We start from the raw sequence: 61,017 nt of genomic DNA, 5'->3' as shown, positions 1-61,017 counted from the left end.
AAATATTACACAAAGATAACACAAGAAGGTGTTTATAATTATGGGGGGGGGGAATCCAAACCTACTTGGGCCTGTGTGAAACCTAATAACTGGTTGGGCCGCCCTTAGCAGCAACAACTATAATCAAGAGTTTGTGATAACTGGCAATGAGTCATTGGCAATGAACTGCCTTTATAAGGTCATGCCACAGCAACTCAATTGGTTTCAGGTCAGGACTTTGACTAGGCCGCTCCAAAGGTTTTTAACTGTTGGTATGACGTTAGTTTTCTGAAAAGCTGGAAAAACGTTGCCTCATCTGATGAGTTTGAGGTTCTGCTGTGACATTCAGATGGTAGGGTCAGAATCTGGTGTAAACAGAGCACTGTTTATTTTTATTTATTTATTTTTCGCCTGTTCCGTTTGGTTCTTTTGCCATCAGAATTATTGTCTAAAAGTAAAGAAAGATGCCCAACAGATTTACTTTCCCAAATTTGATTCATCCTTGCTTTTATTGTTTATTTTATTTTCGCTTGCTACACACGGGACAGATATGACTGGGGGAAAGAAAAGGGAGAAAGAAAGTGGGAAAGAAAAACAGTGGGGAAGAGGAACGGTGATAAAGGGCAAAAAACAAAAACCAACAAAACAAACAGACAAAAAATACATATATCAATCACCTGGATCACCTGTTGAGAAAGAGAAAAAAAGCAAAAAAAACAGCAATCATCGCGATGATCTATGTGAATACTAAATATTGAATATTATTGTGCCACACGTTGGATGGACAGCGCACAGTGTGCTTTGAGGTAGGAGCCAAAAAGGGTGTAGTTTGTGTGTGTGAGCACCTGTGTGTACACCTGTGAGCATGGACGCGCTGGTTTTTAAAAGGTTCCTTCATGTAATGATCTGCTAGAGGGTGTGGGGAGCCACAGCCCCGTCCTCCAGGGCATGAAGCAGGTATGGAGGAGATCCAAGCCCCAGACATCCAGAGACCCTCAGCGCACAAGAGACCAAGGAAGACCAACGGAGGGGCAACCGTGCCGGAGCACTGTTTAAATTCCACAGCCTACCTGAGAATTGTTGCTGACTGTGCCCATCCCTCCATGGACACAGTGTACCGATCCTCTGATGGCTGTATCTAACATGGGAACACGTCATGTCACAAAGCTCAGAAGCTCTCAAACTGTTTATAAACAAGAAAATGAGCTGTCTGTACTCAAATAGGCTTGTCGGTCACCAGATATCAGTCCAATAAAGCATCTTTGAGATGTACTGGAATAGGAAATTTAGATTACAGATGTGCAGCCTACAAATCTGCAACAAATGTGTTATTCTATCATGTCAACATGGGCCAAAATCCCTGAAGCTGGTCTGGCTGTGCCTGCTGTATTATGCTGTATGGTGTGTTTTGTTTTTTTCATTAATCCCCTTCTATCCCATAAAACACCACATGCACTTCACTATTAAAGCCACTAGATGGGGATGTTGCTCCATAAACCATAAACGGTAAAACGAACATACAACCAAGAGATGCACACACTAAAGATGTGGTTGTGAAGCTGAAATATGATGTCTTATTTTACAAGTTTATGCTGTAGAGGTGGCCTAGAAAGCAGATAAACTACCAAAGGTGACAAAAGTACAGACATTTTGCACGTTGTGTTAAAAAACACCCAATACTCAAGAAATCGTCAGAAAGTACAGTCTCTGAAATCAATCAAATTAAGAAAGTAAAAAGTAGCTTCCTGAAAGACAATTCTACCATTACCTTTAAATCCAACCTCTCCTTTTTCTCTCCTCTTTTCTTACGCCTTTCTCCATCTCTGAGTGAAGTTAGCTCACACTTTTTTCCCTCCATGGAGCTTTAGCTAGCAACACACTGCCACAAACTGCACAGGAACAGTTTGTGTGTTCGCTGATTATTTTTCGAGCTGATAGAAACGTTATGTTGTGTAGAAACATCACTGCCTTTATGCTCATTCCTCTTCTGTAGCGCTAGTTAGATGCTGTCTACAACATACAGACAGCCGCACTCGCCTCGGCACACTTTAACCCGCACAAACGCCATTAATGATAGTGCTAAACCTAAAGTAATGAAAATGTAAGAAGCAGAAAATACAGATACTTGTGTTAAACTGTAGGAAGTAAAAGTAAAAAGTTGTCAGAAAAATAAATACTCAAGTAAAGTAGGCCTACAGATATCTGAAAATTCTACTTAAGTACAGTATTTATACTTCGTTCCTGTACTCAAGTATTTATTCTTCATTACTTCCCACCTATATAAACTGCACATTTAATCCATGAGATTTTAAAAACTTTTTCATTATTAGACTGGGTAACAATAAAAAACAACCTTTCCTTATTTTTTGTGTGTCTTTGTTGATAAGAAAAATAAACCTTCCTGGGGTTTTTTTTTTTAATTCCACCTTTTCCAAAGACAACCATCAGACCCTTTCATAAACAAAAAAACAAAAAACAAAGCATCACACATGTTAGCCAAGGTGGTTAGTAAGAGAAAACTTTTTTCTTAGGATGATAAATCACATTATTCTCAGTTACTTGCTAATGCTACACATATCTGTGCATGTGTGCAATAACACACAGATGACAACTGATCTCAGAGCAGTGAAAACAGAGCCAGCAGCAGCTCAGCTACCACTCTGATTTCCTGTCAAATTTCCATTGAAGTCCAGATGTTTATCCAAAATGTGCATGTGCAAATAACCAGGATCAGCTGGTGGCCCCTCACCTTGCTCAACTCAAGCCTTGGTTAATGTGAAACAGACACACCCATAAAGAAATGACAATGCCAGAGACAGTGACCATAGAAATCTGCTCCTGAAGACAATATTCAACTGTGGCCACAAGATGGAACTAATTTACTGGGTGGTTGCAAACAGGCAACAGAGAGAGATGCACACAGAGAAAGAGATCATGTTTTCTTTGGTAGATTTTAAATTATATCTATTTTTCGATTTCACAGGACAAGCACAGCCTGCTTTGCTTACCCAGAACACCACAGTAAATTACAATACTTGCAGTAAAGTAATTACACTCTTCACAGGATAAGAACCACAAAGTGCTTCACAATAATATAAAACAGATATACACAAAACAGCACAATCGAAGATACAGCAAAAATCTAGTTAAAAGCCAGTCTAAATAAATGAGTCTTAAGCTGATGTTTAAAAGAATAAATGCAATGAAGGCAAAGAATTCCACAACCTGGGGGCTACAACTCTAAAAGATCTCCTCTGGTCTTAAAATGTGTTTGTGGGAGTACCAACAGCCTTTGATTAAGTTGTTACAAATATGCATCAAAACACAGAGAATATATTACTGCCACCAATATGTTTAGCTTTTAACTAAAAAACAAACGTATCTATAATATTCATATCCAAATCATTTGTTTCTTTTGAATATATATTTATGGTAAATTCAATGTCAGCATAATGCACTATGGAATTTGAAAATGGATCTGCAGAGAAAGAGCATTCAGAGATATGGAGTCATAAAAAAGTTTGCGACTGCTGCTACACAAACAATGACAGCATGCATCTGAAATTTCAGTTGTGTAAAATCAGTGGGTTTAAAGGAGGTGGTGGAGATAAACAAGAATGTGTTATGTCCAAAGAAAATAAGAATTTGAAACAAGACAAACTGGCACACAGTTTCTTGGCATAATCTAGATCCAGATACCATGCTGGGTCAAGAGGGAGGACATTTTTGCCTATTGCAAAGGTATTGGGATAAGGCTGCTTGCATTTGTTTTGTTTTTTTCCCCACTTTTAGAAAATCTGATGAGTGCAAGGCTTCGGATGGGCAAAAGGCTTCAGCGTACATTTTCAAGACAAAGATTGCAAATCCCGTCAAACATCCACCAAAGAATTTGTGTTCCCTTTTGTACATGGTAACTATGAATTCAATGAAAATAAAATGAAATAAAATATACTGCACTCACCCATCAGTGCTGTCAACTATTCTCAGTCACGGTCTGGAGAAACCATTCTGAGCACTAGAGGGCAGCAGAGACTAAAGCCGCTTTCTGATCAATCTGCTACAGCATGACATGATGCAGTCAAGCTGTGAGCTGGAATGACTATTAAAAAGTAAAAGCTTTTCACCACTTGACATCCACTGTTTATATTTTTTTAATTGAATTATGATAAAGGATTTTGTATAAAATTGTTCCAAATCCAGATGCTTATTTAACAGCTGGGCCAACACATTACATAGAAATGATCTTCATGCACTGAACCAAATTTTATAAACATAAATCACTAGCTTCAGTCTTAACATATTTTCTATGTCCAAACACAGAATAAGATTTCAACCCCAGTGGTTACAGAGACATCTTGATCAAAACTGGAGGAGAGAGAGATTTTTATCTGATCTGTAAAACCTTCAAACAATGATGACAGCAAGATGAGAAAGCATTGTTCTTCACACTCACAACACTGCTGCACAGTAATGCTTCATGCACATTTGGTTAATTAATTTTTACAGCTCCTTTTGGAGCTTTTGGTGCAACGAAGTGTGTCTCTCACAATTATGCTACTTGTTATTTGTACTGATATATACATAAGAAAGAAAGAAAGAAAGAAAGAAAGAAAGAAAGAAAGAAAGAAAGAAAGAAAGAAAGAAAGAAAGAAAGAAAGAGACATTTTTGGTGCTCTCCAGAGTGTACCAAACCAGGTGTACCAGGTTTTATTCTTACAATCTTCCCTGAAACTGGCTGCTGGAAAGTAATTAGGGTGCTGTGTCCCTCATGTCTTGAGATCTTCCATTTCCTCTGTGCCTTTTGAATATAACACTTATTACCTCCTCACAACAAGCTCTTTAGAGCCTCATACTGGGTGCTGAATAATGCTTTCTGCAGACGCCTGGTTTCCAAGATTTAGTTGAAGAACTCTGTTGTTATCTGCTCCTGTTTTCTGGGATTTACTTTAATGATTAGAATATGCTCTTACCCAAAAGGTTGTCAACACAATTAGCACCGACAAACAACCACAATAGCTGCATCAAATAGAGATCTGTTCTTGTGAGTGTCTCACTGAATCTGATTATCATTGGACTAAACTAAACTAAAATAATTTAAATATGAATGCTGTGTTGGAGGCAAAAAAAAATGCATTCTTGAGGATTTTTCCTGTTCAAGAGATCTGAGTCTGCCTCTTCTTTAAACGCTTTCAAAGGAGCTTCATCTTAAATTAATGTAGTTTACACTGATTGGAATATCTATGCTACACCTCTGTGTTTGCATTTTGCAACAGCATGTAGACAATTTTTAAAATGCAGGGCGAGTCGCCGTTTTGCCTTTTTTTTTTTTTTCCAGGAAATGGTAGTAAATAGACAAAATATTCTGTCTGCACACAGACCAGACTGCAGGTCTGTAGCTTCTAATATCGTAATACTTGCCAATTTTCATGCATTGTGCAGAAGAGGGACTCAAAGTCGAAACCACTGTTCCTGTCTTACGTTTGAAGTAGTCACAGAGGACAAGTACTTCTACAATGTTAGTACTTATAGTAATTGCAGGTAAGGCTTTGATTTCTGGATCTTTTATAGCATCCTGTAACGTTCATGAACACTATGCTAAATGCAACATGCTCACATGATGGAGTCTGGAGTATGGCTTAGCACCGGAGCTTGCTTTGGTGTACCAATGTACCGCATATCTGAATGTTAAACAGTGTTCACCATAATGATGCCATCAGAATGGTCCAGCAGAAAATTAATTTACTTTGTTATTTCATTTAAAAAAAATCTAATCATCAACATTATGCTTGGTTTCTGCTACAAAAACAGGTGAGTATTTAATATTCTTATTACTAAATCTTATGACTTAATTTTACTTGTAAAAATATGTCAGTACAGTTCAGGTGAATGGACACAGTGACCTTTTGGGACTGGACTGGACCCCCAGGGCATGTGCAAAACCCCTATGCTAATGATATAGTTTCCCTGGTTCCTTTGACAGAAAACGTACTGGATTTCTAATATCAGTCATATCACCACTAAATAAAGAAAATGGCAATTTCAGGCAATTTTAGACATCAATTAAAGCAAATCAAAGCAAAAATATAACAAAACAACCAACCAACAAAAAAACAAAGACACGGAAACTAGAAGTACAAAATTATAACTAACTTCAGTGAGTGTTCGCGAGAGTACTCTGGCATCCAGAGTCGAAAGAAATGCATGAAGTTAGTCTAATTGATCATTCATCATGTGAGTGTGATTGGTTGTCTGTCTCTTTGTGTTAGCCCTGATTGATTGGTGACCTGCACACAGTACACCCTTCCTCTTGCCCTGTGGCAGCTGGGATAGTCCAACGCTGGAGGTTGCTGCTTGGACAAAGTACATAATAACAAATATGTGCACGTTATGTTTCAAGCAAACTTGCAAAATTAAATGTGCAAAATTTTTGTATTCAAATTTTAAAAATATGAATCATTTTCAGGTAGGATTAAAAACAAACAAACAAAAAAAACCTTTGAAGGTCCCCAAAGTCATTGATCCTGTGAAAATACTGAGCATGAGTGGAAAATCTGAAGCCAATTCCAAAATCAAAGTAAAATCATTGTTAAACCCCTGAAGAAGTCATCGTTCCTTGTAAACAAGTGTTTTAATTCCTCTGTTCATCCCTTTTCTAATTATGGAAAACATGTCTGTCATGCAGTAAAAGTGCAGTTGACTTATCTGATCTTGTTTTATCTCTCATGTGGAAGCTACACATTCAGTTCACCACCAGCAGGACGATTTTCAAACGGTGTGTTTTGAAATCTGAATTCAAAGATCAAAAGCGTGTTCCCATCGAGGGGACTGGGCAGATCATCAATGGTTAGAGGCAACTACTGACCTTGTGTCCAATCCAGTCTGTCAGCTGTCAAATGAAAACCATTCCTTCTTTAAAGTACGCTGCACATTATACCTATAGTGTGTAAACCACTTTTTCATTCCAGTCACAAGAACATTGTGTTTGAACCTCATCGGGAAAAGTGGGGGCTTTTGTTAGCAGGCTTGTCACGTTATCTATTCAGGACAGTAACACATCAGGCTGCCTGCATTTGTTCTTGTGGTATGGATTTTGTTTGGATTTGTTGCTGTCCAGGGTCCTGCTTCAATCCTCGCCACGAGGAAGCTGCAGAGCAAGGCAAGTAGGTAAAGAAATATATAGGACGTGAGGTGCAGGATGAAGCAGATTATTTGAAAGGTATGCTGCCTGCTGTGAAATATATATGAAGGCTTTGGAAGCATAGATCCATGTCAAGGCTGTGCACATATTTACAGCACTTTTTTTCTCTTACTGAGCACTCAAAGAGCCTCTGCATTCCTCATTCACATGTTCACACACACATATTTATACCACACTTTAATCGCTGCACTTTATCATGCACAAACTTATGCTGGGCAGACACTGTGCGATTTTTTCAGTCGCGCGATTCAGCTCCTGCTCAAACTGTACGATTGACTCGCAGGGGTTAGAAGTGCATAGGTCACGATGCAGGGTCTCACACTATACGGCCCGATGCTCTGATGCGACCTGAGTGCTCACACTGTGCGTCCATAAAATTAAGGTTATAACAGAAAATCTGTCGCTCGCTCTCCCTCTCTGTCTTTCACTCACACAGACACGCACACCACCATCAACTTTGCTAAATTGCTAATGAAAAACATGATCAGGCAGCTGTGACTGAGCAGCAGTGTAGATCCAACTATTTTCACGGTTGTTGTGGTCGTGATAATTTTGTGAGGCCACATCGAAAAGGCTCGGATGAGCTTTCCAAAGTTGTGCCTCCATCACTTGTGTCCAGATCACACGCTGCACTTATGTGCTGCGCCGTCTTTTTCGCTGACGTTTGTGTTTGCGCGTGCGCAGTGTGACAAACTGCGGTGACACCCTCACGACCAAGCGATTGATGATCGGGAGCTGGTCGTGAGGTGTCAATCGCTTCTCGTTACCCCACGTATACTACACGATGCACGACGCACGATGAAGGCCAAAATCGGGCCGATCACCAAAACGGTTGCACGACTCAAAAATCGGCTCAAAATGGGCCAAAAATCGCACAGTGTGAGCCCAGCATTACACTTTTGGTGCAAAAAACGAAATGTTTAATAAAAACATAAAACAAAATATATTAAATGTATTCACTTGTTCTTCACTTTTTCCACATTGTGTCATGTTACAACCTTATTCCAAAAAGGATGACATTAATTTATTCATCTCAAAATCCTACACACAATACCAGATAACAATGAAAGTTAACAAATTCTTTAAAACCAAAAACCAAAGATGTGACATTCACAGCCTTTGTCATGATACGTTTTCCCCTGATCACTACATGATAGGGGTCCAACTGCATTACTTTCAGTTGATTGGGCAAAGTTAAAGTTGACACGTCATGTCAGAACACAAACCAGGCCAGGGGAATTGTCCAGCAACTGAGACAGGATCATATCAATGCACAAATCTGATAGATACATACAGAAAAAGATACAGAAAAAAATCTGTAGCATTGTCCCAGTGAGCACAGTGCCCTCCATCATTTGGTAAAGGAAGAAGTTTGAAACCAGCAGGACTATTCCTGTAGCCTGCTGCCAGGCCAATCTGAGCAATCAGGACAGAAGGCCCTTAGTCAGGGAGGTGACCAAGAACCCACTGGCCACTCTGACAGAGCTCTAGTGTGGCTCTGTGGAAAGAAGTGAAAGTTCTAGAAGGACAGCCATTTCTGCAGCACTACACCAATCAGGCCTGTATGATAGAGTGGCCAAACAGAAGCCACTTTTCAGTAAAAGTCACATGACAGCCCATCTGCAGTTTGCCAAACAAAAATTCTCTGGTCTCATGTCTGGAGGAAACCAGGCACTGCTCATCACCTGGCAAATACCATCCCCAGAGTGAAGCATGGTGGAGGCAGTATCAATTCTATAGCGATGTTTTTTCAGCATCAACAGGCAGACTAGTCAGGTTAGAGGGAAAGATGAACGCAGCAATGTAAAGAAACATCCTTGATGATAACCTGCCACAGAGCGCTCTGGAGGTGAAAAATGAATTGAATCCATTTTATATGACAAAACGTGCAACAAATGAAGCGCTGTGAATACTTTCTGGATGCACTACAAAGAAAAACAAATATCTATAGGTAAACCTTTAAAAATGATTCTGAACTTTTTTTATTTACTTAAATAATACATTTCATCTTTTTAACATATCAGTAGAAATTAAAATGAAATGCTTTCATTTTAATTTTATTCATCTGATAGATTTCAAACCACTAGTAGACAGGAGCCCATTCACAAAAATGTATTTTGGGTGATAAATGAAGAATTTTGGCTGATAAATATATTGCACTAGGGCTGCCACAATTAGTCGACTAGTCACGATTATGTCGACTATCAAAATCGTCGACAACTGATTTAATAGTCGACGCGTCATTTGAAGGACACAGGAGGATTTAAGAGTGTAATAACGGACTGAAACAGAAGATGGCAGCACTGCATGTACAAGGATGCCAGCTGCCGTTAAACCCCGAAGAAGAAGAAGAAGTAGCTCTGTCCCAGAATTCATAGCGCAGCCCAGCTCAGTTTCCAACAATGGCAGCAGCTAGTTAGTTTTAATATTACTCTTATTATTCTTTCTGGGTCATAAAATGGGGAGATCGTGGCTCAAGAGTTGGGAGTTCGCCTTGTAATTGGAAGGTTGCCGGTTCGAGCCCCGGCTCGGACAGTCTCGGTCGTTGTGTCCTTGGGCAAGACACTTCACCCGTTGCCTACTGGTGGTGGTCAGAGGGTCCGGTGGCGCCAGTGTCCGGCAGCCTCGCCTCTGTCAGTGCGCCCCAGGGTGGCTGTGGCTACACTGTAGCTTGCCATCACCAGTGTGTGAATGTGTGCGTGAATGGGTGAATGACTAGATGTGTAAAGCGCTTTGGGGTCCTTAGGGACTAGGAAAGCACTATACAAATACAGGCCATTTACCATAAAACAAACGTTAAACATATTTTCAGGCGAGAATGTAACTGTGTAAACCTCAAATATCTGCTCAGTTTATCAAGACACCACATATTTTCAAAAGCGCTCTGACGTTTTTGGAGACGTCTGTTACCCACCAGCTCGATAGCTAGCCGGGGGCAAGGCTTACTAGAGCCCGTGAGAACACTGGACTCCCGGCAAATCGTTTTCAAACCCACCGTCGTCTTTCGCTACTCAGGTTAAATATATATAAGATACTTAGATCAGCGGTCCCCAACCCCCGGGCCTCGGACCGGTACCGGTCCGTAAGTTGTTTGGTAGCGGGCCGCGAGAGTTGAGGCTCAGGTGTGAAATGTATGATTTTCAGGGTTTTTATCGGTTTTCATCGTTATTTTGTTATCGTTTTTATCGTTAACTCGGTTTTCCTGGGTCTTTTCACGTGTGTTATGAATAAATCTTCTTTTTTTCGGTACCGGTACTAGTTTTATTTGTTGTATTTATCCGCGACACCTTAAAGGCCGGTCCGTGAAAATATTGTCGGGCATAAACCGGTCCGTGGCACAAAAAAGATTGGGGACTGCTGACTTAGATAACTTAAAAATGTTATTGTTTGGCTTTTTTTTTGTATTTTTTTTGTATTTTTTGTATTTTAGTAAATCGGTTTGGCTGAGATTAAAGTTATAGTTTTTACAGGGTTCGTATGGGTGCTTGAACTCCTTGAAAATGCTTGAATGTTAATGTTGTCTTTTCAAGGTTTGGAAAGTGCTTGAATTTCAGATGTGGTGCTTAAAAGTGCTTGAAAATATAACTGTATTTCATTCACAATAAATAACTATCTGATTGAATTTTTTTTTTTATCAGATAGAGAACTAAAATGGGTTGCAAAATGTAAAAACAAAATTTCCTTTTTGTTTTTACATTTTGGGCCTCTGTCTGTTTCAATGTGTCCCCCCCCTCGGATAGTCGGGGATGAGTGCGCTAACATACCTGTAGCTTGCTGTTTTAGTGTTGATGGAAAACGACAATGGCGGAGTTTGCGCTCTCCAGTCGCATGATAGGTAAGTCCTAGTAAATAATTTTTCATTACGTGTACGTTACACATGCTATTTTTTAAAATTATGATTATTATTTTGCTAGCTATCAAACTCGCTGGAGAAATGATGGCAGTATGGCAGCGCTATTATGGAATATGCTGTGAACTTGACTCATATCACTGCTAAGTAATGTTAGTTAATTTACTCAAGTGAAAGCTTTAAACATTAGCCGATACATAACTAGCCAACAAGGCTTTCTGATTAACCCTCTGGGGTCGACGGACCCAGAGTCTCCATTTCAACTTGGGTCGAACATGCGGACTTCAAACTATATACCAGTTTTAAAATTGTGTTGATAGGCCATGTAAAACCGATGTTTTTTGAATAAGACAGTGGCGTTTACTCTGGGAAGAAACGGTAAAAACGGCGTTTTCTAAGGAGAGCGCTAGCAAACACACTTTGCTTGTGAGTGAAAAAAGAGAAAGAAAAAACACTCCTTCCTTATTTGTGGAAAAATGTACCATGTCGACCAATCAAAAAATGATATGGCAACATGTGGCATTTGGTTGTTTGGGAAGAGAGGGGAGTTTTAGGAGTGGCCGGAGAGAGAGAGAGAGAGTTTTGATACGTGAGAGATTTGTGACGTTTACCGTGTTTGGAGTCTCAAGTTAGTGTGTTGTCTTGTGTAGTTAGTGTGTGGTGTAGTCGTCGTTTTGTTTTGTATGTCAGTTCTACTAGTGAATGTCACAGTTGCTGCAAAAAAGCCACCGAAGGCAGATTGCAGTGTAAACACTGAGTGACACACCTGCTGTCAGACCTGCAGGATTATCCCTGTGCTGTTCTCATCTGTGTTATAGTGGACACAAACAATTTTGTGGAGTTGCATAAATAATTTGTGTGCCTTCTTATTTGATGCAGAACACCTGATTGTTCTGTAAATAGTTTTAAATGGTTATATAAAAAACGTCTGATCCTTGGCTGCATTTTTAGGTAAATAGTACCATGTAACTTTGTTGTTTGCAAAACTTGTGCATATTTTTTAAAAAAAAATTACAATTTCTATTTGCATTTCAAGTTATGAAAATGATTCGTTAAACATGCTTGTGGTTTTTACAGTCAAAAAATATCACTTTCTACTCGTATTTTAAATTTTGTCTGAATTTAGATAAATTGTGCTGACACATTATGTCAAAATGAGTAAATAACAGATTGGCAAGATAAACAGTTTTTAAAGGTGAAATATAGAGGCCAAATCAAAAGTAGTCAAAAATGGCCAGTTATACCCTGGACCCCAGAGGGTTAAAGGCTAAAAGCAAAGTTGTCACCAAGTACCGTTTATATTTGTGTGTATTGCTGCAGCTTTTTTAAGTATTAACTTGGTGCCTTTGGGTGAAATAATGGTAATATGAGGGACCGATCCATATGGTCACAAAGAATAGCCACTTGTTTCTGTGCTACCAAGGTCCCCGGCTTTAATTCAAAATGTGTTTATGGTCAGCACCTGCACATTAAACTACTTAAACAGTCAGTGCTGTTCTCCATGCCTGTCTGACATGATGTTATTAGCACAAACACTTTAAAGGTGATCATTTAGGACTTCAGCAATAATACAGACAGCAATGCAGTTAGCAATAAAACAGTTTTATTGGGAATTAACTTAAAAAACAAACAACAAACAAACATCTGTCTCCTATTTTTTGTTACACAGGAAAGAAGCATCAATATCTGATGAGAAGACTTATTTATTTCTTTTTTGGTTTTTTTGTTTTTTTCAACAGGAGAAGAATATCTCCAACAAGTTGATTTGTTCACATTTTCACATCTTAATGTTTAAGTGAAATGTGCATTTTGAGTTTATACACTACCTATATAAGGCAACTGTTTCCTTTCGCAGTATTTTTGTGTGGTGCGTTTTTCTATGTCTTAACAGAAGGGGAGCAAAGGTGTCTTTTCACATGGTCTTACTGAGGTGATGCGAATGAAACATGCATTCTTTTTTTTCTTTTCTTTTTTTTGGGGGGGGTGCTAGAAAAGCTTGAAAAGGGACCTTGAAAGTGCTTAAAAGGTGCTTGAATTTGACCCTGAAAAAGGCGTATGAATCCTGTTTTTACACAGCTGAATAAACGTCAAGCAGACAACTGATTATCAGAAGTGTGAGATGCTCGAGAATATACTCTTTCTAATATGCAAATCTCAGTATGCAGGTGCCTTTCCGTGATTGGTGGATCCAGAGGCCGGACCATACAGACTGGCTAACTAGCTGGAAATGACTTATATGATGGCACCGCCATAGACTGCTATTCATTCATCCTTGGCTCATCCCAACCAGCAGACCTCTGCAAACATGCCCAATGCGGTTAATTATATACAGGTGTTTGTAGGGATGGACTGCCTTTTTGCTTTATAGTTTTCTGTGGTTTTTTTTAGTTAAGGAGGCAAGTTGTTGGGATTTGCTTTGATTCTTTTGATGAGGTAAACTTGGTAAATCCTCGAGTTAGGCTCCTTTTGTTTGTTGTTTTGGCGTTAAGTCCACTCTGAAGCTATAAGCAGCTCATTCTTAGTGTCAAATAACCTAACAAACTAACATATTGTAAATAAATCATTATCAAACTGTAACAACTGTGTGATGTGGCTGATGAGGTCTGGCTGACAAGGATGGATCACCCTGTGGTCTGGTCACCCCTAAACGGGCCATAACGGTATCCTTATATTCTTGTTTGTTTAAATATGTATTTTCTTTATATTTTATCTAGGTGTTACTTTATGTGCAATATTTGCTTCTATGCAATATTGAGGAGACTCCGAGACTAAGAATTTCATTGCCGATAGTGATATGCCATCATTTCCTGTATATGACAATAATAATGATATGATTTGAGTTTTTGAGAGCTATATATAATCAGTGGGCTTTTTCTTTAAAAAAAAAAAAAAAAAAAAACTAAATGAATTGCACAAATGTATCATGCACATTAAAACGTATGTATCCAAACTGATATTTAAGTTCTTTAAAGAGAATTGTGAGAAGTCCAATTTAAAAAAAGTAGATTTTGTGATACATTTTTAAACTTAATATGTTATTGTTATAATTTTACTATGTTTGTCTGGAACAGTTCTCTCTTGTAAATGAGACATTGGGTCTCAATGGGACTACTTGTATAAATAAAGGTTAAATAAAATGAAAAATAACAACTATATTAGACTATCATTTTATTGCTAGTGTTAATAGTTTCATTTGTCTGATCTCGTTTCATTTTTCAGTTACATCGATAAATGTCTATTTGCGTGCACTGCTGTGAACATACAGTTATTTGTGTTTCCTGTTTTTATTTCCTTGTTATTACTTATTTCCTACAGAGTTATTTCTTGGGGAGCCTTTTCCCAGTTGCTGATAATTTATGATTTTCATTATAATTTGAACCTTAGCATTTAACTAGACATTTATCTGTCTTCATTTAACTGCTGTTTATGATTATTGCTGGCTCCATATTGGTACTGCTGATAAAATACTAACAACAAACAGGCATTTAATGCTTACAAAAAGCTTTTATTGCTCAGCTGGTGGAACAGAAATTGCCTGTTTGTTTGGTCATTCCCTTAAAGGTATGTGGTGCACGGCTCAGTGAGCCAGACAATTTGACAACGTGTGTTTTGTCCGTCAGGGCCAGCCTTCAGTGAGACTTCTCTTGTCTGGTCCCTGGAGCTTCAGAGTGGCTCCGCTTCATCACTCCACTCATCCTCCTGGCTCTGAAAATAATTCTTGCCACCTCCAGTGTTGTTTAAAGCACCGAATGCCAGAAGTGAAGGTTTTATGACAAAATCTAACTCTACTGTTTAATACACAACAAGACTGAAAAGCACAAGTAGGCTCATCTGTTTTCCTACGTTTGATAAGGGCTCCGAGAACATCTGATATATCCTCAGAAAGCAAATGCAGTCGGACACTCCTCAATGTGTTAATTAACCATTCTTCAGTTGTGTTAGCACCACATGTAGTAAATGTAGCAGTGGGAAATGGACATTTTACCAATGACTTTATTATGTTATTTTAATTAATAATAATAATGGATTGGATTTATATAGCGCTCTTCAAGGCACCCAAAGGACTTTACAATTCCACAATTCATTCACTCTCGCATTCACACACTGGTAGAGGCAGCTACAGTTGTAGCCACAGCTGCCCTGGGGACTGCCATATCGCGCCATCGGCCCCTCTGGCCAACACCAGTAGGCGGTAAGGTAAAGTGTCTTGCCCAAGGACACAACGACTAGGACAGAGAGCCCGGGGATCGAATCGGCGACCTTCCGGTTACAGATACACTTCCCAACCCCCTGAGCCACGGTCGCTAATTAACACATTAGCAGTAGTTTGTTGTGCATAATGTGTCAGCCTTTAGTGCTTTTAAAGCTATTATAATTCATTACAGAGCGTTGTTCATAGTAATATCAGAGTCTTAGATTATCCTAGATTTAATAAGCTTCTTTAAATGCAAAACTTTGTTTCAGTGCCATTTCAACAATATCCAAACCCGCTACATATAAGATGAGTCACAGGTGTGTGAATCACCGTCTGGAGGAGTGAGCCGTCTGCATAAACAGCGTCTGAGGTGCAGTGATGCTTTCTGCTCAGCGTCGGCTCTAACATGTTTTTAATATAGCTTACTTTCTTGCACATGTAATAAACTTTCCCTCTCCTGAGGAAAGGCCTTCCTCCATTTGAAATTAAATTGGGATTGGATATTTATATTGCCGACGGGTCATATTAATATCCATCTTCAAATGAGGGGCAGATGATTAAAAGAAAAGTCAAGAAAAAGTGTTTTAGTACGTGTCGGGACACCAGATTAGATCATTTGCTGTTTTATAGAGAGTAATGGAGAGCAGTTTCTAACGTGTTGTTGGGTTTAGGCTGAAATGAAGCCACATCTCCCTAACTGTGGAGGGCTTCATCCTCCAGTCAGAAGATTTGTCACCTCAAAATACATGAAAAATGCAGCTTAATAAAAATGCAGATTATAGGACGAAAGAATGACAGTTACATGGAAGAGAAGCTGAAAGACAAAAAATTTTAGAACATTTTACAGCTAGAGGTCAATTGTTCCTCTATATGTTGACGTTTGTTTATTAATGACCTTGTAGTGCCATATCACCCTATTAGAGCACTTTGCTCTCGCACTCCAGGCCTACTTGTTGTTCTTAGAGTATTTAAAAGTAGAATGGGAGGCAGAGCCTTCAGTTTTCAGGCCCCTCTTCTGTGGAACCAGCTTCCAGTTTGGATTCGGGAGACAGACACTATCTCTACTTTTAAGATTAGGCTTAAAACTTTCCTTTTTGCTAAAGCATATAGTCAGGGCTGGACCAGGTGACCCTGAATCCTCCCTTGGTTATGCTGCAATAGACATAGGCTGCTGGGGATTCCCATGATGCATTGAGTTTTTCCTTTCTAGTCACCTTTCTCACTCACTATGTGTTAATGTGATATAATTTGAAGCATGCGCGGTAACGATATATATCGTGATATATTCTTTTCCACAACGTATTTTCCACGCTATAAAGCACACTTAAAATCCTTTCATTTTCTCAAAAATCGAGAGTGCGCCTTATGTATGAATTCTGGTTGTGCTTACTGACCTCGAACCGATTTGGGCGTGCAGAGATCTGTTAAAAAATGTTTTAGTACAACTTTGGTAAGCCGCACTGCTGGGTTGTCAGAGAATTACGGCTGCCGTAGTAGGAGCTTCGCGGAATACTCTGGGTCCAAAATGCCGTCCATTTCAGGTCCCAAAGTCAAACGAACACAGAGTTAAAAACGGTCTAAATTCTTTAATCTTTAATAAAATCATCATCGTTGCTGCTTTACCAGGTGTAACAATTAAGTTTAACATCCAGGCATCCATGAAAACAGAAGTTATTAAATTTAACGGAGTTAGAAGTTAGCAGGAAGTTAGCTCGCTACTTTCCACCTAAACATGACATACCATGTTCTGACTGAGAGATTTTTGAAACTAACTAAAACGTACAGCTCTGCTACCACTTCCGACATAAATGAAGACAGAAAACTAAACAGCAGTGGCGTTTGTATGGTTACTGAAGTTGGACTACCTGGAATATAATGTTGTGCTACGCGATTCCTAGCCACACAGCTATGTTAGCATAACATTAGCACAGTGAAGCTGGAGGATGAACGCCAACTTTTTTTCCCACTCGATAAAGGTTAACGTGACGGATTCTGGTGGTCAGGGACAAATGCAGTCGCATAGCAGGATGCTATACACGGGGCAAACTTCAGTCAGGAGAACAACTGAGATTATTCATCCACAATACGAGGTTAGTTATTAATATACTGCAACAACATGGGAATAGAGCAGCTGCGAGAGAATTCAACATTAATGTATCAATGTTACGGAAGTGGAGGAAGCGCAGTTTTTGGCTTTCCCCATATTTCAAAAGTGCTTCATCTCTTTGCTATGACTGTGAGCATAATTTGCAGATGATAATGGTTGTAGCCACTGCGATGCTTTCGACCAAAACAGGCGCAGCTTGATGACATCATCAACATCCGCTATCGTGATAGAGCGGTATAAAATCTCTATCGTTGGCCAAATTTATATCGTTTCTATCGTATATCGTTTCTATCGCAAACCCCTAGTTAATAGACCTCTCTGCATTGAATCGTACCTGTTATTAATCTCTGTCTCTCTTTCACATCATGTCTTTATCCTGTTTTCCTTCTCTCACACCAACCGGTAGCAGCAGAGGGCCGCCCCTCCCTGAGTCCTGAGTAACCGCACATAGCAGCTATAGCATCACACCTAGCATCGGCAGTACCATCTGTAGCTTAGAACATTAAACACTTATTGTACTTACTGTAAGGAACAACAAGATAAGTAAAACAACACAATACATTCTCACAGTTCCCGATTGTATTGGTGTTTTGTTTAGTTTTTTCAAATGTTTCTGAGCTTAATCGGCGGGAAAAATACATTGTCTAAACTTAACAGGTAGCTAACGAAAGCGAGTGACTCACCGGGACAAATAACTCGAGACACGTTATTCCCTTTGTGGTCAGAGTTCGGGGCCTAATAAAAGAGTAGCTTATTAGCATTGATATGTAAAAAAAACAAAAACAATTTGGTCTCATTATCTAGTTTGCAGCACTGCATACTTTGTTGAAAAAACACTTGACCGCCATTATTGCAAAGCTCTCATAGGAAGAGACAGCCAATGCTTCCTGCGCACGAGACACAAGGTCGTAACGCAGCAAGACTGCATCAAAGCGCCCCCTTGTGACAATAATAGGCAATCGTTTTAGATGACAAGAGGGGAATTTGCAGCCCTGTATTTTGCATGGGTTAGACCAGGGGTCGGCAATCCTGGGCACTCCTGCCACACAGCTGGCACGCGAAGGGTTAACTGATGGCACACCACCCAGTGAATTAATCTGAGAAGGTGTATTAAAAAATTAATGGCCGTGCCAGCGGAGCACATCGCAAATTAACTCGCATAGACACATTAGTTGTACTGCTTCTTAATGACGGTATCTAAACTAACAACCCCATGTACCAGATTCAACTTGTAGTTGGCTAAAAATAACGTAGCCTACCAGTGAGAGGGACTTTGCTAGCTGGTAGTTTTTTCAAGCGATGTTGAAATTTCCACATTCCGACACTTCAAAGGCTTCAGGAGCTCTCCGCTCAGCGCAGCATCAGCACCGCGGAAATACACGGATACATCCGTAGACTCGAGCAGAATTCACAATGCGTTTTCGGGGCTTTTAGGTGTATGGACCAATGTTTTCTTTTATGATCAAACCAGAAAGCTTTAATGAGCAAGTGGATTTGGGTATGGAATCTGGCTGGACACAGATGACATTGAAATGCAGCTGACTGAACTGAAAAGGTTGACTCTGTGGGGGTCAAAGTTTGCAGAACTACGAACACAGCTGGAATCCATAGGTGTGCCTGTTCATGGGGCTTGCATTTTCACCTGCTGGACATCACTACCTGACAAGTTTAACTGTCTTCAGAACATTGCAGAGGCCTTATTGACAGTATTTGGCTCTACATATCCCTGTGAGCAGATTTTCTCTCACACGAAGAGTGTCCTCAGGTAGCCGTCTGCATGCTGGACACTCGGAGACCTATGTCTCTTATCATTGTTTTGAGGAGACCATAAATGGCATTTGCATTTTCCGTTGTACAGTTCATTTGCTGTTATGGAGTTCTTGTTCTTAATAAAAAGTGTCTTTTTTTTTTTCAAAATAGCTGATCTGTTCTATGCCAACATCTGCGAAAAAAATATAATTCTATAAAGGTGGTCTATATAGTGTGTATACCCATATGACTGAAGAAGAATTAGTTGAAATCTTTATTTCTTTATTTAAATCTTTATTTCAAATCTTTATTATTAGTTTATTCTTGGACTCAGCAGTAAAAACAGATCAACAAGTGTCATGAAGATCTAAGTCTTAGTAGACCTAGTATGGACTCGTGTTGCTCTGTTTTTTATCAAAAGGATAAACTTGTTATTATAATTTAACCAATACTTCCTAAAATGGCATCAAAATCCTTCCAGTCCTGATGTCGAGCACTCTTTTTCACTACTGTGTTGTTGTTGTTGTTTATAGACTCTAAGAGCAGGATGGCTAAAAGAAAGGCCAGTCCTGAAAAGAAGACCCCCGTAAAAAGAGGGAGGGTCACTGAGCAGGCTGCTCCTTCCACCAGCTCAGATACACACCAGGTCAAAGCAGTGAAGCGTAAGGCCCAGCAAGATGGAGCGGGCACAACCAGTGCACTGAAGAAGATTAAACTTGCTGAGCCTACGAATGGAGACAGGGAGCAAGCGTCTTCCTCCGTGGACACTGGTAAAGGTAGGCTAATTAGTTGAGTGAGGGGTAGATTAAGTGCACAGCTGGTTGCTCGGTTTAAGATATTAGTGTTTGGGAGATACTTTTCTGTTGTACAGTTCATTTGCTGTTATGGAGTTCTTGTTACTGATAAAAAAAAAAGTGTATTTTTTGTTTCAAAATAGCTGATCTGCTCTATGCCAACATCTGCGAACAAATATAATTCTATAAAGTTGGTCTATATAGTGTGTAACTGTTGATATAGAGCATAGGTGTCAAACTCTGGCCCGCGGGCCAAATTTGGCCCGCAGACTAATTACATTTGGCCCGCGAAGCCATACCAAATTACTATCAGAGCTGGCCTACTGGTATTATACAGCTAATATATATATTGTCTAGTATTAGGCTTTGCTTGTTCCATATTCAGTTTTTCAGCAAAACGTTTTTGAGTCTATAAGAAAAGATTCATTCTTATATCTGGAGCAATAAATATATTTCAATAAATATTACTGTTAGCCCGCGACTTTGTTCCAGTTTTGAATTTTGGCCCACTGTGTATTTGAGTTTGACACCCCTGATATAGAGCGTTATTTAATTTATTGCTAATGCAATCATATGGCACGTTGACTTCTAAGGAAATTTTAGATGGCACTTATCATCAGAAAGGTTGCTGACTCCTGGGTTAGACCTTCATATTAATTTTTTTTTAAACTTTTTTTAAGAACGCATTTTAACATTGGACTCAAAAATAAATAAATCCCCCGCTAACAAAAAAGGCTCTTCAAGTGCCAAATTGCTTTATATTTCTTCACTTAAATATACGGCCGCAAGTAGGGCTGACATGGGCCCCAGGTTTGATGTGTTCTGCCGTAAACTGGACAAACCAACATAAGGATGGAAGCCACTGTGGGACTTTTTCAGTAAGTTGAGCATGTGTTTTATAAGTTAATCAGTAAATTAACACCAATAGCTAGTTAACCCATAGCTATTCACACAAATGAATAGCTATGGGAAAGGTGATACAACCTCAAAAACGTGGTTGCCTCTAGATTTAAAAAGAGAAATAAGGTCCAGTAGTTACACTATATAAAAAAATAAATGCACAATTTAAAAAACAAAATTTATAGGTAGGTATATCGACTTCTCATTAAATTATATGAATTATTATGGCTTTGTCTGCCATAGTGTTTTTCTTTAAACTACTTAGGAACACTTTTACTGGCAGTCGGTGATGTCACTGAAAGGCAAGGTTCTGTTGCCATAGTCTCCTGAGTTTATTTTGAAAGCTCACTTACGGAACTCGCTTAAACAGCTTAGGAAAGACAAGCGCACACATTTGAAGAAGTATTCCCTCATCACGGTGACATTTTCACTTTTAAACGGTCTCAAAAATTAACATGAAAAAGGAAACGAGAAAAAATACAAATTCAGGAGATAAGAAAGATCCAGGAGATCAAAGTAAGTAAACAAATACATCAAATCTGGGTAAAATCCCTCAAATAACAGAATCTACTTTTCTAAAAATGTTGACAGTCTGTGTATAAAATGAAACATTTGAATCCTACCCATATGGAAAAGATATATATAAATCTTATAAAGTTTGTATCTGTCTTGTGTGAAACTTGTATGTTTTGGATACTTACTAAAACAATATATGAAAGTAATGAGAAAGTGGCCACTTTCATGAGTAAATCATATAAGCCTGATATGATTCACTGCATGAAGTAGGCCACATCTTACGCAAGTCTTTTATAAATTTGTACTATTTCTTTTCCATATGGGTATGTTTGACTGAAAACAACATAATTACAACACGTCTAATCAAAGAAAGGTTAATGGGGCACTTTGTCTTTTGGTAAAATAATGTGACAAGTTTATTCTTGGACTCAGCAGTAAAAACAGATCAACAAGTGTCATGAAGATCTAAGTCTTAGTAGACCTAGTATGGACTCGTGTTGCTCTGTTTTTTATCAAAAGGATAAACTTGTTATTATAATTTAACCAATACTTCCTAAAATGGCATCAAAATCCTTCCGGTCCTGATGTCGAGCACTCTTTTTCACTACTGTGTTGTTGTTGTTGTTTATAGACTCTAAGAGCAGGATGGCTAAAAGAAAGGCCAGTCCTGAAAAGAAGACCCCCGTAAAAAGAGGGAGGGTCACTGAGCAGGCTGCTCCTTCCACCAGCTCAGATACACACCAGGTCAAAGCAGTGAAGCGTAAGGCCCAGCAAGATGGAGCGGGCACAACCAGTGCACCGAAGAAGATTAAACTTGCTGAGCCTACGAGTGGAGACAGGGAGCAAGCGTCTTCCTCCGTGGACACTGGTAAAGGTAGGCTAATTAGTTGAGTGAGGGGTAGATTAAGTGCACAGCTGGTTGCTCGGTTTAAGATATTAGTGTTTGGGAGATATTTTTCTGTTGTACAGTTCATTTGCTGTTATGGAGTTCTTGTTACTGATGAAAAAAAAGTGTATTTTTTGTTTCAAAATAGCTGATCTGCTCTATGCCAACATCTGCGAACAAATATAATTCTATAAAGTTGGTCTATATAGTGTGTAACTGTTGATATAGAGCGTTATTAAATTTATTGCTAATGCAATCATATGGCACGTTGACTTCTAAGGAAATTTTAGATGGCACTTATCATCAGAAAGGTTGCTGACTCCTGGGTTAGACCTTCATATTAATTTTTTTTTTAAACTTTTTTTAAGAACGCATTTTAACATTGGACTCAAAAATAAATAAATCCCCCGCTAACAAAAAAGGCTCTTCAAGTGCCAAATTGCTTTATATTTCTTCACTTAAATATACGGCCGCAAGTAGGGCTGACATGGGCCCCAGGTTTGATGTGTTCTGCCGTAAACTGGACAAACCAACATAAGGATGGAAGCCACTGTGGGACTTTTTCAGTAAGTTGAGCATGTGTTTTATAAGTTAATCAGTAAATTAACACCAATAGCTAGTTAACCCATAGCTATTCACACAAATGAATAGCTATGGGAAAGGTGATACAACCTCAAAAACGTGGTTGTCTCTAGATTTAAAAAGAGAAATAAGGTCCAGTAGTTACACTATATAAAAAAATAAATGCACAATTTAAAAAACAAAATTTATAGGTAGGTATATCGACTTCTCATTAAATTATATGAATTATTATGGCTTTGTCTGCCATAGTGTTTTTCTTTAAACTACTTAGGAGCACTTTTACTGGCAGTCGGTGATGTCACTGAAAGGCAAGGTTCTGATGCCATAGTCTCCTGAGTAGGGATGGGTACCGGTGTCCGGTGCCATGATGGCACCGGTTCTGACATAAACGGTAGTAACCAGACCGAAAAGCAGCGCACATTTCGGTGCTTTATTTCGGTGCTTTTTTTTCCTGAGCTGTGATACACGTCTAGCCAATCATTTTACGTTTCCGAGGATAGTAGGCGGGTCCAGGTACGTGCGTTCTTTTAGAGCAGAGCTACAGATTAAAAATGTCCAAGGCAAAGCGGTCAAAAGTCTGGCTGTACTTCACAGCAATATATGCAAACTCAGCAGCCTGCAACAAGTGCTTTAAGCTGATACTGTGATACTGTCAAAGGAGGTAACACCTCGAATCCGACGAAACACCTAGCGACGCATAGCGTTTTTTTAAAGCCGAGAAATGCGCCGTATTTGATAGCTTGCTGCGAGACCTCACACCGAGCACATCTACTGCGGGTGGGTTGCCTGTTATGCAACATCCCCCAAAAACACGAAGAGGAGAGTCCTGGCCCCTAGCCCTGCCAGTGTAGCAGAAATGATGACGGATGATGATGCAGCAGCAGCCGTTCTTCTCTGCGTGAGTAGCTTAATGTTGTTCGTGTGTAATTTACGTTGAGTAGGCTAACCACGTTATTACATTAATGCATGTAAGGTGAACTAGCAAACATCATCATAGCTACATGCAGCTGTCCTCTTGTTTGATGGCAGATACTCGCTTCACCCTGGCCAAAAAGGCTAAAAAGACCAAAGAAAAAGTGGAAAACAGTTAAACATGAGAGGTTTAGGACAAAGTTTGTGTTTTTTCCATTGATTAAGCACTGCTTCCAGCCAAGAGTGATGCCATATATGCCCCATAGCTGCAGAAAAGGCTAACATTGTTATCTTTTTACAAAAAACAGCTGAACATGAGAGGTTTTTGGACCAATTTTGTGCTCTCCATTCTTTAAGCACCGGTTTGAGCACCGTTTGAGCACCGGGCACCGTTTCAAAAGTACCGGTTTGGCACCGGTATCGGATAAAACCGAAACGATACCCATCCCTACTCCTGAGTTTATTTTGAAAGCTCACTTACGGAACTCGCTTAAACAGCTTAGGAAAGACAAGCGCACACATTTGAAGAAGTATTCCCTCATCACGGTGACATTTTCACTTTTACAAGGTCTCAAAAATTAACATGAAAAAGGAAACGAGAAAAAATACAAATTCAGGAGATAAGAAAGATCCAGGAGATCAAAGTAAGTAAACAAATACATCAAATCTGGGTAAAATCCCTCAAATAACAGAATCTACTTTTCTAAAAATGTTGACAGTCTGTGTATAAAATGAAACATTTGAATCCTACCCATATGGAAAAGATATATATAAATCTTATAAAGTTTGTATCTGTCTTGTGTGAAACTTGTATGTTTTGGATACTTACTAAAACAATATATGAAAGTAATGAGAAAGTGGCCACTTTCATGAGTAAATCATATAAGCCTGATATGATTCACTGTATGAAGTAGGCCACATCTTATGCAAGTCTTTTATAAATTTGTACCATTTCTTTTCCATATGGGTATGTTTGACTGAAAATAACATAATTACAACACGTCTAATCAAAGAAAGGTTAATGGGGCACTTTGTCTTTTGGTAAAATAATGTGACAAGTTTATTCTTGGACTCAGCAGTAAAAACAGATCAACAAGTGTCATGAAGATCTAAGTCTTAGTAGACCTAGTATGGACTCGTGTTGCTCTGTTTTTTATCAAAAGGATAAACTTGTTATTATAATTTAACCAATACTTCCTAAAATGGCATCAAAATCCTTCCGGTCCTGATGTCGAGCACTCTTTTTCACTACTGTGTTGTTTATAGACTCTAAGAGCAGGATGGCTAAAAGAAAGGCCAGTCCTGAAAAGAAGACCCCCGTAAAAAGAGGGAGGGTCACTGAGCAGGCTGCTCCTTCCACCAGCTCAGATACACACCAGGTCAAAGCAGTGAAGCGTAAGGCCCAGCAAGATGGAGCGGGCACAACCAGTGCACCGAAGAAGATTAAACTTGCTGAGCCTACGAGTGAAGACAGGGAGCAAGCGTCTTCCTCCGTGGACACTGGTAAAGGTAGGCTAATTAGTTGAGTGAGGGGTAGATTAAGTGCACAGCTGGTTGCTCGGTTTAAGATATTAGTGTTTGGGAGATATTTGTGTGTATGATCTAATACGCTGATGTGCTTTTGGTGTTTTCCACATCTGCAGACTGCAGTCAAAACACAAAGGGGTGCACAAAAAATGGCAGAAACAAGTCTGCGGGAGACAGCAAAGAGTCACCCAAGAAAAAGAAAAAGGACAAAACCAAAAACGTCGTCCAAAATCCAGCAGCCGACCAGCAACGTAAGTAGCAAGCAGCTTGGCTTTTATACTCAGGTGAAGAGCAAAATGAACATTTAGGGTACAGCAGAGAGTAATTTGTGTCACAGCTGTAGTAAAACAACATTTGGGTCTTTTCAGGGGAATACCAAGCCAGATATGTGCAGGAGCACCATCTAGGAAATGGCGGCTGTGGAGCAGTGTTTGCTGGCTACAGGATAACAGATCATTTCCCAGTAAGTGTTCAGATGGTGGGAGTAAGACAGGCAGTAATGCAGATAACGGATAATATCGTCAGCTGAGCATTAAAGGTGCCGTTTTACACCTTTAATGATGTCATACTGAGGAAATGCTCACCAATGCTCTGTGTCTTTTAGGTAGCCATCAAACACGTTCCCAAGAACAGAATCCCCATCAAAGTGACGGTAAGTGTGCAACACTTGAACTGTTTTTACATTCCTGGACTGAGTGCAGCGTTCACCTGTGAAACATCTGTTCCTCATCATCCACTTTGTTGTAATATATCAGGATGAAAACGGGAAGGAAGTCTCAGTGGAAGTGGCCATTTTGCTGAAGCTTGCAGCTGAAGCAGATGGATCAGTGGGAACGTCGGCTCCTGTGTCTCTGTTGGACTGGTTTGACTTTGGCACAGAGCTGATCCTGGTGCAGGAGAGACCTGTCCCCGCGGTGGACCTGTTTGAATACATAAGAGAAAATGGAGGATGTTTACCAGAAGGAAAGGCCAAGGTAAGTTGACTGGAAGAGCCTTAGACTGTACAGCACTGAAAGCACAGAGTATCAGAGAAGCATCAACCTGTTGACTCATTACTGTCTTTTTCATCTTTTCCAGGTCATTCTGAAGCAACTGGTTGATGCAGCAAAGGACCTGGAAGAGAAAGACATCTTTCACCGGGACATCAAGAGTGACAACATTCTGATTGAGACCGGCTCAGATGTGCCTCGAGTTCGTATCATTGACTTTGGCCTGAGCTGCTTTGCTACGGAGCAATCGCAGTTCTGCTTCTTCTATGGTAACATATTCAGCTCCTGCTCTTCACAGATGTAGCAATTTGTGCCTTTTGTTTTAGAAGAAATTGTAATTGTGTCTGTTTATTAGGTACACCTATCCACAGCCCTCCCGAATGTTACTGGGGCAAAAAATACAGGCCTGGACCCACCACGGTGTGGCAAATGGGAGTGGTGCTGTACGAAGCGCTTCATGTGGGGGACTTTAATATCATGACGTTCATTGAAAACGAACTGAAATTCAACGAGCATCTGTCCCCACGTAAGAAAACATCACACTTCAAGATTCACTGATGGCTTGGATCACTGGAACTATCATCTTCATCTTTTCTCTCCTTTCTTTCTTTCCAGACTGCCGGAATTTCCTGGATGCGTGTTTAACCGATGTCCCGGAGAAGCGCCCAACGCTGGGGGACCTCCAGCGTCACCCCTGGCTCAGATAAACCCATCTCTCACACACACACATTTCATATATTATCATATAAGTGTGATACGTGACCTAACTTTCTATTTTTGTCTTTCTTTCATTTTTTTGGTTTTTTTTAACAGGAAAAGGTTGTTTTTTGGTTTTTTTTGGCCAATTCTAAATTTTGCTATCCTGAAATTCCTGTAACCCCCCCAGCCATCCCAGGAAAGGGGATCTCTCTTTGAATTGGCTTTCCCGAGGTTTCTTCCCATCATTCTGGCCCCCCGGGGAGTTTTTCCTCGTCTTCATAGAGAGCTTGGGCTGGGTCAGGAGCTTCATCAAAATTGGCCTTATTTGATTAGGTTAATGTAATAAAATTACGTTGATGTAATCAAAATTAGTAAAAATCAAAAGATTTAACTTAAACTTCCATTAAAACTTGTTTAACTCAACTTTGCTGAGAATACTCTTTCATTACCATGTCAAGGATTGTTTTTTACTCATGATGCATTTTGACAAGTAAGAAAACTGAAAACTCAATCAGGTTAAAGTATGCACAACGAAAGTCACACTGTCACTGCTCTGAAGACTTGCATCTGTTGCCCTAACCTCTAATGCGTCTCAACAGATTTCCTGGATCTAACAGAGGTTGCAACAGTTTTTCCTTCCCACTGTTGCTGATTGTTTGCTCATAGTGGGCTCTCTGATTGGTGGGATTCATTTTCTAATAGTATAGGGTCTCTGCCTTCCAATGTAAAGTGCCTCTAGACAACAGATGTGACTTGTTGCTATAGTTAAGGTTGAATTGAATCATTAATGTCCATTCAGTAGTGAAAATTTTATATTTCTTAATAGGGGTGGGTTTTGATGATCGATTTATCGATTAAAATCGATTCTGGCTTGGATAACGTGATATCGATTCATTAAAACCTGAATCGATTTTTAAATAGAAATTTATTTTGCCCGAAACGCCAGAATCTCAGGTTAAACCTCACAAAATTTCTACAACCACCAAACCGCTAAAACAGTAAATGAGAGCAGGTACACGGATTCTGCACAAAGATGTAAACACAAAACGCGGACCCGACGGATCAGAATCACTGAGATGTGGCTTTCTCACCCGCCGGCACGTACGCTTAGCTGTGTCTCTAATCAAACCTCTGTAACTTTGCTCTGCTTCACTTCGTTTTTGACTGCACAATATTTTTAATGTCATCTGCTATAAAAACCCAGACCAAGTCTCGCAAGCGTCAGCTTTCTTTTTATAGATAGAAAAATATAGATATGTACTGATAAGTGATCAGAATTATAATATTTCTGACTGTCTGAGGCAAAATTTCCCTGATTCAAATCGAATCGAAACAAATCAAATCGTGGATCGAATCGATTCGGGACCTTGTGAATCGGAATCGAATCGATTCTAGAAATCAGTGACGATACCCAGCCATATTTCTTAATATCCATCTATACTCAATGTGAATTCCATAAATTTAATAGAGCTGTTTGACTGATCACCTAATGTGTGACAAAAGAATCCACTGTGATGCTAATGACCGTCTGCGCTCTCTTACCTGTCTGTAAAAGTTGGCCTTGTCTCTCTCACTCTGCCTTCTCTCACTCGTTTCCCAGTCCAGTCACGCCTCTCTCCTCTGTTGCAGAAGTTCCAGCCCGTGCTCTTCCTGTGTTCCGCATGCCCGACTGTTTCTCTGCCCCCTGGTTTCCCACGTCACCTGTGCAGAGTTTCTGTTAATGACCGTGCTCCTGTTTAAGTTGATTCCTCTCATGAATAAATCTTGTAAATATTTCAAGTGATTGAGTCTGCTCTTAGGTCCAACTGCACTCTCATTTCCAGTTTGTGACATGGGCTTTTCTTTCTTTCCTTTGCATTATTGTCAGGTCTTTACCTTTCAATATAAAGTGCATAGGAGGCAAACGTTGTTGTGATGTTGGCGCTACATTAATAAAAGTGACTTGAAATTGAATAAGTGCAAGAAGACACAGCTGAGCTCAATCTAAATAATAGAGCAATTGAAAATAAAACTAAAGGCAAAGTACAAGAGACAAAAAACTGAAAACAGAAACTGAACTAATTACACACAGAGACAAGAGACTAACACTCAACTAGTCATAGAAACACAGGGGAGGTTACAGCTAATCAAAACACACCGAAATATCAAATTCAAAGAATTCTTCCCCTCAACCACAACCGCTCACAGCAGATGGCTGCCCCTCTCTGAGCAAGACATGTCCGTCAATGCACATATTAAACAAATATGTAGGACTGCTTTCTTCCATTTGGGCAACATCTCTAAAATTAGAAATATCCTGTCTCAGAGTGACGCTGAACTAGTTCATGCATTTATTACTTCTAGGCTGGACTACTGTAATTCATTACTATCGGGAAGTCCTAGAAACTCCCTGAAAAGCCTTCAGTTATCCAAAATGCTGCAGCAAGAGTCCTGACAGGGACTAGAAAGAGAGAGCAGATTTCTCCTGTATTGGCTTCCCTGCATTGGCTCCCTGTTAAATCTAGAATTGAATTCAAAATCCTGCTCCTCACATTCAAGGTCTTAAATAATCAGCCCTTATCTTATCTTATCTTAAGGAAAGTGTAACAAAGATGGAAGTCCTTAGAAAGCCCGAAGCATGAATTAATTTCTGTATAGAGCTTAAATAAATTCTGGAAAGCACTGGGCAAGTCTTGAGTGTAAATACAGCATACTGCCAAAAGAATGGGTTGGTCTGCCTTCACACGCCTGTGAACTTGAGTGACATCTTAATGTCCATTCTTTCAGAAGCGGATTTATGAAGTTGAACACTGGGACGAGACGGCCTGTCATGGTTCTGGGTCGGTTCGACCCAGCATTTTGAGTTCCTTGTGTTTTGGTTTATTTTTGAAAGATGGATTGTTCTTTATGTTTCTATGGTGCTTTGATTTTTATTATTATGAATCTATGTTTCTGTTATTCTGGTGTGTTTCTGTATTAGGATTAATGTTCGGGTTGTATTTCGTTGTTATTGCAGGTTTAGTTCAGTGTCTTGTCTGTCTCACTCTGTCGAGTCCGTGTCCTGGAAAAGTGTGTCTTGTTTCCTGCTTTACTTTGGAGGTTCATGTTCCTGTCTTATGTCTGTGTGTCTAGCTTTGCTCCCCGCGTCTCGGTTGTGTTCCCACCTGTTCCTCGTTCCTTCTTGTTCCTGCCTCAGTATTTATAGCGCGTATCCTCCAGTGTTCAGCGTCGTGTCGTTAACGTCTTCTGCCCTCACTCCCTCTGTGTGTTCTGTTTGCCAGCCTGCCAACCTGTCCAGTTATTCGGTACTCCCAGTTTAGTTAGTGTTTTTCTGCTTCATCCCAGCAATAAAGCTGTGTATTTTGAGTTTTTTCCGCGTCCTTGAGTCCTGCAATTTGGGTCCTCTCTTCCTGCCTGCCCACACACAGCGATGACACGGCCTGGTTCATCCCAAAGGTGCTCAGTCGGATTGAGGTCAGGACTCTGTGCAGGCCAGTCAAGTTCTTCCACACCAAACTGACTCATCCATGTCTTTGTGGACCTGAGAGCGACCCATTCATTCACAAATGTTGACAGAAACTGTCTGCATGCCTACGTGCTTCAATTTATACACAGAAGTCACTGATTTGGATGGGTGAGTGAATACTTTTGGCAACAGAAGTCTTGTCTAGGCGATTCAAACATAAACATGGATGTGCAATACACATTCATATTAAAAACTGGTAGAAGATGAGGATTTCTGAAGAGGAGAGGAATTGAGATGAGTTTTATCCTCATTTAAGCATAAAAATATTTGCAAAGCACCAGTCACCTATAGACCTTTTCTCTCTTTTAAACATACAGATCTGTCTGAATAATTTACATTTCTTTACACAGCTGTGAATCGTGTAACTCTACAGCTCTACGGTGCTCCTGATTACGCAAAAAAAAAAATAAAAAATTAAACAGCTGCAGGTGCCGGACAAAAGTTGTTCGGTCGACCACCGCATGTGTTCATTTACATTTTTCATAAACAAACTTAATTCAGGCAGACTGTCATACATGCTCATTGCTCCCCTGTTTCTCTCTGCTCGTGTTCTTTCAGTGCTCTGATCCGCAGGTGTGTTGAAGTGGAGAAACCACTATCTCCCGGTTTTTCTCTCAACCCTCAAACATCTTCAGCCATTTGCGAAGGTCTTCCTTTCTTCTGGACCGCCTTTTTGTTTCTTTTAACCAGGACTCAGTACTCTTAGTTTATTTGTATTTGTTTAAATAAAAAAAAGTATTGGTAAAGTGCAGGGCCGTGCAGAGAGGTTTAAAGGGGCGGGTGCTCAAAGTTAAAAAGGGGCACATTGAACCAGGCTGAATAACAACAACACACATTCATCAAGAATCTAATATGGGAAGGGCAGGGCTGTGTTGATCTGAGACTGTAGACATTAAAAAGTCCATAGGAGAGATGGTAGCTGATTAAACAAGTGTCATGAGATAATAACAAAATTCAAAGATTGGTGACAGCGCTTAGGCTCTGCCTGTGAATCACTCTTTGCTTCTCTTCTTCCTTCCATCCCATCATTTCATATATCACTCTCCACTTGCTGTCTATGTGAGAACAAGGCACAACTTGCTATTGCAATAAACTATAATCTAATTATCCACACCTAACAACTCTTGCACTTAATCTATAATAAAATGATGACATAAAAATGTTATAGCCCTGCCTTTAGTAGCCTCACACAGCTCCTGCTGTTTCCTCCTCATGTCCTTACCAGCCATGTCTGGACAATGTTATATCATGAGTAATAGTTTTTTTAAAAATCCATCTAAATAAAACACACACACGCACACACAGGGACATTTTAGACCTTCTTCAGAATACTGTATATACTATGGGCATCACGGTGCTGATCCAGAATCCTTACATTATTATTCAGAGCTACAATAATAAAGCAATGAGGAGGGGGAAGTAATAAATATGAAATAATGTATTTATGATGATTCCATTTGTTTCACTATCCACTCTGTGCAGGGGCAAAGCTTATTACATTTTTAAACTGTAGAGATACAATAATTTTACTGCTGTAAAATCCAAATTTGTCTTATTTAAAATATAAATCTAATATAATCTGCTTCTTAATGTATGTTCTTTAAAATACAGCGTGTGTTTTTAATATATTATAATTATAATAATTATGTGGACATGCATATTAGATCGTTTTTTAGTGAAATATAATCCCTCCAGAAAGGCAGGAAAAGCCCTGTAACTTACTTTAAAACTAAATATGTTCCCTAAAACGGTGACAGAGCTACAGACCCATGACAGCCAGGTAGCCAGCAGCTATGACCAGCACTACTTGTGCAGTTAATAAAAGGACAGGTAAGGTTTGTCGCGCTGTTGCACACACAGCACGCTCGTTTGTTTCATTACTATTGCAAAAATGGTAATTAGATTACCATTACTTTCCCGTAGGAACGCTGCGTTACTGCGTTACTAAAACCGTGATTTTTTTTTTTGTGAGAATGTCTCATGATAGTGACGTAAGCGAGTGCGACGTTCGTGACAACAGCTGTGTGCAGATCAACAATGGATCATATATCGATTGTGGGAGAGAGTATGAGCGTGCAGCGTTTAAAGCGTGGAAGTACTGACCTTACTTTGAGTTTGATTCCATAAAAAGTGACAAAAACATTAGTGTCCGTTGTGCGTGGGAAGAAAACTTCTTTTTACAGCGAAAAAACCCCCTAAACTTCCAAACAAGCACCGAGTGCGCAACGACTTAATGGGAAACTCACAGAGAAACTCGCGGATTCTTCCACTGACCGCCGCGGCACACCTGCACCAGGGTAAACCTCCGCCTACCCCACTCCTGCTTTACAGGTGAAAATAGAGCAAAAGGACCGCTGAGTCTTTGACTTTATTTATTTTCTGCTGTGTTTTACTTGCATCTATTTGAAAGACTGAGTGTAAACACAAAAAATATTTTATTTTATGTGCTGGAATGTGCAGAAAATAGGTTTAAATGTTAAACTAATTTATTCAAGTCAGAGAATGGTGCATATAATTAAATTTTTGCTTGATGTTTAAAGTTAAAAGATTAAAACTAATAAAACAAGTTTTAAAAAGAGACTTTTCCATTTGATTACATTTTGTATGATGGATTATGTAGAAAAAGTAGAATTGGGCTGAAAGATCTATCGCTTTATCACCTATTTGGGTTGTAAATTGTGTTTTTAAAAAGTAACTAAGTAACTAAGTAATTAATTACTTTTGAAAATAAGTAATCAGTAAAGTAACTGGACTACTCTTTTTGGGAAGTAATTAGTTACTGATTACTTTTTTCAAGTAACTTGACCAACACTGCCCGCGACCCCGCTGTTGCTGTGCAGGAGACCTCGGCCAGCATAAGGGTCATCATCTCGTGCACTCAGCTCGGTTCTCTGGGCCATCAAAGCTCCACCATGTCTCGCTGTCCATCCTCCAGGGATCTGACTTCTTTTGCTCCTCAGCACGCATGCACACATCAGCACGCCGCTTGCATTAGTAATATTTTTAACTTTATTATCACTTTATTTCTCAATGGGCTCTTCAGTGACATCCTCTGAGCCGGTTTGTGATCATCTGATGCAATTAACGTTATAGGGGCTTCCCATATGACTCTACAGAGGGTTATAAGCCCAATCTTTTTGGTTTTGTTGCTCATTCTCGGCGCTCTAATGACTTCTATTCCTACTAGCATTTAAGCAGCTTTTTGTGTAATGCTCTTTTATTCACCTAGTCCTCTTTTTCCTCACACTGTGAAAATTGCCCAAATTTGCATGTGTAAGAATGATTTCCCCCCTCTTGCTTAATCGGTCATAATTATCATACCTGCAGTTTGAGTGCATTTGATTTTAAATTATATATTTTCTTGGCTGTGATGTTGTGAAAACTCATTAGCCTCGATCCGGCACACCGTGTTCGTCTGCAGCCCTGCTTTGCTACAGTTCAGCGTAAAAAGAAAATGTCCTGAAGTTAATGAATTATTATCACCACTTACGCGTTCCCTCTGCAAATACAATGTGCTAGAATAACTCCATCAAATTACAGCTTTAACAACTTGCAGATGTGTTGGCCTCAGGGTTGGACCCGAGCACAATCATAGTTGTCTTTTTTTCTTTTTTTGGTATTCTACATATTTAATAAACATGTTTTCCATTGCTTGAGAACAGAGTGTCTTGCCCCCTTGGAAGGCTGTGCCACTGTTTGTTTTTTTTTTTTTTTGTTTTTTTCCAACATTACAGCAAAAACTAACTTTTAAAGCTTGTATTGCAAAGTGAAATTTGACAAAGAAAGTAACCCTACAGTTCACAAGACTGCTAAATGTAGTTTGCAGTTTTCTAACAGTACATTGGTTTGTTTCATGCTAAAAGCCTGTTGAGAAATTTTTTTGTCTTTAATGATGACATTTGTGCTACTCTAAGTAAAAATAAAATCAAAAATCAACCTATCAGTGCTTTTATGTTTCACTTCTTATCATATTGTTTGTGGGCCTTTCTGTCTGTGTTCATTTCATGTCAAACAACTTTGTGTTCCTGTCAAAAATGACCGTCTCATTAAGACTCATCATAAAAACTATAATTATTGATATGCTATCACTACTTGTTGCTCTAGATCTTTTTATCTGCTTAAGTTCTTGTGAACATTACAATTTTCAAACTTCTGTTTGGTATTTGTGGCCCGTATGTCTCATTAATCTGAGTTTATATGCTTTGAATTTGAGTTCTAAAAAAAGAATTTCCAACTTTAAGAAATACTTGGATGAAATATATTGTACTGCTGATCACAAACTTTTCACAAAAAATAACTCCTGTAGTGTTCCCAGTCACGTTTGACTAGGAAGATTTTGTGTATTAGGGAAATTATCCCAAAACTACACTGGTGGGTCTCCCAGTATAAATCTGCATGCTCCAGACATAACTTGTTCTGGCATCATATGTTACCCATATCTTTGTACCATTTTTAGATTGACAGATGCTCATCGACTGTGATTTTGGACTTGGGATACAGATGAGTAGCTGCTCCACAAACCTATTTGATCACTGCCAATTTGTATTGTTGATGGCAACCTGGTCTTGTATCTCCATTGTCAAAGCGAATCACCGTAACAGCGTAATAAAATTTCTTGAGTGAGTTGATGGCCTGAAATATTTTCTGACCAGACTCTGCATCCCATAAACTGTTGGTAGATTAATTTCTTGATCTGCTTTGATCTGATTTGCTTGATGTCTTTCTGGGTTACCACCTTCCAGCTGTCCTTGTAAGTCTTTTTCCTCTCCGAGTCGATCATGTTTACTGCTATGGTTTTAATAGACTGAGGAAGTGTTCAAAGCAGGATCTGATGTCATCAATTCAGGATATGGCACATTTTGTTGCCCCTGCATCATCCTGATGATATTTTCAATTGAAAGCCCAACTTGATTCTTCTTTGGCCGTCCTCTTCATCACTGAATTCCTCCCCACCAGTCATTTCTTGGTCTGGATTGCACTAATTTTATTCCGTGCCGTCTTTAGCTCCGACGCTTCCTCCTCTAATCCAGACCTTCCCAAAGAGTGGGGCCAGCCCCCTAGGGGAGGTGCAGAGTCATGGCAGGGGGGGCACGGGATGAAAAGGGGGGGGGGGGGGACAAAACGCTTGGACACTGCTAGCATGGCCGCCTACAGAAACGCAAAGCAGGAGATGAAGCATCGCTGAATATGCTTCCAAACCAACTTCATTCTAAGCCAAAGACTAGAAAATATGGTGAAGCATATCTGCCCTTTGGTTTCACGTGCACAAGTGCCAAGGTAGGTCTCCCCTGCAGAATTGCTTTTCCCTTCGTCGACTCGGGAGCAGCGCTGGGCTGTTTAAATCACGGACAAACAGTATCCCACATTCTTGATTTTTAGTTCACAAACACTTCTTGTAATGACCAACTACTCCTGACATACAGTAAAGTTACAGCTGGATACAAATAACATCAGGCTGATCCTGCCGCGATTTGTTCCCTCGGTTCAAACAGTATCCCACAGCTGTTGATGTTTTTAAACCTATTTTGCACAGAGGCATTTTTTGAAAAATGTATTGATAGCAATGTTGAACATTATTACACAGGAAAAAAACAACTACACGTAAAATAATCACATTGTGAGGTCTCTGCCTTTCTAAATGGAGGGACAGTAACTGCGTGTAAAACCTGCAGATAGTCAGATTAACAGTATTTTGTCTCTATCTGCCATTCTGCAATTCATCTCATGTAAACAATAACGTAGCGCACAGCGTGATGTGAAAAAAGGCACATACCTTTGACGTTGAGTGACGAACTCTGTATTCCTCGTCCACACGTAAACGCAAAAAAGGAGTTTTAAAAAAAATCTGTTTTCGGTGATTCGAAACGTCGTTTACATGTGGACGAAACAGCTGCGTTTTCAAAAATACCTGTGTAGGTGCGGACGCAGCATAACAGAGTCAGCCACCGATTGTGCAAGTTCCCCCACTTAAAATGATGACAGAGGTCAGTAATTTGCACCAGAGGTACACTTCAACTGTGAGAGACAGAATGTGAAAAAAAAAAATCCATGAATCCACATGGTAGGATTTGTAAAGAATTTATTCGTAAATCAGGGTGGAAAATAAGTATTTGGTCACCTCAAACAAGGAAAATCTCTGGCTCTCACAGACCTGTAACGTCTTCTGTAAGAAGCTTTTCTGTCCCCCACTCGTTACCTGTATGAATGGCACCTGTTTGAACTCATCATCTGTATAAAAGACACCTGTCCACAGCCTCAAACAGTCAGACTCCAAACTCCGCCATGGCCAAGACCAAAGAGCTTTCGAAGGACACCAGGAAAAGTATTGTAGACCTGCACCAGACTGGGAAGAGTGAATCTACAATAGGCAAGCAGCTTGGTGTGAAAAAATCAACTGTGGGAGCAATCATCAGAAAATGGAAGACATACAAGACCACTGATAATCTCCCTCGATCTGGGGCTCCACGCAAGATCTCATCCCGTGGGGTCAAAATGATCATGAGAACGGTGAGCAAAGATCCCAGAACCACACGGGGGGACCTGGTGAATGACCTGCAGAGAGCTGGGACCAAAGTAACAAAGGTCACCATCAGTAACACACTACAACGGCAGGGAATCAAATCCCGCAGTGCCAGACGTGTTCCGCTGCTGAAGCCAGTGCATGTCCAGGCCCGTCTGAAGTTTGCCAGAGAGCACATGGATGATACAGCAGAGGATTGGGAGAATGTCATGTGGTCAGATGAAACCAAAGTAGAACTTTTTGGTATAAACTCAACTCGTCGTGTTTGGAGGAAGAAGAATACTGAGTTGCATCCCAAGAACACCATACCTACTGTGAAGCATGGGGGTGGAAACATCATGCTATGGGGCTGTTTTTCTGCCAAGGGGACAGGACGACTGATCCGTGTTAAGGACAGAATGAATGGGGCCATGTATCGTGAGATTTTGAGCCAAAACCTCCTTCCATCAGTGAGAACTTTGAAGATGAAACGAGGCTGGGTCTTCCAACATGACAATCATCCAAAACACACCGCCCGGGCAACAAAGGAGTGGCTCCGTAAGAAGCATTTGAAAGTCCTGGAGTGGCCTAGCCAGTCTCCAGACCTCAACCCCATAGAAAATCTGTGGCGGGAGTTGAAAGTCCGTGTTGCTCGGCGACAGCCCCAAAACATCACTGCTCTCGAGAAGATCTGCATGGAGGAATGGGCCAAAATACCAGCTACTGTGTGTGCAAACCTGGTAAAGACCTATAGTAAATGTTTGACCTCTGTTATTGCCAACAAAGGTTATGTTACAAAGTATTGAGTTGTATTTTTGTTATTGACCAAATACTTATTTTCCACCCTAATTTACGAATAAATTCTTTACAAATCCTACCATGTGGATTCATGGATTTTTTTTTTCACATTCTGTCTCTCACAGTTGAAGTGTACCTCTGGTGCAAATTACTGACCTCTGTCATCATTTTAGGTGGGGGAACTTGCACAATCGGTGGCTGACTAAATACTTTTTTGCCCCACTGTATATCGACCTGCCATGGTGCTGCCACGCAGTGACCTGTGAGCAAGGCTTTAAAAAAGCATGATACAAAAAAGCTATGAGAAAAGTTCAGAGTTATTGAAACAATTTTGTAACTGTCTATGAGAAATGCCAACACAGGAATGGTTCTCATGGAGAAGAAACTCTACTGGGCAAAAGTTTTTGTAGTGGTTGCCAATGAACCCAAGCTGTACGCATGTGTGTGTGCACACACATGCATGTTGTTTAGGGTAATTACTGTATTCCCCCCGTTCATTTTTAATGACCAATTATGTTTGACTTGGAATACCAAAAGTATGTTGAATAAAACACACAAATTAGACACAAACTGCATTTTTCTGAAGTAAAACTTATAAATCAGGCAAAATGTGACCCAAACACAACACTAAGGCTAATGTGGTGGCAATTTCTTTTCTCATGTATTAATCACATATTTTAATCATATCATTTTAGTATAGCAAGGTCGCTCCTGACACCAGTTGTATGCATGCATGTAGAATGTTATCACAAGTGTTATTGCACCTTCACAGAGGGCACATTGTAGACTTGAAGATCTCCAGACATCCTGCTCATAGGGAGGTGACGGGTGGTGTCACTTCACCTATTTTCCTATTACCTAAGATTTTCCAAAACAAACTCAAACCATAATATTTCATAGATTATTCGTTTGCATCTCACGGTGAACCGTCTCCTTCTGGAAAGTGTCTTTCTCCTGTCTCCAGAAAGTTGATTCTGTTCATCTGGACATAGCGTAGCGTGGAAGAAGTCACTTGGATGAGTGACAAAACGCTACGTCCAGATGAACAGAATCAACTTTTTGGAGATACTTTCCTGGATGATTGAGAATGCATCAAGATGTCTTTCTCCTGGTTATTATGTAAAGGTTTGAAAAGGATCCCACAATCCTCCACCACTGTTGTTTTCTCAATGCCTTTTCTAACTTTTTTTCCTTTAAATTACCAGTGTGTGCTGCTGTCTGTGCTGCTTTTCTTGATTTGGCCGTTCCTAATGGTCCAGATCTATTTTGATGGACTTGCTTTGCTTTGGAAGTCTAATGATGGCTATTTTCACCAAGCATTAAAAGCTCCTGTGTGCGATCACAGCAAATGGATCCAAATGCAAGTGCCACACATGGAATCCTCTCCAAAACCTTTTTACCTGCTGAATTTATATAGAAGTGAGTAGAGCTGGGCGATATGAGATTTTTTCATATCACGATATGTTTTTTTCATTTCAGGGGATAACGATATCTATCACGATATAAGCCAAATAACTATATTTGTAAGATTTAAATGTGCCGTTGCTCACAAGTAAAATGTGAAATAATCAGCAGCTTGTTTTTATTTAAAATTCAAATTCAAATTTTTTTTTTTATTTGTCACGTACACAGTCATACACAGTACGATATGTAGTGAAATGTTAAATATTTATTTCCCATAATAAGTTCAACAGGGTAGATGTACTTAAGGAACATGAGACTTTTTCAGATAAATAAAGGCAAATATTGCAAACTACACAAAAGGCAGCCGCTAAAGCGTTTAAGTTTCAAAATAGGACAAACGAAACAGACTAAATTGTCAATTCCACTTAGAAACAAAATATTAATTCTAAAAATAAATCTTAGTTTGTTTTACAGAAGAACAGACAAAACTGACTAACTTTTGTCAATATCAAATAAACTGAGAACTAAAAGGAAATTCTCAATCTCTCCTTGTTGTATAGCTGAGCTTTTCAAACAGTTTTAACAGTTACTTTAGTCTGACAAAAGCCGAATGACGAATTAGCGCTTCCAGTCAGAGACAGAGGCTACGTCCACACGTACACGGGTATTTTTGAAAACGGAGATTTTCCATTTTCGTTTTAAAAAATAATCCCGTCCACACATAAAGGCAGAAATGAAGGAAAACGCTGCTATGAACATGCCAAAGCAGCAGGTGGCGCTAGATTCCTAACCGTGCAGAAATGTTGGCCAATCAGAAGTCTAGAAGCCTCGGTGGGAAAAAGTAAACAAAGCTGGGGCATAGAAGCAGAACAGAGTCGTATGTGTGGAGGGACAGTAACTGTGTGTATTTGTAAGCATTTAAACACTGCAGAGAGTAGAATTAACAGTAACAGTATTGTAGAAATTCATTTCACCGAAACAATAACGTGGCGCACAGTGTGACGCATGCACCAGTTTATTGTATTTCCAGACTTGCTTTCGGCACAATTTACAGTGCACGCTACTCTATTTTTGTCAGACTTGAAATAGCCGAAATACCTTCCCACTACGGAACTTCTATGGCTCTTCCGTTTGACAATCTCTCCGGCGTTGGAACCATCATCTGTTTTCTCTTCGGTCACGCTCGGTTGATTTTTCTAGTCGGCACATTCATGTCCTCCATTATGCGCTGGCTCCATTACCCGCTGGCTGCTTCCCAAACAAACACACGTGCGGCTTGGCACTTGTGCTGTACGTAACAAGTCACGCGACGTGACGCTGCGGCTGTGATTGGTTCGGCTCTGCGCTACTTAATTTGGATTGGCTGACCTTTTTTTTTTTTTTTTTGAGGACAAGAGCGGCGAGGTCTATCGCGATAGCTTAATTTCTCTATCGAGTAAAAGTTATATCGCGATACATATCGTTATCGTTCTATCGCCCAGCTCTAGAAGTGAGAAAGAAAAGCTCTCTGTGAGGAAAATGTCCCATTACTTTTACACCTTTAAGAACAGGGGGCTGTGTATAAAAATAGCAGTAATTAATTCTGGCCTAGAGCATTGTTTAACCCCTCCACTTAAATTTATCATTAGTCATGGCTAATGATGGGAGGCGGAGAGACGAAGCCGTAACAAAAGATACAAATTTATCAGCCAAAAGCCCCTAAATTAACATGTAAGGTGGTGTAACCTAGAATAACCAGGCCAAAGGAACTAAATAAACAGCACGAAGTTGGGCAGAGGGAGAGTGAGCAAAGACTAAGGGTGTTTGTTTAGTTTTATAAATATAGTTTTATTTACTCTGGTGAAAATCATCTGTTGAATTTGTACAATTCCAGCTTTTATCGAAAAGATAAAACTCCAAGTGAACCAAAATGTGTCAGTGCAAAACGCGTTCAGTCCACGTCAGGCTGGATGTTTCTGCGGTGGGAGGAAGTAAGTCAATAAGTAAATAAACTTCCTAAAATTCGTTTAAAATGGTTCCTAAAATTCATCCGACACACTCAAAACAACAAAACAGCCCATCTTCCAAAACAGTCCATGAGATCAGCACTTTCCAAAAAAGTTGACTGGTCCCTCTGAGGACTCTGCATTTGTAGCATTTATCGGGTTATTTATTTATATTTATTATTATTTATTATTATTATCTATTTATAAATTTGTTTGTTTTTTACAAGAGCTATGACTTAGAGATTTAAACAAAGAAAACGATATTTCTTGTTGACCTCAATAAACTTTGTTACCCAGTTTATATGCTAATAAGCTGAAGATATGATATTGTGAATATTGTTTTGATTAGCCATTAGTGACCTGACCATAATTGCAAGCCACAAAAAGAGCAATATTTTCAGAATGAATCCAATCCACTGTGGGGTTATGTTTGTACAACCATGCACGACGTCGAAAAATAAAATAACAACGAAGCGAGACTTCTAAAGTTAATGAAATTCAAAATGCAAATAATAATAATGAAAACTCATTTTAAAATATTTACTTGAGTAATACAACAGTGAAAGAGGATATGAGAAATAATAATAATAATAATAAAGACAATAAATACACGCTCACAGGTCATCAGGTACACCTTGCTCATATGAGGTTGGACCCCGTCTTCCTTGAGAACTGACTTAATTCTTCACAGCACAGATTCAACAAAGTGCTGAAAACAATCCTCGGAGATTGTGGATGATGTTGACATGAAAGTATCTCACAGTTTGCAGATTTGTCAGCTGCAAAGCTGAATTTCCTATTCCACCGCATGCTAAAAGTGATCTGTTTGATTGAGATCTGGTGACTGTGGAGAGCATTTTAGTTCAGTGAATTCATTGTTATTTTCATGAAACCAGTTTGAGATCACCGGAGCTCTGTGACATCCATTAGAAGATGGATATGCTGTGGTCACAAATTTCTGTTACGACCAGCAACGATACTCAGACTGTGGTGTTTAAATGATGCTCACTTTGTATTAAGGGGACCAAAGTGTGCCAAGAAGATATCCTCCACACCCTTACGCCACCAGCAGCCTAAATGTTGATAGGAGGTGGGCGCTGAATGTTTGTACCTAATAAATAAATGAATGCATAACATATAATTTTATCTCTCTTTCAGTTCAATAAGGTAGTTTTAGGATACTTTGTGCAAAAACAGTTGCAACAGTGTATCCACTGATACATTTAATCAATAAGAACATTTAATAAATTAAAAGATGCCCCATAGAAGCCAGGCTTAACCGCTGGATTTTTAAAGATAGGAGTATCTTCTACTGTTCTTAGATCTTGTGGAAGGCTGCTCCAGAGACTCACAACATAAAGACTGAAATGAGCACCATGGACTCTTTTTATTTTTGTATTGGAGCAGATAAGAGAATAGACAGAGGAGTTTATGAGGCTTTCTTTTGTTTAAATACTGTTGAGCATTTCTCGATAGTCTTGTGAAGAGATTACGGCTATTTGTAGAATAATTACTAAACTTTAAAATTATAAATGAATATGTTTCTGACTAATTGTGGATATTTATGGATGAACTGCAGCCGATTACTGTATTCTGTCCAACCTGCAGGTTATAAAAGAGAGCTACGGCTTTTCCACGTGCAGCTCACAGAGAGAGAAATGTTCCTGCAATGATAAAAAGCTGTTTATGTGAAATGCCACAAAATGACCTTTGAAATTAAAAAGCTAAAACTGGGGTGAGTGTTTTAGCACAAAATCACCAGCTGCCACGCTGATTAAATGTTAAAACCTTCATTAACCACTTGTCTTTGAAAAGTAAATAATTACATAGATTTATCTCATCAATGTCTCATCATGCGCACACGTCACAGCTGGTACACAGAGTGTCGGTGAGGGTTTTACTGTCACACATCTGAGGTTTCCAAATAGCTTGTCGCAGGATTTAATGCTTAAGCTGGTTTTTAATGCACTTCGGGAAATCTACTTTCAGAGAGGAGGTCGCTCTAGGAGTTCAATCTTTTATGTTTAGAAGGAAGTATGTTTTTTTTTTTTTTTTTATTGGAATTTCATTTGAGATGTCTTTGGTTTGAATTTTCATACTCGACTGTCTAATATGTAGGGAGTCACTGCACCAAACAGTCACAGTTTTGATGAAACTGTTGGTCAAATATGCGTATTTATACACGGAGTACTTGTATAAATGTATACAGGGACAGGTTGTAATTATTGTGCTCATGTACTCGTACTCTCTGTCATTGTATTTTACCTCAAACTTTGATTATCAAGTAATCCCATCCATTTCCTAAAGAAGCAAATAAACAACATTAAATAATCAGTTTCTCTGGTGAGTTTTTCACAGTAGCTTTTAGAGCTGCTGAGTTAAAGCCTGTTGAATATGCTGTGGACATTTGCTTTTCATCATGCAGCTTAATCTGAGATTACCGAAAAGCACCACTGAACGACACAGGAAATCATTCCTGCCTGTGGCCATCTCCCTGTACAACGCATCCACTTAACACACTGTTTGCTGCTACAACTACACATGTTTCTTTTCCAACTATTTATTTATGAGTGACTTATGTATGTATGTATGTATATATATGTATATATTGTACTATTCTTAGTTAGTGTATTGTCTGTCTTGTCTTAATGTTGGTTTAAAATGGAGCACTGTAACAAAAAATAATTTCCCCCAGGGATCAATAAAGTATTCTGATTCTGATTCTGATTCTGATGATTAATCAGGTTGTGTCTAGAAAGGTTCAGGACTGTAGTAACTGTGTGGAAAAGGCAGAAAACTTCAAACAACCCTTTGAGTGACTGAGGAAAATAATTCATAATCATCAAACACCAAATGTCCTCAAACTCAGCATCAGAGAATCCCATAGGTCCTCACAATGACATGGAGTACACAAACAGTGTACTCCAGTGCCCTTTAAAACTTTTAAAACATTTAAAACTTACTGATGTACGTTTTAGTCCCCATAAGGAAGATAGTCCCTGATATATTACAGTGAAATCAGAGTAAGGTCCCATAAGAAAAACCTGGACCACACACACACACACATCAGTTACTTTATAAAGGCACTGGTTTATGGACTGTCTTGCTATTAAGAAGAAGTGAATCTCTAATGGAAATGCATGCGGCATTTCAAAATAGCTTTAGTACATCAAGACCTTGAACTAGTTTAATACAAAATGAATCATTCATGCGATTTACAAAAGAAAAATAACCTTCTACCTGCTGGCAACCATGTGCCAACTATACATCTACGTTCCCAGTCCACATGGTGCAAATGCCAAAGGCATAAATCAGTTTAAAGCTACTTGTTATTGGCCAATTACAGCATAAGCAATCTTAAACCACTTTACATCAGAATGCTAAAACCCTAGAATACAAAGAAAAACCCAACAATTTGCTTCAAGTAAGCAAATAAAGCAAATATTACAAGAAATAGAAGCCTTTTAGCAGCAGCTTTGGATGCTGAAATACCTGCAGGAAGAGAGGGAGTGAAAGAAGCACAAACTACAGGAGACACAAACACCACATTACACCGCGTTCCAAATTATTATGCAAATTGTGTTTAAGTGTCATGAAGATTAAATAAGTTGTTTTTCAATTAAACCCATGGATGAAATTGTGTCTCAGGGCTCTTTGGATGACTAAACTCAGTCTTGGACACCTGTGATCATTAGTTTGCCAGGTGAGCCCAATTAAAGGAAAAACTAATTAGTGAGAAAACTGCACTCTGCTATTCAGACCGCGCAGCCCATCAGAATGCAGTCCTTCAAAAACACCCAATATGCTGTTGTAAACGGTGCCTTAATAAAAAGCTTGGCCCAACCAGGAGAGAGACAGAGACATGAATATTGTGTTAAAATGCTCACAACCAACATGCAACAGAGAATTTTTGCTGCTGTGAATTCACAGTATTATAGTTCTGTGACTCATAAATACATCCATGTCTCATGACTAAGAAGGACATTGTAGGTACTTACAAAAGGAAGCCGCAAAAAACCTAAAGTCTAATCACACCTCCTCCCTGGTTTTCCCAGTTTGGCAGTGCCTCAGTCAGATTCCTTTTGAAATTCTCTTCTGAGTCTTTTCGTGGCATTGAGAGTTAAAGTGGTGGGTTTGTCCCACAGAGCAGATCACTTGTCATTGTGTTCAAAGGCGTCAAAGCAGCCAAGGAGTGTGATAAAAACCGGATGACGTGTCTGCTTCTGCTATTGTATTTTGTACTCGTGATGCTTTTTAACTCCCGACACAAGAATTTGGTGTCAGCACAGATACTCAGTGATAGCTGACAGCTTAAGTCTGTATTGGTTTTTTAACCTTTCTCACAGCTTTGTTATGGTCGTATGTGGTTTAAAAGGAACCCTGACAAGTTACTCTAAATATGTTACAAATTATCTCCACTACATAAAAACATACTTGAGAATAACTAATTTTTTTTTTTGTTATTCATTAAATCTTTGTTGTTTAAAATTGTTTTGGAGCCGTGGGAGCGGCCATGTTTTTGTCGCACACAATGCATTCTGGGACGATGACATGTGGTTGTCGGCAGTATAGGCGCTTTCGTTCAGCTAACCTGTTTTGTTTTTTATGGTGTTGCATTGTGATCTCCTATATAAGTTAATTGGTATTAATTAACTTGCCTATTAGTGACCTAGTTACGACTTGGTAGACCAGTGCTATACTGGTCATGGAGACTAACAAGGGCTGCTCAAAGAACTGGAATAAGACATACGGCTTCAAAGTTTTGGTACATTGTGTTGCATGGAATATCTGTAAAAATAACGATATTGTAATTTCACTGTATAATAAAAATTAGAATTCTATTAATGTTTTTATCATGCTGTTATGTGATACTATGGATAGCTGCTGCCATAAAATTGAGCTCTTTACAACAAACGCTCTCAGTCGCCGTTGCCATTGGCAGGCAGCAGCCCCATAGACACCAGTAGTTTTCCCTCACTCTCGCGTCCTCGTGTGACAGATTGTTTTCATCTTCATCTAAACTAAGTACTGGTTGACTATTTTCATCCTCTCTCTCGGTTTGTTCTGGTTCAAACTGTGATGCGGTGCAACCGTATGATGACACTACCCAGAGTGTATTGAGAAGTAAATAACAATGGCGGCCTACTTGTAAATCGGTTATATATACAGGGAGTGCAGAATTATTAGGCAAATGAGTATTTTGTCCACATCATCCTCTTCATGCATGTTGTCTTACTCCAAGCTGTATAGGCTCGAAAGCCTACTACCAATTAAGCATATTAGGTGATGTGCATTTCTGTAATGAGAAGGGGTGTGGTCTAATGACATCAACACCCTATATCAGGTGTGCATAATTATTAGGCAACGCCCTTTCCTTTGGCAAAATGGGTCAAAAGAAGGACTTGACAGGCTCAGAAAAGTCAAAAATAGTGAGATATCTTGCAGAGGGATGCAGCAGTCTCAAAATTGCAAAGCTTCTGAAGCGTGATCATCGAACAATCAAGCGTTTCATTCAAAATAGTCAACAGGGTCGCAAGAAGCGTGTGGAAAAACCAAGGCGCAAAATAACTGCCCATGAACTGAGAAAAGTCAAGCGTGCAGCTGCCAAGATGCCACTTGCCTCCAGTTTGGCCATATTTCAGAGCTGCAACATCACTGGAGTGCCCAAAAGCACAAGGTGTGCAATACTCAGAGACATGGCCAAGGTAAGAAAGGCTGAAAGACGACCACCACTGAACAAGACACACAAGCTGAAACGTCAAGACTGGGCCAAGAAATATCTCAAGACTGGTTTTTCTAAGGTTTTATGGACTGATGAAATGAGAGTGAGTCTTGATGGGCCAGATGGATGGGCCCGTGCTGGATTGGTAAAGGGCAGAGAGCTCCAGTCCGACTCAGACGCCAGCAAGGTGGAGGTGGAGTACTGGTTTGGGCTGGTATCATCAAAGATGAACTTGTGGGGCCTTTTCGGGTTGAGGATGGAGTCAAGCTCAACTCCCAGTCCTACTGCCAGTTTCTGGAAGACACCTTCTTCAAGCAGTGGTACAGGAAGAAGTCTGCATCCTTCAAGAAAAATATGATTTTCATGCAGGACAATGCTCCATCACACGCGTCCAAGTACTCCACAGCGTGGCTGGCAAGAAAGGGTATAAAAGAAGAAAAACTAATGACATGGCCACCTTGTTCACCTGATCTGAACCCCATTGAGAACCTGTGGTCCATCATCAAATGTGAGATTTACAAGGAGGGAAAACAGTACACCTCTCTGAACAGTGTCTGGGAGGCTGTGGTTGCTGCTGCACGCAATGTTGATGGTGAACAGATCAAAACACTGACAGAATCCATGGATGGCAGGCTTTTGAGTGTCCTTGCAAAGAAAGGTGGCTATATTGGTCGCTGATTTGTTTTTGTTTTGTTTTTGAATGTCAGAAATGTATATTTGTGAATGTGGAGATGTTATATTGGTGTCACTGGTAAAAATAAATAATTGAAATGGGTATATATTTGCTTTTTGTTAAGTTGCCTAATAATTATGCACAGTAATAGTCACCTGCACACACAGATATCCCCCTAAAATAGCTAAAACTAAAAACTACTTCCAAAACCATTCAGCTTTGATATTAATGAGTTTTTTGGGTTCATTGAGAACATGGTTGTTGTTCAATAATAAAATTATTCCTCAAAAATACAACTTGCCTAATAATTCTGCACTCCCTGTAAAATGTGCTTAAAAGGAAAACATTTGGCGTATTTTAATTCCACATATATATTATTGAAAGCACATACATATTTTAACACAAACATGTCTTAATAGCCGGGGTTCCTTTTAATGGTCATTGCCTGAGAAAAAGCATGCAGAGAAGAAGATCTGTAAAACCTTGTCACACAAAGTAAGAAGCTATTATTAAAAACTTTAATATTTAGCAGTAACTGAAAAGAAAAATATTCTAGTTGCGATCTATGTTGCACACAGCATGTTTAAACTACTTTAACTGTTGATGCCAGAGGTCAGAGCATAACCAGACTGCTTTGAGCTGACAGGGAGGCCAGCAGTAAATCAAATATTAACTCAATGGGAACTCAAAAATTAAACCTCACTTTAACTAGACAGCACCAAATCACAATAACAGTCGCTCAGTTTTATCTGTGTCACGGCCCATGGCTCGGCATCCAGGGAGCCGTGGGAGGCTACGGTGGCCACACCCTCGGGCTGGGCCGCCTCCAAACCACCTACGTCTCATCTGAGGCAATCACCGGAGGACTACTTCAGCCAGCTCTGACAGCTTCTCTTCGCCAGTCCGTAAGTCTCCTCCCAGTGTGACCAGCATTCGGCGTGGAAGCTTGTGGCCTCCCTCCCTCCCTAGGATTCCCTTCACGGGCACCTCTCCCCTCCAAGCTCCACGGTCCTGCTCTACCTGTAAGCCTCGGCAACTTATGAAGTCTAGCTGTTCATTTCTTGACAACCTGCGTGCTGTTAACTGTGTCTCCCCTTTCTGTTGCAGTTTCCCCACGGTCCCGATTACGGTGCTCCTGGGCTCCACGCTCCTCGTTTCCCCCCGTGGTATGAGCCTTAGTTTTTCGTTTCCTTAGCGTTGTTAAAAGATTCTTCAGTTCAATAAAAACTTGTACATAGTTCTGAGCTGCGGTGTGCTGAGTCTGCTTTGGGGTCCTGTTACCTGAACACTCCGTGTTCTGTGACAATCTGGATTTACAAGCTGGAAATTAGAGGTCATCCAGGTCTTTATGTCTTTAAGATGTTCCTGCAGTTTAACTAATTGGTGTGTGCTACCTGACTTCCGACTTCATAGATAAACCTGGGTATCATCTGCAAACCAATAAAAATGCATGCTAATGATATTGCCTAAGGCAGGGGTCCCCAATGCCAGTCCCTGCAGGTTTTAGATCTCACCCTGAGTCAACACACCTGAATCACATGATCAGTTCATTACCAGGCCTCTGGAGAACTGCAAGACATGTTGAGAAGGTAATTTATCCATTTAAATCAGCTGTGATGGATCAAGGCCACATCTAAAACCTGCAGGGACACCGGCCCTCGTGGACTGGGATTGGGGACCCCTGGCCTAAGGGATCCATATATAATGTCAGCAGAATCCTAGAACCCTGTGGACTTCCCATTTACATTAACACATTGGGGTTTATTAGATATGATTCAAATCACAGCAGTGCAGTATCTATGGCATGCTCTAATTTCTATAATAAAATATTCTCAACAGTATCAAACACTGCACTGAGGTTTAGCCATACAAGCACAGACATAAATCCACTGTCAGAGGCCAAAAGAAGATCAGTATGAATATTCACTAATAAGCATAAGTTACAACCAAGTTATGCAGAAAAGCATCTCTTAAAACATGTCAAACCTTAAAGCAGATGGGCTATAGCAGCAGAAGACCAACCTGGATGCCATCTCTGTCAGCTAAGAACAGGAAATTGAGGCTACACAACAAGTTCACTATAACTGGACCATAGAAAGTAAAAAAACATTGCCTGATCTGATAAGTCTCATCCATCCTACCTTTAATCAGTGTTTCAGGCTAGTAGTGGTGTTGTAATGGTGTGGGTTATATTTACTTGGCACATTTTGGGCACCATAGTACCAAGTGATCATCGTTTGAGTACCAGAGCCTACTCGAGCAACAAATAAAGTGGCTAATGAGTGTAAAAGTTAGGCCCTACACAAATCCAAAGAAAACCTTTCAAGGTTGAAAAAGACTTTTAGTTAACAGGTAGATACTAAAATAACTACTCATATATAATGGTTTGAATTTCTAATATCTAAATGTCACTGAACAATTGGCACTCAGAAACACAGCTTGAATCTTATCACAGCATCTTTTCAGCTCCTCAGAAATCCTGCAATTTCAGGTTTAAAGAGACCTTTTTTTAACCTGTGGTCTATTGCAGAATAAAAGAGAAGAAACTTTCAGTCTAATTGTAAAGAAGATGAATTGGAGATTTGACATTCACGTTTATTATGTTGCTTCAAAAGGAAACCTGACCATGAGCAAGACATCAATACTAATGTGAAAGCCTGTGTGGGCCTGTGCTTTTGTTCATGAGATGGGCACCACATTCACATAGTCTTCCACCATCTCAAACATAAAGTGATGGGGCCCACTACGTCGAGCCACCTCTCCGGCAGTCTCCCCGCTGCTGCTGCGGAGCCCCGGCTTCAGATGGCGCTGAGAGAGCAGCAGCTCTAAGGTGTGTCTGGAGTCTGTTTTTGAGAAGCTTGTGTATGAAGCAGCGAGATGTAATGGTGTGAGTCCACCGTTGGTCTGGGCGTTCAGTTCCGCTCCGTGCTGCAGGAGACAACTCGCCACAGAAACGCGGCTCCAGCGGCAAGCGCTGTGAAGGGGAGTCCAGCCGTCGATGGTGCGGGGGTTGACCTTAGAGCCGCCGGCAAGCAGAGCACAGACGACTTCGATGTGACCGCTGTATGCTGCACGGTGCAGGGGAGTGTAACCATCTTCATCACAGCAGTGCACCAGCGAAGGATCAGCAGCTAACAAACTGTGGACTGTGGCAAGCTGAAAGAAAACCACATAAAGTGATTGTAAGAAAACCTTTCATTTGAGCTGCTCTTTCTCAAATAAAACTTCATTTCTGCAACATTGATCACAAGGTCGGCTCCATTTGTGCTTCATGCAAACTTTAAATAGTCACATAAGCACCTTCGTTTATTTTTTACTTTGCGGTAAAGGCACCAAAAGCTGTCAAAGGACCTGATGCAGCAGTTTGATTTTCAGACTTTCTGATACCTCTTCAGCAAAGCTTCGGTTTAACCAACAAACTGATACCAATAACGTAGGCTAACAAAGAAAAAAGGTCAAAAGGAACACTCTGCAAACACTTGTCAACTAGTCTCTGAGCAGTGGAGAAACTTTAATATAAACTGGAAACGTAGACTGTTCAGCTTCAAAGTAAAGGTTACCCATATGGAAAAGATATATATAAATCTTATAAAGTTTGTATCTGTCTTGTGTGAAACTTGTATGAAAAGCATATAAGAGTGAAAACAGATATAAGATCCCTTGAAAAAGTATATAATGAAACTTGTATGTTTTGGATACTTACTAAAACAATGTATGAAAGTAATTAGAAAGTGGCCACTTTCATGAGTAATCACATATAAGTTTTTACTATTTCTTTTCCATATGGGTATGCCTCACCACTGTAACTACAGACAGACAAAAGATTAATGTAGTTACTGTGATGTCACCAATTTTTAAACCTTAAGATAAGCATATTTGCAGTTGCCATTTTGATTTACTTCAGTTCCATTTAAGTGTTTTTTCACCGTATACCTATTTTAACTACTGACTTCCAGCAACCGGTTGGCAATAAACAGTCTTTCCTTGCAGCTGGTGGTTATCAGGGAGTTACCAACCTCCTGCTATGCCTGAGTAACTGGGGCCCAAGTCCAACTGCTAAATACAGCGCAATGCACAAATTATGATTTAAAGACAGTAATGTCAGACTGAAAATCACCCTGCAGGAGGAAGAACTGCTGTTTAAATTATATTCACACATGCACTGTAGCCCCGGATCAGGCGTCAAAAGATCTTCTCCCTGCCAGCTTCCTTGTACAAAGTCAGTGCAAGGTCAAACTGAGAACACAGAAGGCAAAAGCTCTGGGAATTTACAGCAAATGAGTGGGTGCTGCGCATCCTGCCTCCTACATGCTCTACCCAGCTTCTTAGCTCCAAAGTTAAGCTGACTTGTTCCAGAGGTGAGAACAATGAGAACACATCTGATGAAAATCTCCTGCTGTGGGCTACATGTACAAAAAGGAAACTCTGGACAGCTCCATGAAATTATTCTCCTGACATTATCAGGACTTACTGTCTGGAAACTGCTCAGCTGAATTCTTCTACTCACTTAATCAAGACAAAAATCAAGAAAATTTGTCATGACTCCAAATAACTTTGAATTATTTGGGAATTTATTCCACGCACGAATCTTTTTCAATTATGGTGTGTTGAGGGAAACTGCTGGATGTGACAGTGTTATAATGCAAATAATGAACTTTGATTAAATTAGGCTGACGCAAGTTTAATTATCTGCAAGTGTATATTGTTTTTCATTCAGCTTTTGTGCTTTGTCTTTTTCGGGAGTTCAGGCTGTATTAAATGCAGCTGTGTTTCTGTGCTGCTTCCTGCCTCATGGTGTAGAAAGTCATGAGATTTTTTATTCCTCGGTGGAACTTCTGCAATTCTTGACATTTAATATTGAATTTACCACAAGTCTCAGACAGCAGGTTACTCATACAGCTATACTGGTGCATTAGTATATAGTTCTATCATTTTTAATCTAGACGGTCACTTTGTAAACTCTGACTGTGTTTTGTTTTTATTTTTTATATAACTGGGGAAAAGGTATTGATGCCTTCTGAGTATTAAAATTTGAAATTCAAATATAATCACTGCTGCCTGTGAAATATTTACAACTAATTCACGAGTTCCCATTTGTGGTTAGAGAGCCATGTGTAATTTTAACTAGAAGAAATAATCATTAAAAAAAAAAAAATCAACATTCAAGACTATTTATTTACACTATTTAACCTTCTCAAGTGGAAACAACTTAAAGGATACCACAAACCATCCTGTGTGTGGTCAACGTCTCCGTGGGATTAGAACAAAAATCTGCCAAAATAAAGGATGCATATGATGAAACTGTGCTTTTATCTTTGTATTTATCCTTAAAGGTGAAGTGTAAAAATAAAGTGAATATACGAAGCTGATTAGTTTTGCCATTGCTCTACCCTCACACTTGGATGATGTCCAGCTTCAGCCAGTAGGAATTTTATGCAGTTACGATTAGTTGCTGCTTAGATCTCGCAGCAGGCCAGAGATCTGTCGGGGGAAAATATTTGTTTGACAAACATTTGACTTTAATGGAGTGACTTTAATTTGTGTCCCTAAATGCTGTAATTACTATTTATTCAGCTCTGCTTCTATCCTGAGATGAAGACTCAAAGGTCATGACTGGTTTGAAATTCATAAAGCATCAGCTTGTGTTGTGATTTTTTTCCCCAGTGTGTGCCCCCAGGACTTTAATTCAAACTTGAATAAATAGTGTCTAGTAATTGACCAAGAGGGATGCTTGGCTGAGAAATTGCAGTAAATAGACGTGGCAGTCAGTGTATCCTGAACTAAAATTTAGGGGAGACATCAGCAACAGCAAAGACCGGCGGCTCTATACCTTCAGTTTTCATTTCCCAGTGACCTTTAAAATAAAAAAGCTCATGCTTTAAAATAACATAGGTTTCCAGAGGAGTAGTTTTACTGTCAACAAATAGTCAGCAGCAGATGCTACATTGGATAACTCAGTATCTTACAAAGAAAACCAGCGACAAAGAAGGAAAAAGAACAGACTGATCCGCTCGCAGCTGCTGACTGCAAAGAGGAAGATGATGGGGAAGAGGGCAGGAGTGTGTGAGGGGGAAGCAAAGTGCTGCTTTTAAGATGACAGCAAAATGTATTTTTGTGGTATTATGTTGAGACCACTGAAAGCTGCTGTCGCCATTTTCACGACAGGAAAAAGTCATTTGCAGAAGAAGCTGTACTGCGACAGCCGTTTAATCTCGGTACAATAATAGTGTTAACTCGTTTCCTGGTCACTTCTGAGACTGCAGCGTATTTAGGTGAACTTTGTATAAGTTTGGTATCTTTAGTTAAGTAAAGGTCATCTACAGAGAGTTGGGATCAAAACGGGTAAAATTCATCTTAAACTACCAAAAAAAAAACCTACAGTAGTTGACAAAAGTGAGCTAAACTGCAGCAGCACAAGATGTTCATGTTGATAGATGGTTAAAAAAAACTGGATGCCCAAAGGATGAAAATCAAACCATGTTTCAGTTTAAAGACCTGAATGACTGATGATACCGTTTGTGCTGCAACAGATGGAAGAAAAACTCAAAGTTTAACTATTCAGGCTACAATATAAACGAGGATATTATCTCCTTCCTTTGGGTTCTACTGTAGTTCACGTGAAGAAGGAAGGAAATGAGAAGCAAAACAACTAAACTTTTCTTTTCTTTTTCTTTTTTTTTTTTAAACGCTGCAAAAACGAAGATGAAGCCAGAAGGGAATTGGTACCAGTTGGCACCAGGAAAAACTGGCACTTTGTTTCAATAGATTCACACTTCAAATTAGATAGCCTGTCAGCAGTGACAGTAGCTCACTGTAAAACAAGGATGGAAAAGATTTTTCCCCATACATAATATCATTTTCACAAATTTCCTTGAAATAATAATATTATTTTAAAGCTCTACCGCTCACCCCTAATCTGAAAACAAAACTGGACTTACGCGATTGTTTTCTGCCGCCCACAGAATGAGCTCGTTGGGTTCATCTTTGAGAGCTTCCTCCTTTTCCAGATACCACTCCTCACTGTGCTCCCTCTCCTCTGGCTCTTCTTCATCGTCCTTGCTTCCGGTCCACACGCTGCCAGACCCTCGGGGGATCAGGTGTCCGTGTGTGTCGAGAAGCTCGAGCTGGTTAAAATCTTCTGGAAACTCCATCAGTCGCTGCTTTGGACAGAGAAGACACGTCAGAGTTATTAGTTTGTTCCTCGTGTTAAGGTTGAAGTAGACACAAACACCAGTGAGCCACCCAAAGAACCAATTAATTTCTACCTAGTGTTTGTGTAAGATATGATCTACCAGATCTTTAAAATGTAAGTGTGCAACGACCTAAAGCCTTGTGGCTCATTTATTTCCCCCAGTTCTTTATAGACCGCATTGGATAAAAAATGTCCAGCATCATTAGGATTACAGAAACATATCCAGCTGCCGGGCTCGGGCTACCTCACTGCTGACAAACAGTCATTATAGAAGAATCTGGCATGCACAGATGGTTTCATAATTATTTTTGGTCTGTTGCTTCTTAAATTTGATATTCGCACCTTTAAGAGTAGACAAACAATAAGCCATCACATCTGTTGTTCCCGTCAGATTCTTTCTTAGCTGCGGCACTGACACAATGAGGGAATTAATGAGTAGAAAAATAATTAAAACCTATTTTGGTAACTGGAAAATGTCAAATATAGACCTTTCAAGTTTCTCAAATGTGAGCTGTCATTCCATTATTCCTAGTTTGCAATATCAGAATGGTTAATTGACTGGCAGACTTTACAACAGAAACCATTTTATCGTCATTTTTGTTATGATCAGACATTCTCGCATCAGGTTTTTAGCTTTTTTTTTTTCCTTTCTCCCTTTTATGTCAGTCTAAATTAAATCTCTCGGGTAGGACAAAGCTGACTACTCTCAGTGGCTAAAAAATAATTAACTGAAAAATTACTGAAAGGGAAGTGATGAAAATTATAATTGTATCAAAGTAAAAACAATGTTTAATTTTACATGGTGTGAATCAAAAAACTTTAAGTGATTGCTGCTTATTAAAATAGGGTTAGGACAATAAATCGGATGAGTTTGGGTGACTCAGGATGTTAGAGCACAACCCTGGTTTGACAGTGCAACTGTTGTGGGTGGACTCTCAGTGCAGAATACTGTAAATGTCAGAACAAAAACAAACATGCTCCTGTTCAGGGGGCTTATCTTCAGGCTTTGATGTTGGGAACTTCTGTTTGGTCACCCGGTTGTCGCGTGAGGCTCCGCTCTCATCATTAGTGACACTCAGGATTGAGGAGAGTGAAAGGGATTTCCAGAAAACTGCACTGGAAACGGTCCAGAGGTGCAGAGAAAGGTGACTTTAAGAGGCATCAGGTGTGGTTTTTTTGACTAGGTCACTCCAAACATTTTTGTTTTGGAGCCGTTAAGAAGTGGACTGCAAATCTTTTTCCTGCTGCAGGACTCAAATGTGTTCAAGCTTCAGGGCATGAATGTCAGACATTCTCCTTCAGAATTTTCTGGTAGAAAGCAGAATTCATGGTTGCATCAGTTACGACAAGTCATCCTGATCCTGAAGCCGCAAAGCAGCCCCAGACCATTACACTACCACCACCATGCTTGACTGTTGCTACAATGCTCTTTTTATGAAACCTTTGACTCAGTCCATGGAATATTTTCCCAAAAGTCTAAGGCATCATCAAGATGTTTTTGGGCGAATGTGAGACAAGTCGTCGTGTTCCTTTTGGTCAGCAGTGGTTTTTGCCTGTTTGTTGTTTTGCAACCTCCTGGATAAGTCGTTGATGTGTTCTTGGAGGAATTTTGGTAAGCTGGCCACTCCTGGAAAAGTTCAGTGGTGAAGCTGGTCATTTCTAGACAGTGCCTCTCACAGCAGTTTGCTGGAGTCCAAAACCTTGGAAATATCTGTGTAATAATTTCCAGACTGATAGATGAGAAATTGTTTCTCAGGAGTTCTCGACTTTCTTTAGATTGTGGCATGATGTGTTGCTTTTAGAGATCTTTAAATCTACTTCACTTTGAAAAACAGGTTCTATTTACATATTTCATAATTGAAGAGGTCCAACAGTAACCAGGTCTTTGCATGGCTAGCTTTCCAAAAAAATGTGATTAATGGCTTTGAATTTGTGACTTAACAAGGTGGGGAATTACATTTTGACAGTGGCCGGTGCGGTTTTTATAACTTTTGCCCTTAATAAATGAAATCACCACTTACATACTGCATTTTGTATTTACTCGGGTTACCTTTGTATAGTATTAAAATTTGCTCATCGTTTCACTTGACTGTAAATGCAAAAGAAAAAAAGCCTTGTTAACCTGACTCATGTATATTAAAAATTTATTATCTTCATCAATGCTTCTTCAGCATTAAGTCTTTATTCATGCTCAAATGTAAAGCAAAAATAATGTAGGGTTTAGAACTGGAGCTGTAATGCAACTCAATGAAAATAAAACATCTTTAAGGGGTCCTAAATGACCTGACAACGACCCTATTCCTTGAGAAATGTTCACTTAAAAATGAACATGACAACTTTATTAGGAGACCTCCAAAGGTTGATTCTGTTCATCTGGACGGAGCGTTTTCAGTGGGAGAAACGTTTCGTCACTCATCCAAGTGACTATGAGTGAAACAAAGGCGTTAGATTAATTTTACAAGCAGTTCACGACATTTAATTCACACTTACACACCTGAAACTGTTCCGCCAGATGCCGTTGTTGACATTCCGCACCGTGACGTATGGTGGCCGTGTTTTGACGTCCACTATCTGTGAAGCACCGCTCACAGACACGAGTGTAACTGCTCTAACTGCTAGCATAGAAAAGCAAAGCGAAGTACGTTTCACCTCGTCCACACAAAAACACGCTGCAGTGAAGACAAGCGGGATATGTAGTTCTTCGCCTAGTTAGCGCCAAGCAGACACGCCATTGAAAGACTCCATTACCCACAAACGCTCGCGGAGGGTTACTTCTTCTTTTATTCGACATCTGGTAGTAAAACTGCTGCTTCCGTCTGGCAGAACAATTGGTGCCGGTGTTATAAATACAGATTTATTAAACAGTTAGTAGTGAACACGGAGGAAGTGTTGAACATACCGATATCGATACTTTTAAACTTAAAAAGGTAGCTAATGTAGGGGAGAGCAGTGTGCCATGGTTTATGAGATGAATTATGATTAGTTTGCAAATTCTGATCACTAAAGCACTGTGAGTTTTAGTTTTCACAATAATTTCCTAATAAAAACAAACCTGCTTTTGATTTATTTTGAAAATATATTTTATGGCAGTCATCTAAAAAAAATTTTTTTTAAACACAATTTAGTGGGCTACATACCAAACTTAGAGGATAGAAATAAAGTATTGTAACGATGATTAAGTGTTACTGGACAGTGACATGTTGGTTTTCTCTGCACACTGTTGTTGTTCCTTTAAGATTCATGTTTGGTTGGGCTGCAGGAAGTAGTGAGGGTGGTGTACAGGAAGGGGTGGGGGGACCTGGTTGTTCTGTGTGTGTGCCAGGCTGAAGAGAGGTGTAGTTCGAGAGCGCTTCCCCCCTGAGTTAACAACCCGCTGGCTTATGTGCCGAATAAACGGACAAACTGAGACCCCAACCGTCTGGTTCTTGTGAACGTTACATTGGTGTCAGAAGTGAAGAAAGAAAAAAGAACCCCAGAACGCCCGAGACCCTGTTGCCGGCGACGCTTGCCGTTACGAGACGAGGATGTTGCCGGGCAGGATTAAGAAGGAGACGGAGGAGAGGGAGGTTCGTCCGCGCTCGCCCGCCCATGGAGTGAGGGAAACGGCGCTGCGGCTGTCTGCCGAGGCTGGATTTTCTCCAGGTTTGACTAGGCTCGGGAACTGTTCGCACAGCGGCCGCGATTCCGGCGGGAAGGAGTCGACCTCGCTTGGCGCGCCGTCACGTGATGTAAACAAACATGGCGGCGCCCAGCAAGCTGCAGCGAATATAAAAACGCCTAAGTTCAGCGGCAAGACGCCATGGGAAGTGTTTATCGCACAGTTCGAGCTGTTAGCTGTTGCAGCTGGCTGGTCTGAGGAACATAAAGCTCTCCAATTGGCTTTGTGCCTGTGTGAGGATGCAGCTGCATGCCTGCTGCTGCTGACCGAGGAGCTCTGGTCGGAGCACTTCAGAGGCGCTTCGGGCAGTATAACCAACCAGTGCTGCTGAGGTCGGAGTTCCACAACAGACGCAGATTGCCAGGTGAGCCCCTCCGCATTTTGGCCCATGAAGTCGAGTGCCTTTGCCGGAGGGCGTATGACAGCATGCCACCATCAGTGCAGGCGGAGTTAGCTCGGGACCAGTTCCTGCAGGCCCTGAGCCCTAAAGAGCTCCGCATGCAAACTCAGCTTGCTCGGCCGGCCACACTCAGTGCAGCCCTGGAGCTAGCGTTGGAGAGGGAGATGCTTGCAGGATCCTCTGGGGGCGCTGACGACGCACACGTGGTGAGGGCTGTGTCAGCACCTGTGGAACAGATGGAGACGCCAGCGGGCCTGTGCAGTTTGGTGCAGACAGCTTCGCTGCAGTCGCCTTCCCCTCGGGCTGGCCCGCACCGCCGACCTCAGAGCTGCTGGGGATGTGGACAAGTCGGACACCTCATCAGGCAGTGCCCCAAGCTTGCAGCGGTTCAGGGAAACGCCCACGGGCCCGTGTAGGCGGGAGTACACGGGCCTGGGAGAACGACATCCCCACGCCACCTCCACCCGGTGCGGCCATCACTGTGGGCTGGACCCAGGTTGGCGGCTTTTGCCATGTTCCAGTGACGATTGCGGGGGTGTCCTGTACGGCCCTGCTGGACACGGGATCCAATGCAACGCTGGTCCGACCCGATATTGTCCCAACCGGAGCTGCTGTACAACCGACTAACGTGCAACTTAAGACTGTGACCGGTGATCTGGCCCCAATGAGAGGGAAGGGAGTGTTCCAGTTCAAGGTGGGGGACCTCGGTGTGTCTTATGCTGCCTGGGTGGCTGACGTGCAGGACGCCTGCATCCTTGGGCTGGATTTTTTACGAGCCATTGGTGGTGTACTGGACTTAGGCAAAGGCCTCCTCGTACTCCCTGATGGGAAGAAGGTGCCGCTTATTCCTCCCCCGGTCTGCACAGCATCTGCCGCGGCGTCCACCTCCACCGCAGAGACCCCTGCAGACCCGCCAGCAGAACAGCGAGCGGAGGAGGAGGAGGAGGAGAGGCTCTCAGCAGTGAGGAGTATCTGGTCAAAGAACTGTGAGGGGCTGACTCCACAGCAGCAAGAGAGTCTATGGCAGGTACTAAAAGAGTTTAGTGACATTTTTGCCCTGAAAGAAAGTGATGTTGGCTTGACACACTTGGTAGAGCACGTCATTGAGACCGGGGATGCCCAGCCTATTAAAGTGCGCCCCCGCCGCCTGCCCCTGGCTCATCAGGAGGCTGCAGACAGGGAGCTGTGTGAAATGATGAAGGCGGGCATCATAGAACCATCTGATAGCCCGTGGGCCTCCGCGGTGGTGATGGTGCCTAAGAAAAAAAGTCCTAGGATGCGTTTCTGTGTGGACTACAGACCACTCAACAAAGTGACGAAGAAAGACTCTTACCCCCTTCCCAGGATTGATGAGTCCCTCGACTTAGTAGCCGGGTTCTCCTGGTTTTCCACCCTGGACCTGCGGAGTGGCTACTGGCAGGTGCCACTGTCCCCGGAATCCAGACCGAAGACAGCCTTCTGCACTAACAGGGGACTATGGCAGTTCAAAGTCCTGAGTTTTGGCCTTTGCAACGCTCCTGCGACCTTCGAGAGGCTCATGGACAGTGTGCTGGCTGGCGTCCCACGGCAACGGTGTCTGGTTTACCTGGATGATCTTCTAGTGCACGGGAGCTCCTTTGATGCTGCCCTGGATGCCCTGAGACAAGTGTTGGAGAGGGTGGCGGCTGCAGGCCTGAAGCTGCATCCCGACAAGTGCCACTTCATGAGGAGGGAGGTGGAGTTTCTGGGCCACAAGCTGGGTCGTGAGGGCATCAGCACTTTGGAGGAAAAAATTCACACCATTACCGAGTGGCCCACACCAGCAGACCAGAAACAGCTCAAAAGCTTCCTAGGACTGGCGTCTTATTACAGGAGGTTTGTGAAGGGCTTTTCCTCCATAGCCGCACCACTCTTCCACCTGCTGCAGAAGGACCGTGACTTCATCTGGACCCAGGACTGTCAGCAGGCGTTCGACACCCTCCGCAGATCGCTGACAGAGTCCCCAGTCCTTGCCCCCCCTGACCCCGCCCTGCCTTTTGTCCTGGACACTGATGCAAGTAATGTGGGGCTGGGAGCGGTGTTGTCGCAGGTTGGACCGGAAGGGGAGAAGGTGGTGGCGTACTTCAGCCGGGTCCTGAACAGGAGCGAGCGGCGCTACTGTGTCACACGACGAGAGCTGTTGGCTGTGGTGGCGGGGGTGAGACACTTTAAATACTACCTGTGCGGCACAGCATTTGTTGTCAGAACTGATCATGCTGCCCTTCAGTGGCTGATGTCTTTCAGGGAGCCAGAGGGACAGGTGGCTCGCTGGCTGGAGGA

At 40.6% G+C, this 61,017-nt stretch overlaps 2 protein-coding genes across 3 annotated transcripts; one reads left to right on the top strand and one right to left on the bottom strand.

Moving 5' to 3' along the window:
* The first annotated feature begins 24,935 nt into the window (after nucleotides 1–24,935).
* Nucleotides 24,936–28,430, top strand: LOC146668080 (serine/threonine-protein kinase pim-2-like). Its single transcript, XM_085409873.1, has 8 exons — nucleotides 24,936–25,177; nucleotides 25,312–25,446; nucleotides 25,564–25,658; nucleotides 25,800–25,847; nucleotides 25,951–26,169; nucleotides 26,273–26,453; nucleotides 26,540–26,710; nucleotides 26,800–28,430. The coding sequence occupies exons 1-8, from the start codon at nucleotides 24,949–24,951 to the stop codon at nucleotides 26,889–26,891; spliced, it is 1,170 nt and encodes a 389-aa protein (XP_085265999.1). The 5' UTR covers nucleotides 24,936–24,948; the 3' UTR covers nucleotides 26,892–28,430.
* A 21,620-nt stretch (nucleotides 28,431–50,050) lies between these two features.
* Nucleotides 50,051–57,311, bottom strand: ankrd49 (ankyrin repeat domain 49). Of its 2 annotated transcripts, none has more exons than XM_085409872.1 (3): nucleotides 57,156–57,311; nucleotides 54,408–54,629; nucleotides 50,051–50,625 (listed from the first exon to the last, which is right to left on the bottom strand). In XM_085409872.1, the coding sequence occupies exons 2-3, from the start codon at nucleotides 54,618–54,620 to the stop codon at nucleotides 50,149–50,151; spliced, it is 690 nt and encodes a 229-aa protein (XP_085265998.1). In that variant the 5' UTR covers nucleotides 54,621–54,629; nucleotides 57,156–57,311; the 3' UTR covers nucleotides 50,051–50,148. The 2 variants fall into 2 exon arrangements, with proteins under 2 accessions (XP_085265998.1, XP_085265997.1); XM_085409871.1 differs by having other exon boundaries at nucleotides 54,408–54,626; nucleotides 57,156–57,304.
* Between the last annotated feature and the right edge of the window lie 3,706 nt (nucleotides 57,312–61,017).

Source organism: Rhamphochromis longiceps, linkage group LG6 (assembly GCF_057381845.1).
Source record: "Rhamphochromis longiceps isolate RC_006_pf linkage group LG6, R_longiceps_female_GT1.1, whole genome shotgun sequence".
Taxonomy (NCBI): Eukaryota; Metazoa; Chordata; class Actinopteri; order Cichliformes; family Cichlidae; genus Rhamphochromis; species Rhamphochromis longiceps.
This window is presented reverse-complemented; position numbering and strand designations above follow the sequence as displayed.

Excerpts from the sequence above, each read along its gene's own strand:
- LOC146668080 (XM_085409873.1), top strand. The coding sequence starts at position 24,949 with ATGGCTAAAAGAAAGGCCAGTCCTGAAAAGAAGACCCCCGTAAAAAGA. Across the intron at positions 25,848-25,950 it reads GAATCCCCATCAAAGTGACG|GATGAAAACGGGAAGGAAGT; the intron begins GTAAGTGTGCAA and ends GTAATATATCAG. Across the intron at positions 26,170-26,272 it reads TACCAGAAGGAAAGGCCAAG|GTCATTCTGAAGCAACTGGT; the intron begins GTAAGTTGACTG and ends CATCTTTTCCAG.
- ankrd49 (XM_085409872.1), bottom strand. The coding sequence starts at position 54,620 with ATGGAGTTTCCAGAAGATTTTAACCAGCTCGAGCTTCTCGACACACAC. Across the intron at positions 50,626-54,407 it reads GGGCGGCAGAAAACAATCGC|CTTGCCACAGTCCACAGTTT; the intron begins GTAAGTCCAGTT and ends GTTTTCTTTCAG.